General features: G+C 34.4%; 1 protein-coding gene and 1 pseudogene across 1 annotated transcript; both read left to right on the top strand.

Moving 5' to 3' along the window:
* Positions 1-16,354: 16,354 nt before the first annotated feature.
* Positions 16,355-19,925, top strand: LOC132031046 (myb family transcription factor EFM-like). The gene is made up of 4 exons (XM_059420891.1): positions 16,355-16,786; positions 17,534-18,121; positions 18,789-18,865; positions 19,210-19,925. Exons 1-4 carry the CDS (start codon positions 16,591-16,593, stop codon positions 19,672-19,674), a joined length of 1,326 nt encoding a protein of 441 aa, XP_059276874.1. The 5' UTR covers positions 16,355-16,590; the 3' UTR covers positions 19,675-19,925.
* A 22,798-nt stretch (positions 19,926-42,723) lies between these two features.
* On the top strand, positions 42,724-50,568 carry LOC132031045 (protein argonaute PNH1-like; annotated as a pseudogene).
* The last annotated feature ends 21,521 nt before the right edge of the window (positions 50,569-72,089 follow it).

The raw sequence follows: 72,089 nt of genomic DNA, 5'->3' as shown, positions 1-72,089 counted from the left end.
GGACGACATTCCGACATCGTAACGTGGTTGTCAACAAGCAACATATATACTTCGCGGAATACATTGAAAGCTCCTTAAATTATACTCTTTTCGTCCATTTTTACTTGTCAACGTTTGATTTGGCACTTCCTCTTAAGGAGCAATAAATACAATGATAATTTTACTATATCACCCCTAATTATTATAAATCATCTAAATAGTTGAAATCAAAATCAAACATGCTTTAAAAGTTGCTCAGCGACTAACAATTCGTCGAAGTTTCCAATCTAATAATTAATAATAAGGACAAAATATGTATGAAATAGTAATAAGGATAAAATATGTATTAAATGGTAAATTATCTCTTAGTTTTCAATCCGGACAGGTAAAATTTGGCATCTATTTTTAGTATGCCAAACAACTAAAAATGGACGGAGGGAGTATTTGTCAGTAAATTTTATTTAGATATTGGAACTACTGCTTATTCTGATTGATAATCGGAACACTTGATAAGGTGCCCCTATTAGACACTTCCGGCTCAAATTTTGGAGAAGTTGCTGCACATGTTTTCAAGCGCCATTACGTAGATAATTTAACCAAATATGTCACATCTTTTAATTATTCTCATTAGCCTCAATAAGCCGCAAAACTTCGGGACTATTCTAATTGAAGGCTGATGTATGTGTTCTAATTAAAGGAGGTAACATATTTATGTGCCTAACTTATATACGTAATGATCGCTTGAGATACGCAAAAGCTTTTTCAAAATTTGAGCAAAAAGTATCTAATGCGACTTTAGCATGTGTTCAGATGCTCAACTTAAGTGGACAGTAGTTCAAGTGTCTAACTAATTTACTAGCAAATTTAAGGAGTTATCAATGTATTCCGTCTATTTTGTTCTTCAAGTGTAACCCTATTTATGTGGCACGCCAACTAGACGTCCACATAGATTTTAGAAAGAAAAAAAAAACACTCCCATTTGCCATGCACACGTCTTCAGGGGCTAAACTTTGTTTTGGCTTGTTCAGTTTACCTCCAAAAAGGTAGAAAGAGATAGAAATTAAATACATAGAGATTCTAATTCCACCGGGATAGAGAATATGTAACCTTTTAACACTCATCACATACATATACAATGACATGTAAAGTGAACTTTGGATGTGGCAGCCGCAAAATGCAGTCAAGCTTATGGCTGTGCACATTCTTCAGCTAACATTACACACTTCCTAACGTGCCTATCTACGTTCAAACGAGTTGTGAAAGTATTGGCTTTGGCTCTTACCTTATATATAAGCATATGGTTTCCTCACCTATTCAAACCCCAAACACCATTAATCCTCACATCTTATCAAAGTGTACACTTAATTACATCCAATATCTAATATATAAATATTTCTTGAAGAAATAGAATGTCTAGCATTTTCAAAATTATTAGGTTCCAGAAGAGAAGGTCCTCTTCAAATGGAGATGATGATGGAGATTATGTCTATGCTCCAGCGGCATGCTTGGAGGAAGGCGGTGACAATGATGGAGACTATGACTATGCTCCTGCGGCGTCCTTGGAAGGAGACGACGATGATCAAGACTATGACTATGCTCCAGCCGCATCCTTGAAAGAAGATGAAGATGATCGAGACTATGATTATGCTCCGGCTGCATGAAGGAACTCATTGGAGGTTCTTACTCGTGGCAGATTAAGAGGAGACGAAATGTGTTTGGTCGATCTCACTGCGTCTAATTCATACATGAGGAAGAAGTAAGACCTTTGGTTTTAATTATTAATCCTGGATTTTTTTTATAAGTAGGAATATATAGCCATATAGGTCTACCATTTATGTATTAATTAATCCTTGATTTTTAATATGTAGGAATGTAGGTCACTAGCTTATTCGATGTATATTTCTCTTAAACAATATTTGGATTATAACTAACTATGCAGAGCAGTAGCATGGATAGTACTCATTTTAGTCTCACGCGATGATGTTATTGTATTCATATTCTATAATTGGTCGCATGATTATTAATTCATTATTATAATCAGCAAACTATAAGTGTTTTGTCTTCCATACTCATCGCTTTACTAGTCTATTACTACTGTTAATTGTCAAGGCCTTTTTTTTATATATACACAAGTGAATTGTTATTAACAAAGAAAGTGGATTCTTGCAGGTATTTTAATCAAAAGTCATATAAAACCAGCAATAAAAAGTACAATGCTTTCAAAGCAATACAGTCGTCTCAGTTTGTTATAACATGACACTAAATAAACAATTAGTCTGCAATAGTCAAGAATAGAAGATTTGTCTGAAAGATTTAATACTCCTATCATATGACAGTCGATTTGCCTATACTCTTATTGATTATAGCCTTAAAAGTTGTTGTCTGACCCAAGTTGTCGATAAAATATATATATGGCCGGATTTATTTATTTTCAAAACAAAAAAAAATGTGTAGATAATGAGGCACAATTAACGATCGAACTGTGATGGGTAAATTTCTTTATGAATAGAGACTGGGGAGGAGCCACATAGGGCCGAGGGGGTCATCCGAACCCCCTTCAGCTGAAAAATACACTGTTTATACATGCTTAAAATTATTTTTTATGTATATATAGTAGATGTTGAATCCCCTTTGGCTTCTTCGAATGTTTACTGTTTTATATTTTGAACTCCCTTAGTGAAAATACTGGCTTCACCACTGAATAGAGACCCCATTATAATCATAAATATACTGTAAGCTAAGTGCATTTTGCCCCTTGGATATGTGGTCAAAGGGTTGTAACGTATGACTCATCTTCTGTTGAGAGACCGTGAGAATCAATAATTGGTCTCAGGCTTAACCGTCGATTGCAATATTTGTTGAATTATGTAGTTGAAAGGTATGTTGCTTCACCAATTTTCCATTTTATGAGCTTTAAGCTATCATATTCAATATGTTAAACAGACAAAAGAATCCAGATAAATAAACAAAAAAATATATATGTAGGGATTCAATAAATTGATGGACATATTACAGGGCTTGTTCAAAAGTCATATATCTGCATAATGTTAGCACTTATATGAAGTGACACTAAAGAAACAATGTAATGTACTAAGCTCTTGTTATGAGTGGATTCAAGGAATGGTCCAATCATATTTAATCCATTTAATGAATGCGATCTTAATTTGTATTTCTGCAGAAGACTGTTTTTCCGATTTAAACTCGTGACCTCATAGTCACGCAGTAGCCAACTTCTGCAACTTAGTGTCATCTAAAAGCTAGATTATTTAAGTGCAAATCCCAAGGCCAAGTTGAGCTTCCCTGTGACTGCAACTTTCACTAGAATTCTGGTTTTTGTTCATGAAATGAATTTAATGTCTATCTCCGACTCTTTCATTCTCTTTGTGCCTTGTGACATTATGAATGGTCTACCTTATACTTTAACAGTACCTTCTCTTAGAGGAATCCATATGGTATGTAATTGAACTTGCCCACATTGGCCTTGTAGCCCGTGTTAAATATAAAATTGTGTATTCTGTCTATTCGGTGCATTCCTAAGTTAGTAATAGTTCTAATTATTTCCAGAAAGCCCAAAAATGTCACATAATTAAGGGAAAATTACGCTGAATGCTCGTTCGGGCATCTAGTTTGCCAAAATTAACTCAGCTATCGACTTCTTACCTCAATTAACCCACCTTGATCCCACCTTTCTTTTCTCTCTCACACGTATCCCTTTTGTTCCCACTTTCTCTTTTTCTCTTTCATTGCATCATTTCCTTCTTTTCTTTTTCCCAAAATGTCATTCTCCAAGCTGTCATTAAAATTGAAGGAGAAATTTGAAAAGCTTTTGATCTTTCCTGTTTCTTATTCCTTGTATTCTATTTCTAGCCCAGTAAATCTTGTAGTCCTATTAAATTTACAATAGGGTAAGTGGCCATTTTTTTCCTTCTTTTTGTGTGTGTGTGTATTTTTTTTTTTTTTTTTTTTTTTTTGTTGTTTATTCTCAATGAAAGCTTCATTAAAATGGCATCAAGTAGAAGCAAAAGTTAGAAAAAAGGTTGAGCAGCTCCGAGGTGGATCCAGGATTTTAAGACAGAGGGTGCACCATTTTCTTGACATAAACTCCAACAAAAAATTTAATGATGACTGAGGGATAATACCGTATCGGACCGGTCATTAATAGCGTAGCAGTGGCGAAAATACAAGTATATGGGTCAAATATGTGTAATAAATAAAATTTAATACAGTGAAGCAAATGAAAGAGATAGCTTAGTGGCTAAGGTTGTGCAACATGTGGTGACGGTGCAGGTTCAAATCTGGGTGAGCTCATGTAACGCTTATTGTTTTCCTAAAAATAGGCTGAAAAAACAATTAAAAGTGACATTCGGGTTCGATCTGTGGTGACATGTAAAGGAAGCAACAGTTGCAACCAACGTGCCCCAAAGATAATTTCATTTGTTAGAGTGCACAATTAAATATATACTAATTTATCAAGGTATATACACATATATATACATAATTTTTTCCGAAGGGTGGGAGTGCACCCATTTGGGTCCGCATCTGGAGCAGCTTATATATAGCTATACTATACAAAGCAGATACATTATCTATACATGTAATTTAAGTTGGTTTTGTATGTTTATACAGGATTATACAAAGCATATACATTATATATACGAAGTAAATGTAATATTTATGTATAACTATACATGAAAGATATATTATATATACACCGATAATATAGTGGGCTACATCGGCTGCAAACTAGATGTGTGAGCAGTATATTTGAGTTATTTCCCTCATAATTAATGGGACTAAGAAGGCCCAAGTTTGGAGAGTAAATATGAGAATTATCCTTAACACATATTTGTTGAATCAATTGATATTAACTTATTCTGTTTTGATATTCTGTCCCTAATTCCACGAGGTTTGAACTAGACATTTGAACTCGGTCAAGACTACTACTCTGTAGTATTTTAAGTCATGATCCTGACTCCTGAGTGTCAGCAAGTGCAGGCGTTCTTTTTTCGGGCAAGTTACATATTTGATCGTCGGCAAAACATAATTATATTCTTTAGTCAATCAAAAAAAAAGAAAATGTATACACTATTATGTAACAAAAATGTATATTTTATATATATTTTCTTTTTCCTTCATTGGACCATTGAATTCAGAGATATTGAGGAATTCAGAGATATTGAGGATTCCGTTTGCTTTAAGCCCACAATTCGTTGGATTGGTTTAATTAAGAAATAGAATTGGGCTGTACTAAGTATTTCTTCCACGTATATTAAGTCCAACCATTTTTTTCGTGGGAGTGTCCTTCAAAAGCACTGGTCTTTGATTTTTGTCCTTCAAATTGGTGGTTTTTAATTTTTTGTCCTTCGCTAAAAACTCCTTGGTTCCGGGTTCGAACTCCCGCTTAGTCAAAAATTTAAAAAAAAAAAAAAAATTGCAAGGTAGAGTTTGTATTCGCCAGGCAAAATTTAACTGCAAACTCTGCCTTAAGGTAGAGTTCTGCCTTCAAGCAAAGTGAAACTCTACCGTAAGGTAGAGGTTTGCATTAACGCATTTTTTTTTATTTAGTCAAAATTTTGCAAAACTCTACCTTAAGGCTTAATTTTTGTCCGAATAGGCCTAATTTTGCTACGAAACTTTTCCTTGTGAAATTCTTTTTTTTTTTTTTTTTATTGAGCCGGGATTTGAATAGGCGAAGGCCACCAATTTGAGGGACAAAATTAAAGACCAAGCCTTTGAAGGACACACGTGCAAATGACCCAAGTCCAACTCCTGAAGCAAAATACTGGACCCAGATCCACTATGAACAATTTCCTTTTCTTTTTCTTTTTTGCGCGGATGGTCCCTATGTCGGGGTGGTCTTTAATTTTTAACCCTGAAATTGCTGGTCTTTAATTTTTGTCCCCGCTTCTCATTTAATAAAAATTTATGGGTCAAAGTACCCTTATTTATGACCTAATTTCGCAAGGCATAAGTTATATAGGAATTAAGCTATGGGCATAATTTATGTTATATTATGATGTGAAAATATAAATTTACGCCGGCCGAATTAGATACTACACAACTTATGCCGGATAACTTACACAACTTATGCCAGCTAAATTAGGAGCCGATTGGACATGGTTTGAAACCATGTTTGGACTTACAATTTGGATTTCATAAGTTGTATTTTTTCTTATAGACATAAAAACCCCACAGGTTGTGAAAACTATCAAAATATTCTCAATTCTTATACAATCATACCAAATGAGCAAGTCATAGTTCATAACAAAATTATTACGCTACTAGAAGGCCTTTCTAAAAAATACAACATCAATTGATCAAGCTTTAGTTCAATAAAAAGAAAATTTAACACGAATAGTAATGTAACTACTCTTTAATATAATCCTCCCACATGGTAGACATAAATAAAGGTTGGTAAATGGTTGGTGAAAGTAATTGTTAAAAATATCTACCAACTTATGGGTCTTTTTTTATAAATATAAACTTATGGGTCAAGTTTTATATTTAAAATTTTTGAAACCGTGGTTTGAAATCCCTAATCATGCCTTTTTGGATGATTTGAGATTTCAACCCATGGTTTGAAACCATGAGATGCAATGCATGTCCAAACGCCGATTTCATCTCTTGGTTTCAAACCATAGTTTCAAATTGCACGTCCAAACGCCTACTTAATTCCTACAGAAATTATGACGGACAAGGAAAAAGTTCTATAAACTTATGCATTGCGAAATCATAGATGAGGGTAATTAGACGATTTTATTTTTTGTTTTTCGATGTCAGAGGTATTTTCGACCACTTTCTTGTTACTTAAAGTGCCGAAGGACAAAAATTAAAGACTAAAGAATTTGAGGGACAAAATTAAACACCAGATAGGGGGCCATTCGTGCGAATGCCCCCACAATTTGGTGACCCAGGTCCAACATTTTAGCAATGCCCGATCCAAAAGGACTAGCATGTTTATCCCAAATGAGTACATTCCTTTTGTATCGAGCATTGCTAAGAAAGAGCCTTATTTGTATGATTAATTAAAGAATTTAACTTATATACATTGTAGTAAAAACTAATTTTTATGTTTTAATGAATTTTAACTTGACGTAACAGAAAATCTGTCTTATTTTTGAAGTTATTAATTTTACTCTCTTATGGATAGATACTTGTAATTATTGATGGAGCATTTGTATTTTAAGTTGTTGAATGCTGGTTGTTTCCTAAAGCCACTAGATCGAAGGCTACATCTGCATGAACATCACGCATCGCGTTTAAAATACTTTGTGTAGAAAACTATTGATTCTTGTCTTTTTGGTTGACACTAGACACGACAACTAATGTTTGACATGAATTTATAGAACTCATAAAAGAGAGGATAGCAGTAGATGGTCGATTTGGGTAAAAATTATATATCTAGTTATGATAAGTTAATCTTCTACAATAGATACAAACGATCTGTATAGTTAACATTATTTGTAATGGAAGCATAGTTGATTCATATGTAACATATATTTCATTTTGTATATTTTAATTTTATTTTATTTTGTAAATTTACTTTTAATTGGCCAATTGATTTCCAATCTTCAGCAATACTCAAGCGTATCTTTTGCTAAGAGGCCGACCAAAGTAATTCTTATTCCATTCTCCATTTTCTCATGCTTTGGATGCTTATATGCTCTTTCATGTTACTCATCAAGTCAAAGCTCAAGTAGAATTTTGAATGCTAAATGCTAATTCCATAAGACTAGTAGCATTATACGTATATCTCTGGGAGGGACCCAAAAATTGGCAAAACCAACACAAGATTAGGGTCGTCTCCTTCATTCTATATTGATTTCGACAGGAAGCTGACTTATGAGGAAGACCTTATAAACATATACACAGAGCTTATGGCTCAACTAGCCCCAACATTTAGGGGCGTGGCTAGGTACCGGTAAGGAGGCTTAATAAAATTTGCGAGAAAATTATACTGTGCAAATAAGACAGAGCCAGTTTTTTTGATGCTATATGAATTGTTAAATCTCCTAGAGGATATTAAATATTAGTGTAGTGTTAAAGACGGTTAAAAAATTGTGTGGTAAATCACAGGTTCTTACAATAGCCATCAATGATTGACGTATAAAGAGAAATTTATTAATTTCAGAAAAGAAAAAAAAATGAAGAATCAAGTTATCCAAAATGGATTTTATGGGATTTAATAGAATAATCAGTTTATTCATCATTTGAATACTTTGCCAGTTAAAAGATTCTTAAAGAAGGCCTTACAACCCGTAAATGTACATTTCATTCGCTTTCCGCAAAGCCTAAAAAGAGAATAATATTTCATTATAATGCAAAATGTAGAGTTAAATACCAAACCTTTCCCTTTCTATTTTTTTCACCCTAGGCTTTGGATAGGGTAGAATAATAGAATTTTGAATTATTAGTAACAAATATTCAATTGATTTGGGTAATATAGTTGGATATATATTGGATAAGAAAGAATAGGGATATCAAAAAGGTCCAAATGTGTTCATGTATTGTTCGAAATTGGTTTTCCATTAAGAGAGCTCCGACATAAAATGGATGGGGCTCCATGTATCCAAATTCTTCAAGCAGAAACTCCAAATTTACTACTCAATTTCTGATTATAGTTTAAAATTTCTCTCCTATTAGAGCTGTGTTGGGGATCAAGGGCAAAAACGAAACTTTTTCCTAACCCCCGGGGGTAAGATTAGACCAAAAATTTAAATAAGGCCAAATTTGCTCAATTTTGAGTAATATAGGGGAAATTTAGCCTTTTTCCTTTATTATACTTTATATACATAAACAAGTGCATTTTAAGTTGCTATGCTTTTCAAGAACACAATTATGTTTCCATCATATAGGAGTCATTTGTTTATTTTGATTGGTACTTAAGTTTTCCTTGCCATGATATTCCCATGCCTAATGGTTAGGAAGATTAATTATACAGTTAGTATCTTGCTAAATTAGTATTTTGGATTTCTTAAGGAATATCCATTAATTATTTTATGTAGAAGACACAAAATTAAAGCATCTAATTAAATACGTAAATTGAAAATACACGAATCTCTCCCACCAAAGTAAACTTTTATCCTTCAAAAGTACTTTAGCATCATACCACTAATCCACACTCAAAGTACTGAAGTTCTTTTATTCCATATGGTAATATGTGTGAGCTCAAATTTCATCTTAATTTAAAACATTAAAATTTTCGATGGAAATTTTTTGGGAATATTGGAAGCTTTTCCGTTGGAAATTTTTTCAGAGATATTTCATATTTCTAACGGACTTCCCTCGAAAATTTTCGTTCGAATTATTTGCTTGTTTTTAGCGTCGGATCTTTCTTTTGACATGATCTTATGCAATACAAAAGGAAGTTTAATTAGAAAATGAATTTAAGTTATCTACCGATAGCATAGGTATTTATTACACTGATAATGGATCTAACCTGAAAAACAAGTTAGTAATTATTTTTACCAAATTTTCTACCAATTATGTTTATTTAGAAATTTACCGAGCCCACCTCAAAAGTAATTGGTTATATAAATATTTTTTATATTAACAGTGTGAAACTCTGACAAAAAATTATAGTAGTAAATTTTAGAATGGTGAGTATATAAAACCTTTTATAAGTTAGGTAGAGGTATTTAATTCTTTACGTGCCAGAAATCATAACATGCATGTCATATACATGAGAATTATGCATGCAAGAAAAGAAAAAAAGCATAGCAAAAGCTGGCAGAAGGGAATATTTTGGAACAATTGGAAGGATTTTGGTTCAAAAGGTTTGCTTTAATTTTCTCTAATATAAATAATAAAATTAATACGTGCTGGCTTTTAGAAAAAGATATTCCATTAGAGATTACACCATAGCCTTCCTTTAATTTGGCTCTTTAAGGCCAGTCTTTACCTCAATTTTGCACCAATGAAACACACATACGTTGATCTTTTTAATATTTAAATTGTCACTATGTGTTAATCCTTTCAAGTGAAAAGCACTTAGCTTGTTTTAACTTGAACATTATCTTGTAAGTGTATGACTTTAGAAAAATAAAATATATTGAACTATCGGCTTTTTTGTAGAATATTTCTTTCGTTGGTATACATCGTTTTAAAAAAAGAAAAAACACATTTTCTTGTTTTTCTTTAACTTAAACTTTTTGACGATAAAAAGTTCAATAAAAACGAACTTGTTTCTTGCCACTAGTTAAGTAGAAAATCATTATTGGTGATATTAGATAAACCAAAGTTAAATGACTTTTTATTATAAAAAGGAGTTACAGCCGGGAGTTTACCCTTTCCATTTTCTTTTTTATATTTATTTTTAATTAATTGTAAATTAAATATATTTAATCAAATATTACGAGCATTAAAATTAGAAATTTTAGATATCTTGAGGACCAAAAGCGCAAATTTTCCATCAAAATATTGCATGAGATATACACAACATACACAGAGCGGCTTCCATTTTTGACAATAATAGTAGTATATATTAAAATAATCTTATGGTGGGGTTTTCCAATTTATAATGGGGGTAAGGATAGAACATTCTATAAATTGGACTTCCAGACAAAAGGGATATTCAGAAGGAGCATGGATAGATATATACATTTGGGGAATATCACCTAAACGTGTCACTAGGAGAATCTCATGCATGGGACAGCGAAAGTAACGCATTTTTTTATTTTAAAAAATATATATACTAATAGGGTAAACAAATTTTACAACCATAGACTTTAACTGTTTATAACATGTTACTTTTTTGACTCCTTTTTTAATTGTAAATTCATTATCATTTTGACCATAAAAATTAGTTTGCTACAATATGCGATTTACCTATATGCAAAAGTGTATAAATGGAATAGGAATGACCCACTGAAGTTTTAAATGGAATAAAGGTCGAATTATAAATTTGTTTGGCAAAAAAAATATATATACTAATAGGGTAAACAAATTTTACAACCATAGACTTTAACTGTTTATAACATGTTACTTTTTTGTTTTCTAGATTATCATCTAAAGTTTGCTACAAAGATTTACCTATATATTATTACAGATGAATCTGGATTTAAAGTTTATGAATTATAAATTTGTCATTGAATTATAACTCGCTTTGCTACTAAATCTAAAATAGCTAGCAATATCTCTATTTGTAATAGTACGAAACATATTTTAACTCAAATCAGGAATATCTATTTCTATATGAATTTGACTATAAATTAGACATGAACTAAATAAAATTGCAAATACCAATCCTAATCAATTTTAGATTTTTACAACTTTGAATTATTTTTTCCAACATTCTCCGGTAATTCAAAGTTGTACATCCACTTTTTGATGCACCTGTCACTATATTCTAATTTGTTGGAAAACTTTTTTTCAACCTTCAATTATTGTACACATTTGATGAATTTCCTAATACAAATATAGAATCTAAGTAAAAATTACTGAATCGATCAAATATTATAAATGAATTTAATCTGATGGTATAAATAATTTATATACTGACAGTAATAAACTTTTTTTTTTGTTTTACAGAGACACATAATAAACTTTTTTTTTTGTTTTACAAATTAAAGGGCTGACGAGAAAAAGAAAGGAGAATAGGAGGAAAGAATCTACAAAAAAAAGTTATGTTTTGGAGAATTGAGATGAGTCTTGTACCTGAAGACTGATCATAGAAAGCAACAAATTAAAGCAATTTATCATTCACCCAATACATTTCAAAACACCTCTTTTTCTTTCTTTCTTTTGGCAAAGACCAAAAGCTAGGGAATTAGATGCAGTCTCTCTCTTTCTCTCTTTCACTTTCACTTTGTGTAATATTCCTCTTGTGAAAAGGGCTATGTTGTTACTGTTACTATATGAATGGAATTTCATATTGAATTTAACTTTTTTTTTTTTTTAAGGACTACCTTCTGGATTGAGTTTTTCTTTTCCCACGCGGTGTTTAATATCTGCATTGGAGCCTGACTATATCCGGATTCACGCAGCATAGGGCTCATTATGGGGAAGCGCTTCCTATCAAAAATTTTCCCATACCCAAAGCTCGAACCGAAAACCTCTAGTTAAGGAAGGAGCAATCTCATCCACTACGCCACATCCGTTGGTGGTACCTTAATTTTGCATTGAGTTAATTGAGGGTTTCAGTATTCCATTGATATTTAACTTCTTCATTTTTTTTTCATATTGGAAAGGCCTATGTACCTAAGTTTGTCGTATTCAGTTTTCTAGGGCGTGAATTCGAATTATTCGTGCTAGTGAATTTCGGACACTAGATATTTGAAGCGAAAAAACATTTGTAATTACTAATCTCGCTTTTTATGTACTGGTGTAATCAGTGAGCTACTAATTTATAATAGCTATCGTAATATATAAAGCTGTACCAACTATGTTACCGGCGAGTTTAATTGTGGTTAATCAGGACATGCCATACCATTAAAGGATGTGGTTGATGAATAGAATTCCTACATTTTTAATCAGAGGTCTCATGTGGAACCTCTTAAAAAAAAACTCCAAATTGGGATTGCTTCTCGTTAAATGAGTAATATGCAACACGAATTTGAATTAATTAAAAAAATGAGTTTTAAATACCACGGTTAAAAAATAATAATTAGGACATGCCACAGGGTTACCAAATTGAAATATTACAGACCAGGTAAGTGATAGAAATCTCATTAACCTTCCAAAAATTTGTACAAAATGAAAAAAAAAAAAAAAGGAATGGGAAACTAATATTTACATTGATAATCTACCCTAGTTTTGGTGCTTACATTGTAAAGTTCAATCAATAATTTAGATTCATAAGTCCATAAAAATGTGCTCTTTTCATTCCATGCATAGTTTCAAAAAGATCACATGAAAATTCTGGTTCCACAAAGTGCAACTACTATTCATGAAATGAGATAACCTCTTCTCAAGATATAAATGAATTAGGAGGTCTAAGAAATTGCTATGTGTTCAAAGAGAATTACTATGCAGAACCACAAAATCCATTTTCTTGTCTTTTCTGGATGCCCATAATATATTAACAAATAGCTAGAAACCGTATGAAAATAGAGGATTAATTTTACTTAGGGTGATAGGAAGGGCATAGTAATCAATAAAATATTTTGGAGAGCTAAAAATAAGCATAAGACAACAACCTTTTGAACTACTGCTGAATTCATTGGTAGACAAAAGATAACCTAGAAGGAGTTTTGATTTCAGTTATCTTCTTCTTCATCTTCTTCTTCGTTACAAGGTAGAAAAACTTGACTTTACATTGAGGACAGTTTGAACTTCAACCCTTTGGTGAAGTTAGGTTTTGTCAATGCCTAACTTCAAATCATGTCTAGACACTAAAAAATGAATAATTTATGGAGGTTGAAAGTGTAACTCGTGGAGATTAAAAACTTCACTATTTGCTGTCAGTAAATAGTAGAGGTTTTTAACCTCCGCAAATGGCACTTTCAACCTCCGCTAGTTACCCGTTATTTTGTAGAAAGATTTGAAATGCATTCAAAATTCATTTCAACTTTAGACATGAGTCAGGTCTGAAGCTACAAATTTCAGACCCGCAATTCAACTTTGAACCCTGGTGTTTGAAGTTAATTTTGAGGCGATTAAACTTTAATTTAAAAAATTTGTAACTTTCTACTCGTATTTAAAGAGGCACAAAAAATGACTATTTGTGCACTTACCCCAAAATAAACTTTGAAAATAGAATAAGAGCCATTCTTTCACAAACTTTACTATGCTATGATGATTTGAGAAAATTGTGCAAAAAGTTTGGTCAAGATCCAATCTTTCTCAATATCACGAGTTTAAGAAATTCCAAGAAATTTAATTAGAAAACAATATAGAGAATCTAACTACCTTCCTATCCACTTCATTAAAGTTATTTTGCAGAAGAAGATTCCCAATCCCTTACTTAGCTTTCCTTAATTTATAGTCGTAGAATTGGAATTCCAGATATTCTTTCCTTTGAAGCAAATATTATATTCTTTCAAATGAATGAATTTGAATGTCTCTCCCAATTGATTGAATAGATTAGATATTCTCCTCTCTCACACACATTATGCACTTAATTCTAGAAAACAATTATGCAACTTTTGAAGCAAAAAAGAAAGTTACTTTGGTGGATTGATATACTAAGCACCACCTTGAATGTGTCCTCTTTTCTCTCCCATACTTGCTATAAAATGCTTTTTTTTTAAAAAAAAAAAAAAGAGGGGGGGAGGATAATAGCGTTTTGGTCTTGAATTATTTATAAACTCTCTGATCCTTGTGATATTTGACTAAGCATATTTAACCTTCATTTAACATTTATAGAGGAAACACATATGTAAATTAAACTATTACTCTCAAATATGGAGTAATAATACAACGTACAAACTAAATATAAAACATGAATAATTATATTGTGTAATGGTTAATAGTTTGTTAATTTGTAAGATTCATAAGAAGACATATCAAATGTGCATATTTCATATTGATAAAGGTTAAATATGTGTAGTCAGATATTATAATGACCACATAAGAATTTATCGATATTTAAGGGATTAAAAGCGCAATTTTTGGGGAAAAAAAAAACGTAATGGGTGTATATGCTCTTGAAAAGAAAAACTTTACAGTTAATTAAATCAACCATAGAATTGGAATCAAATTTCACACTAATTTAAAGAATTGGTGCGTTCGACTACTTTTTTAAAAAGGACACGTCCAAGTACTACAATCAATACGCCACTAAACTAATTTAATTACTAGTTGAATTTTTCTGTCTTGAAAACGTTATTTTCAGTGGCATACTGTCTGTAAGATACCCATTTAGCCAAAAGGTGAATTATAATTAGAATCTTGAATAACACAACTTACCAGATGAATCTTTTGTAGCATATTATTAGTTAAAGATATGAAAAAATGTAGGTTAAAGATTAAAAGAAGCTAAAAGGAAAAGGTAACCCCATGAGAAGGAGAAGAGAATCATCTTTTATTTGAGTGATTAGAATTCATAAAAAAGACTGTCCTAAAGTCCCAAAGGTTCCAAATTCAGACTCTTTTCTTTTCTCTAACCACATGACCCTAAATTGATTCCTTCTTCCCTATCTCAACCATTTAAACTTATATAATCATTAACATAGATAACTTTTACATTATCAGTAAGTTAAGTGCTTTATTTTTCAGGAAACTAATTTCATGAGTAGTTACAGCATTTTATCCATCAGTAATGGATCGGTACTAAGTGATTAATCATGCTCAAACTTGAGCCAATCGCTCATTAATTAGAGATGATTTATTGATCATCAAATTGACAAATGAAATGAAAAATGCGTCCGTATAATTGATTAAGACCTCGCTAATGACAACGCTCCTTTACCATATAGAGTTCGAAATCCAAGGACAAACGTGGAGTGAAATGTCTATTTTTTGTTTTAGTTGACCTAAGTCACACCCGTACTACTAGGGTGGGCTCAACTTTCGAACTGTGTGACTATCTTTTGCCTTATACAGCTCGGGTAGAAGATCGAGGGAAGTTTAGAAGAGACGGAAAAACCTAACAACTGTTGGTCGCGCAGGCATAAGCTTGCTTCTTCACAAACCTACCTCTCCAAAAACAGACCGACCATGTAGTGTTAGCGCTTCGCGTTCTTTCTGTTCCATCCTATAGTTATTCTTTAAGTGACATGATAGTGTAAAAGTTGTTTTCCAATGTTGATCTGTATATTGATGTGTCTATACCATATAGGTTTAGGTTCTATAGACTGACGACGTAAATCTTATAAGATAATTATAAATAAATCTCTTCATAAGTGTTAATTAGTAACCTGGTAATAATAACTATTAACCTGATATCTCTTGTTAAATTTCGCTCATAGTGAAAAAAAATTCTCATCAATGTATATAACTTAAATTCATGAGTTTAAGCTCTATGTGCATTGACAGTGTTACAAATACTTACACAATCATTGTCAATCCTTTCACGGACCTGCTAATGCGGGTTGTTTGTGCACAAGACTACCCTTTTCATGTAAGATAATTATAGGTCAAATTCTATGATAATCATTACTCCTAGTAACATGATAAAAACAATAATTGAATTGTTATAACATGTTAAATACATCGACAATATAAAAATTTATTCACTATCCATATATATATAACTTAAATCCTAACCATATATCCCTCAGGTCCTCACGACAGCCTACCTCTTTCGCACTTTCATGACTGCCAACAAACGGCTTTTTGCCTTTACTCTTTGTAAGAAGTTACTATCCTTCTTTTCTTTATTTATTTTCTTTATCCTTCCCTTACTTTTACTTTTTACCTTTTGTTTTTTCCCTCTCTCCAGAATCTTACTTTATTTATTCTCCCTCGAACTCAACCCTCTAAAAAGACAGCCATCCTCTTCACAATATTTGAATCCTCCTTGTGTTCATAAACAAACAACTCTTCCCTTTTCCTCTGTATCCCACCACTTGTGTTTCACACCAAACAACTCTTCTTCTTTTTTTCTCATCTTCCTATTTGAGCATAAAAATCTATTTGTAGGCAATACATATAGCCGAATTGGCACTTTACTTGCACCGAATTTTAAAGCCAACCCTGAATTCCCGTTTTTTCGAGATAAAAATTGGTATCATGAATATGTCAACTTCAGAACTAAGCCTTGAATGCAAACCCCATCAAAGTTACTCTATGCTTCTAAAATCATTTGGGGAGAAAATTGATCAAACACAAAATCTTGAAGAATTCTTAGCTCGTCTTGAAGAAGAAAGAGTCAAAATTGATGCATTCAAGCGTGAACTTCCCCTTTGCATGCAACTCTTAACCAATGGTAATTAATCTCTTCATTCTTTTTAGTGACCAGCTTCATGCAAAAATTATCAAAGTGGTTAAGTGGATATTCATAGTCATGTTCTCACAGATTTACAAGGTTTTTTCTATAAGATGTATAACAGTAGACAATTTAGAATCACATAAGGTAAATGTATCTATAAGTGGATATTCACAGTGATGTTCAATTCCTTTTGAGTATATGTGCTAACTAGCTTTAGTCTTCTTTTGTTCTCTTGTTAGCTTATTATAAGATTGAAATGACTTTCTTTGTGCACAACTTTATGTGTGAGATATATCGAATCAAGAATAGGACTCAACAATTACGTAGTGGGTCAATCCTTGATTATATAATTTAGCTGTACAAATATTAAGTTGTATGTGCGACAAAAATGGTGTCAAAAATTACACAACACTTGTGTCTAAGGTAATTACAAATAAATCTTTACGATATATGAGCATGCATCAAAGTGGTAATTAATCTAATAAAAACGGTGCATGACGTGCTATTATAGTTTTTTCTCATTATATATAATTCCACAACTTTTATAGGTTAAACTACACGTATTTGTGTAAAAATTCTTAATCAGTGTATATAACTTAGATCTTTCATTTAATAGCACAATAGGGAAGAAATTACATGTGCTAGCTTAAACCTTTATTGTGTAACTTTTATTCTCAATTCTTGTTGCAAGTCTTATATCAGTTCGTCTTTTTTTTTCTTTTCTTTTTTTTTGGGAATTAACAGCTATGGAAGCTTCAAGGCAACAACTCCAATCCCATAGGGAAAATAATGAATCACACAGACCAGTTCTTGAAGAATTCATTCCACTTAAGAATATTAATGCAAGTGGTGAATTGGGAGCAGAAAAATTAGTAGAAAATAACACAGTTGCTGTTGATAATAAGGCAAATTGGATGACTTCTGCACAATTATGGAGTCCAGCAAGTGATCAAGAAACAAAGCAAGTACAAATATCCACTAGTTTAACATCTTTTAACAAAGAAAATGATCATATGGGCTTTTCTGTTGGTCCAAAATTAGCCTTGGACAACAATTCTTCATGTCCAAGCCCAACACTAGCACTTGCTTCATCTAACAAACAGAATAATGAGATATTAGTGGAGGATCATAGCAAGAATTTGGAAGCAATGAATATTAATAATGGAAGTTGTATGAATATTCAGCAAGATTCTCAAAGCATTATCAATGGAGGTGGCAACAACAGTACAAGTACAAGTACTCAACAACCACATAGAAAGGCAAGAAGATGTTGGTCCCCTGATTTGCATAGGCGTTTTGTTAATGCTCTTCAAATGCTAGGTGGCTCTCAAGGTAAAATATTTGTCCAAACCATTCCTCCTTTTTTTTTTTTTTTTTTTTTTTTTTTTTAGTTATATATATTGACAAAGGGAAGCCTTGAAGCAACGGTATGGTTGATTCGTGCCCCTGGAATCAACTACTTGTGCTTGTGTCAGGATAGGTTGCGACCCTTTGGGGTGCGGCCTTTTCCTAGAGCATGTGTGAACGCGGGTGTTTCATGCACCGAACTGCCCTTCTTAGGTCTTATGCACGGATAGTATAAAAGATGTTTAAATTATTAGCTTATTTTAACTTGTTAAAGTCTATTCTTTCATGTACTATTTATTCTAGATTTCCAGAATCAAAGCTTATTAGTACTATATATAGTTATGGCATACGTTGTAAATGACCTAATTATATATAAAAAAACAATTACACAATCAATTTATAGTAAACACAAGCTCTTTCTTTTTTGGCAAAACTATATATTTAACTTGTTATAGTTTATTCTTACAAGTACTCTTTATTCTAGAGGTTTCCAAGGATACATAGAAAAAATAGCAACTAGTAAGATATCGGTCTATGAAACTTTTAAACTATTTGTTGATAGTCAAAAAGAATTATCATGTCATCATTTGGCTGTCTTCTTTTCTTACTTTGCAAGCAAGCAAGCTAATCTTTTCATATGTAATGATTTCAGTGGCCACACCAAAACAAATCAGAGAGTTGATGAAGGTTGATGGATTGACCAATGATGAAGTTAAAAGCCATTTGCAGGTATACATGCTAACCAATTGTAGCCTCACCCATCAAACCCCACCCCCTCACCCCTAAACCCCAATAAAAAATAAAAAAAAACTACTCATGCAAAAAAGTTGTAGGCGACACACTGCAACGCTGGTAATTGCGCATATTACATAATGAACATTGAAAATATTGCATCACACTTTTTTTGTTTCATTTTATATGGAGTAATATTTTATTTTTAAATTGTTTAAAAAATTTATTTTACATTTAAAAAATAAATCTAGATTCTTACTTTTATTATTTTGCGACATGCTTTCATAGTCATAAAAATATCGAGACACGTTTAAGCTAATTTATTTGATTTGATTATACAGAAATATAGACTTCACACCCGAAGACCAGGTCCAAGCCCACAAGCAACAACACCACCACCCCACTTGGTGGTTTTAGGTGGCATATGGGTCCCACCAGAGTACGCGGCCGCAGCCGCACACGGTGGTGCACCACCTGCAGCCACCTTTTATGGTCCACATTCAACTAGCCATGCACCATCACCACACTATATTGCTGCCCCACAAGCCGTGACACAAGAGTTCTACAGTACACCACAACCATTACAATCGCTCCACCACCTCCAGCATCACCAACAATTGTACCATCACGGCAGCCACATGTTCAAGCCACCCTCAAAATCACATTCGCATGGCTCGCCTGAATCTGGCGCTCGAGGAACCGGTCATCACGGTGACCGATCATCGGAGAGTATCGAAGATGGAAAGTCAGAGAGTTGTAGTAGTGAAAATGGTGGAGAGAGAAAGGTTGTAGTACAAAATTTTTAGAAATTTTATGCGATTTTACTTAGTTTAGCGCTAATTTATTAAGATTAACTTAGTAGTTAAATAATTAGAAGGTGGTTGTTGTTGAAGGGATAAAAATTGCTTCCTTTTTTATAGTACTACTCAAAGGAAGGGTAAAAAGGAAATAATGAAAAAAAAGGTAGTGTTTGTTTTGTTTGAGATTCCATATTTTCATTGTATGCTTCGATACCCTCATTGGATAAAGTTTGAAAAAATCAGATTTATTTGGTTTTCTTGGCGTTTTGTGGGTTTTTTTCTCAATTTTGTCCTTTTGCTCAGTTGAGAAATTGACCTGACCTTTGTACTCTATTTTGTAATAAAAGCATAGATACTTCTATCAGTGTCACTCACATTGATAGCTTCACTCGTTTTTATTTTATTTGACGTTGATATCTAATTAAATTCGAAGTTTAAGATAATATTTTGACTTCTAAAATATTCTAGTAATGATCGGAAAAAATAAAATTAGTTGTTGAAAGTAAAGCAAATATCACATCAACATTTATATTTGAATAGTTTTACAGGTTTTAATTATTGAATGTTATGTAAAAATAAAGTAAATGATGAGACATGTTCGAAACAACCCAAAATAAAATTAAAAAAGAGTAATCATATGAATTGAAAAACCATGAAAAGGAGTGGAGTGCCAAAGTTGCCCTATCCAACAAGAAATTATATATGCCCAAAACAGAAAGAAAGAAAAAAACAATCTCTTTATTACTTCTAAAACTAATTATTTAGTGCAAGCGAACGATAGGTCTTACCAACTCTATTATATCAATTGTGTTTAAGCTTGGTCTTTTTGTTATTAACTAAAGATTGATATATATGGGCACTTTTAAAAAAATTATGTCCTTTTCTTTCCAGACTTGATCTAAACGTATTTTTATTTATTTTTTTTTTTATTTTTTTTGGTGATTGAAACCTTACCTCATTAACTATATGTACGTAGAATGAGATGAGGTTCCATGTCCCCCTAATTAGTCTTGGTAATTTATATGTTATACTTGATAAAAATTAACCCACTTAATAATTTGGTAATTTATATGTAAACCTTACCTCATTTAATTGGTTTATAAATATCATATATAGACACAGCGCTAATTTGATTTTGGAATTTTTACACGTTATAGCTACTTTTAATACATAATTAGTGGTAATAACTATCTTTTATTTTAATTACTAATAATAAGTAAATACTTTTCTAATTTAACTATTATAGCTACACGAGAACTTTCAATTATCATTTCACAAATACACCTAAAAATTAGCACCCTAATCCCATATCCCCTTTTAATGGTAACAATATTAATCACTTAATATACATTACCATTCTCTCCTTTTTCATAAATTCTTACCTTTTTAAAAAGGAAAGAATGCATGAATGCTAGTGAAATAGTCGTCTTCTTCCTCTCTTCCCCCTTCTACAAAAATTTCACTTCCATTCTCACCAATCAACAAGTTTTTTAGGGTTTTGAGAAAGTTTTTTAGGGTTTTGAGAAGACGAAAAATATATGTATTTGTGTATGTTCTATGATATAACTACCAATTGTTGTGGTTGGTGAAGTATTTTTGTAAGTTTTTCCTATATATTTGTGTATTTTGTTCAAATTAATTCCATTAGTTCATCTAGTTTCAAATACACGGGTGACGCAAATACATGATAAGTTTTCTATATATTTATGTATTTTGTTCAAATTAATCCCATCAAATACATGGGTGATGCAAATTGTTACTCACACAAATACATGAGATTTAATATAGAATACATGGGGTTTGATTGGAAACTTCAAATACATTAGTTATGCTATCAAATACATGGGTAAATGAAAAACGAAATCAATATTGAAAACGTCAAATACATTACCACTAAATACATAGGTGATGCAAATTGTTACTTACACGAATACATGATATTTAATATAAAATACATGGAGTTTGATTGGAAACTTCAAATACATTAGTTATGCTATCAAATACATGGGTAAATAAAAAACGAAATCAATATTGAAAACTTCAAATACATTGGGTTGAATGTTTTCAAATTTTGAATTTTTGATTTTTTACGTTTGAATGTTGAAGATTGTATGAAGGAATAGAAAACGGTTATGGAAAAGAAATCTAAAATCTAATTTTGTGGAAGAGTATGGTAAAAAAAATACCAATTAATAACTAATTAAATGATCCCACCGTTATGGCCTAAAATCAAGGGATATGTTTTCTTTTTTTACTGTGTGTCTATGAATTTACATGCATCAAATACATCTGAAAAAATACCTTAATTTGGGAAAACATAGCTACAAATGGTAATATTTGAAAGGATAGCTATAAATGATAGAAAAATTGACTCATAGAGGTAATCAACTGCAGAAAGCTTTGAGTAATTTTACCCATGCAGTTGTTTTCATCTTAATAGCTGCAAGAAATTCTGATATATACCATTTATTGTTGATGTACCAAAATGAAGCCTAAATCAACTCATTCATTTCATTGCAAAACGATATGAACTTACTAGTTACTACACAACACCAAGAAGTGACGAATAAAAGGGTGGAATAACTCCACTTTTAATAAGAGGTTGTAAGCTTGAATCAAGAGATAAACTTCTTAGTGCATGGGATCTTACACAGCGCAGATTGAGATTAGGCAAATCGGTGAGTTTCAAATGATTAATAGCTAGTTTTGCTAAATTTCTAAAAGGTCAAAAGTGCTTATTTTATTTTAAAGAATAAAAGTGTTTGGACAAGCTTTTGGTGAAGAAATAAGTATTTTGAGTAATAACATAAATTATTTGTCTGCTTTTAAGAGAAGCTGGAAATTTTTTTTTCCCAAAAATAGGATTTTTAATTTTCTTGCGACAAGATCACATGTATAAAGTTCATATTTACGAAATAAATTAGTAGTAACTTTCCTTTTCGTAATTTTGCAAGTGATAACACTATTCGACTTATTGGCTAAACACAAGTAATTATTTGGCAAGTGAAAACACTATCTGACAATATTGGCTAAATACAAGCTACTAATAAAAGCATTTCTCAAATGATGCTACTCTCTCAAAACATGTTTTTCAAAAAACACTTTTGATAATAAATATTTCTCAAAATAAACTGATTTCGAGATGAAACCTGCTATAAATAAATAAAACAAAAAGATTGTCTTTACATTCAAAATCAAATACAGATTTTATTTCGTTAAGACCAATATTGAATTCGGTGATGTTGAGGATTCATTTTTCTGTGCGGAATGCCCTTCAAAGGCACTGGTCTTTAATTTATGGCCCTCAAATTGGTAGTCTTTAATTTTTGTCCTTCGCTAAAAACCCCTTGGTTTCTGGTTCGAACCCGCGCTTAGTCAAAAAAAATTTAAAAAATTCACAAGGTAGAATTTGAATTCACAAGGCAGAGTTTTGCCTCAAACTCTGCCTGATCAGGTAGAGTTTTGTATTAAGGCGAATTTTATTTTATATTTTATTCAATTAAAATTTTGCAAAACTCTGCCTTAAGGCCTAACTTTTGCCCGAATAGGCCTGATTTTGCTACGAAACTCTGCCTTTTGAATTTTTTTTTTTTTTATTGAGCCGGAGTTTGAACCCAGGACCTCAAGGTATTAAGCGAAGGGAAAAAATTAAAAACCACCAATTTGAGGGCCAAAATTTAAAGACCAGTGCCTTTGAAGGAAATCGTGCAAATAACCCTTGACGATTCAGTATGCATAAGCCCACAATTCTTTGGATTGGCATAATGCTAAAATTGGGCTGTATAAACCAAATGGTAAGGCCCAACTCGTGAACCAAAATACAGGATCCAGATCCACTATGAAGAGTTGTCTTTTCCTGGAGGGATGATTTTTGACGGGCAATTCGCACGAATGTTCTGTTTTGGGGTGGTCCTTAATTTTTGTCCCTCAAATTGCTGGAACTTTTAAAAGTAGCCAAAAATATTTCTGACACCAAAAAAATAAAAAAAGAAATTCAGATCTATAACCTAATTACACAAGGAAGGGTTTCATGGAAACTTGGCTTATTCGGGCAAAACTAAATAGAAACTATGCAGGACAAGACATAGTTTCTGTATAACTTTACCCGAATAGGCATAGTTTCTCTAAACTTTACCGGATAACTTAATTTCTACAAAATTATGCTGGACAAGTCATGGTTTCTATGTAACTTCGCCTGAATAGGCATAGTTTCTATGAAACCTTCCCTCGCGAAATTTTTTTTTTTTTCAACTCTGCTGGGGATCGAACCCAGAAGCTCTAGTTTCGTAGACCAGCTTTGGCCAACAAATTTTCATTAAATGAGAAGTCGGAGCAAAAATTAAAGACCAGAAACCCGTGCAAAAATTTGATTTTTGACAAATACACTATCCACTTTTAGGCCTGTTAATTGAAATATAACCAGTGTTTTAAAAATGACTGTAATTTACTCGCTCAGTCCCAATTTATATGGTACCTTTCGGATTTCGAGAGTCAAACAAGTTGCTTTGACTGCAATTTTTCATATGTCTTTTAATATTTTGAATTGTTAATTATTGTGACTTATAGTATTTCTTACGTAATTCTCAAATATGACTCTCGAAATCCAAATTGTGCCACATAAATTGGGACAGAAGAAATAATAAAGGTACTCACATCTTCTTCTTCTTTTTTCACTAAACCGCCTCCACTCAAAAGCGGAGCCAAAATTTTGAGTTCACCGATTTTAAATTTTAAAAATTACAATTTACCCCATTTTAGATAAATTAATTATACATGTTAAATGAATTTGTTAATATAAATTCATTAGTTTGACCAATATTAGTGGATTCTGCCGAACCCGAAGCTTTTTCTTTAGCTCCACCCCTTCCTTCAAAACCTTGTTAGCTCTGCAACCTCAAAGCCATTCAAGGAGAAGCCAAACTCACTATAACTATCTGCATGAGACCTATATTGAACAGTGCGAAAAATTAAACTTAAATATTTACGAGAAGTATATTTTTGTATAAATCATCATGAAACAAAGTGCCGCCAATTGCCCTGAAGTTTTTCCTTGTAAGAACTGAACTTCAGGATATTGTACTCAAATTTATTTGCACAAATTGACTCTTTAGTAGGATAAATTTATGTTGTTCGGACTCGGGTGTGGGTGTCGGATACGGGTACGGATGTAGAGGTCGAATTCTTCATGATCTAAATTTTAAGATTTATGGGTACGAATCCAGATACAGATACGGGTGCGGAGATTCGGCAAAAAATAATTCAAAATTCTAAAAATAGAGTTACTTAACCTAAATTATGAGATATTATGTGGAAAACTTGAGAAGAAAATATTGATCGAGGGGAGAATCTCGGAAAGAAATAAAAGGAATATGATTAACATATAAATTTCTATATACTACAAGTTATTTCATTTTCTTCAATCTCACCATAGCTTTTGTTTTGATTACATAAATCATTGAAATTGACTGAAATTTCTCTTCCATTTTGGTCAAAATACCTAAAATTGGTTGACCAAATCAGGTACGGATCCCACACCCGCACCCCTATCGTGTCGACACGGGTGCGGCACCAAAAGTGAAGAGTCCGAACAACATAAGGATAAATGCATTGGTGCTAATTTCTCCAAAACCGTGAAAACACCACACCTAATGCAAAAATCAGCTTTAAAACGCTCAAGGAAAAGTTCCTCGCGTCGTTCAAACTCTAAAAGAAATTGTTTTTGTTAGTTCAAATTCCTGAATAGAAAAAACATTTTATTTGAACTATGTCAGTTCAAAAAATGGGAAAATGAGAAAACGGGTCGCTGCTCTTTTTTAAGTTGTAACTATTATTTTTATTTATACACTTAGCAACGCTTGTTATGTTGAATTGGCCCTAAAGATGGCTACCTAGTATAATATTTTTTTTTCAATAAGGTCTTTTTGCCACACTATTTTGACCACAATAGTTCAAATGGGGTGAATTCATATGACTATTTAGGTCAAATTTAATAACTTATGCTTACTTAATGTCATTTCTATCTTTTCTTCTCAAAGTTTATCTTAATTTAAAATTATACAATAGAGGTTATAGTGGTTTTTACATAAATGTGGTCAAATTTGGGTCAAATTGGTGTGGCAATTTAACAACTTTTTTTTTTTATGGGGGGGGGGGGGGGGAAGGAGGATTAAGGTAGCATAATATTAGATAACTACTAAGAATAGTCATAATATATTGTACTCTCTCCGTTCACTTTTACTTATCCATTATATTAAAAATAAATTTCACTTTTACTTGTTCACTTTAGCATATCAAGGAAGGACAAACTTTTTTTCTTGTTTTACACTTAATAGTAATTACTCATTTTCAAATTATTTCCCAAGTCTAATGAGACTATACACCAATTAATATAGTAAAATACATATTTCATATATTAAATATTAAGGGGCATGTTAAGTCAAAAGTGGACAAGTAAAGTAAAGAGAACGGAGAGAGTACTACTGCTAATTAAGAGGAAAAGTATTCCCGAAATATTACATGTATTTACTTAAAGGTTTTCTTCTTTAGGTTAAAGTTAACCGATCTATAAAACTTGTTAACTCAGACTAAGATGGATAAAGTATTTCTTACCAAAAGATTCTCCATTTTTTGAAATTAAAACCCAATATTTTTATTCAGAATGAAAGGATTATCCATTCAAGATACTTTAAGGTTCAAATGAATATCTATGAGATCTAACTCATTCATTGAACGGGAAAAAAGAGGAAACCAATCCTTTTTCATCATGGAAATTGTCCTTATCAATTACTACTATGATTAAGAACTAATGTGAAAAGGGTAATATTACATACGTTAAGGCTTTTTTTTTTTTGGGAAAAGTTATTCAATACTAGAAATTTGTTGACTCGGCTATAGTGGTGGATCCAAAATTTTGGCACAGGGGGTTCGAAAAATAAAATAAAAAAGTTAAACATAAAAAATAATGTTATTTCTGGGAATCAAACCTTTGACGCTGGAGTAAATTTTGAATACCCTGGACCACTTGAGCTAACTTTTTGAATTTGTTTAGGTTATTCAAAGCTTATATATGTACATAAATATAAAAAATCTACCCCCAAATATACAGTGTAATTCCGTCCTTCCTCGGCCAGTTCGAATTCACGTTAAGTAGGTCTACCAAGAAGGATAAAATGATTCAAGGAATTCTCTATTCATAAAACTCAAATTAAACTCGATACTTTTAATAAGGATAACGGGATTCATTGCAGTACGTCTGTTTATTTCGTACTTCAAGGTTCAAAATAATGCATTAGTAATTATACATGAGATGAGATCCAACTCATTGAGCATGCAAAAAAGAAAAGTACTATCATTTTTCATCATGGAAACTGTCCTTTCACTACCAATTACTGCTATGATTAAGAACTAATGTCAAAACTGTAATGATTACTAGTATATCTGCTAATCAGAACATGCAAATTCTCATGATATATTCCTCAAGGAGAGGCAAAAGGAATGTCAAGATTATACAAGATTGTTTGATTAGACTCAAAGTCATAAAATGCATTGCCTTTATATATGTGCATGCTTTGAACTTTGCAGTTGCAATGAGTAGCCCTTTTTTGCCTATGCCAAATTGTGACAAAGCTTTCAAGTACTTAGGTCCAATCACTATAATTCTCTTATAAAGGTTGTATATATGTGCACATCTTACACCTTCAATTTCTTTCCAGTAAGTGGGTGGTGGGATCAATTCCAGCAAACCATTTTTGTCTCCTTTCAGGAAAAAAAAAAAAAACTCAAAAATACAAGCGGATGCAGAATTAAAATTAGATGAGTTTGATCTGTGATAAATTTTTTAGCATTAAATTGGATGCATTTTTAATGTAGGTAGAATACCTAATTACCCTTGTGAATTTAGCATCGGTTATCCGGTGCACACGTAAACTATTAGTAACTCTAATTACATTCCTGAACTTGGCTATTCATACCCTTTATCCTTGGGCAATTGTAACCATATGATTTCTTTTGTCCGCCTAGCATTGTTTTTAAAATTAAATAAAAAAATTCGTTTTTAATTGACTAATTTTTAGACCATCTTTTTCAACCTGATTTTGTTAAAAATTTGGTTGAAGCTTCGTTATTTAGGCTATTTTTTTTTTATCTGATTAAAAATAATGAAATTTCGGCAAACTTTTTTATAGATTTGGTCTTAAAAGATAAACATATATGGTAAAAATAAATATTTTAGTAAATTTTAATAAAAATATATTTATGCACCCGCAAAAATATTGAGTTGGAATAAACCCGTCTAAGAGCTCCATTCTCCACTTCTAAGGGGAGGGGGGAAAATATGATTTTAACTTTCAATAGATTTTGTTATCATTGAGGAGTTGAAAGTGTTATCCTTCACGTCTTTTGAAACCATTATAAAAAGGGAAAGAACAAAGATATGCACCTTTTAAGGTAATCAATGGTCGATTGCAACAGCTTGTTGGTGTAAGTCTGTCATCCCATGCCGTTGGATAAAATGCGTGCCACCTGCATTTGTTTTCATTTTTTTTCTTTTCTTCCCCTTGTTTTCCCTAAATATCATTATAAGAGAATAGGAATTACTTGCGGAATTGATTATTACTCTATCACTAAATAGCTCATCCCTAATAGAAGTTTTTAATTATATAATGTTGTCGTCGTTAAGTTCTACTCCCTCCATCTCACTTTAAAGTGTCTTACTTTCTTTTTTGATAAGTCTTAAAAAGAGTGTCTCTTTTATATCTAGTAAGTTTTTCAATTTCAACATTCTACATGGCAAGTTTAAGACCAGAAGATTTAAAGAACCACACACTTCTTTAACTTAAGACCACAGAATTTAGAAGTTTCCCTTTGTTTATTATGTCTGTCTCATACGAGGAGAATAGTTTAGAGGACATCCGATTTCAACTGAGTTTAGAGTCTATCGCAGCTTATATGTACATGGCTTTTCGCATAACTTTGTATTCTGAAAATACATTTTCCATTGACATAATGACAGTTAGTGACGGCCGTGGTTTTCTTCCCATTGAAGGTTTCCACATTAAAATTGCGTGTTTCTCTTTTTTCGTTATCATTGCTTAATTCTCATTGTCTCATAATAAAACTAAGATACTTAAATTCAGATGGAGGGAATAATTGGATTAGTGACAAATTATTGTTGTCCAACACAAAAAGTGCATGTCACCAATATATGTTTTTCTGTGTTTCCTGTTGAGATCGAAATAATTGGGCGCCATGCGGAAGCTAATAATTGCAAATCTTTAATACGATAAATCGACAACAAAGAAAAACATACTAAAAGATGCATAATATTCTAATATGGTTGGATCAATTGATCCACATATGTAAAACTAATAAGAAAGCATGAAAAATTATTGACAAAAAAATCTCCCCTAAACAAAATTGATAGTTATGTTGTAACTTATTTTCATAGTTATGCCGTAACTTATTTGGTTTTGATGATTTGACAAAAAAGTATAAAGAACCAGATGCACTAACAAGGAAGCTGAGGGAATACTGAAAGAATCAGATGCACTAACAAGGAAGCTGAAGGGATATTGTTGCTTAGTTATTTCAAACTCCGAGAGAGAATCAAGTGAGAGATCAGGTAAGGGATCAGGTCCTTGTTCGTACGAAGGTCAACATTAGAGTTGTAAAGTTGCTGACACACACACTGATACATCAGAGCAACAGTGGAGTTGTTGTGTCTGCGATGCGTCTCGTCACTCTCATCTTAACTCTCCTCTTATATAAGCAACATATTCCAAGGAGAAGACCATTCTTGCACAATCCGAAAATTGCTCCATACAGAGTGTAAGTCTCCACCTTTCAAGGTGTTCCTCAAGAACAAAGCCTCAACAACCTAAAGGACCAGGTCCAGAACTGAAGATGTTTTAGGTCCTTAGGTTGTTGAGTCTTTGTTCTTTTGTGCTTAAACTGTAAACCTACTCTTCCATAAAAAGAAGTTGTTTGTAGGTGTTCTAAATTCTCAAGGTTACTTCCATAAGCTCTTGAGTGGTATACTAGGCTAGAATTAGCTTTGTTGTATTAGTGTGTGGCTAGAGTTAGTCACTGTGGTGAATTCTCAAAAGGTGCCTTTGAGTGGGACACTAGGCTGGAGTGAGTCTAGGTGTATTAGTGTGCTTGGCTAGGGGTTATGGGAGTTAACTTCTAGCTTGCAATATAGTTATAACCTGAGTTGCTTAGTTAGTGGAGTTGAAAGCCTACTGGGGTAGGTCGTGGTTTTTAATCCCTTAAGCAAGGAGTTTTCCACGTAAAAATCTTATATTGATTCTTGTACTGTACTGCATAATGGAACTGGTATACAAACTGGTCCCTCATATACTGTTTGGTGGACGCATAGCCTGCATCAAAAACTCTTTAAACGACTACATTATGGATGCTACTGTGTTATATGAGAGGGATTCTTCAATTTATAGAAGTCCAAAACCTTTTCCTCCAAGAAAGAGATTACCCAAATATGAAATATTAAAATTTTTCTTTTGGAAAAAGTAAAACCAATTATGATAAACTCTGTGTCCTTCCTTCAAGAAAAGGTAAAATCCAAACATGGTAAGAAAATCAGGGCAAAACCGTAACATTTCCCCCTTATGACTACTAAATAAAATGACAGAAGATAAACGATCAAAGGTTATGATAGGGTGATAAGTGTGCCTTCATATTGATTTTTGGATTTGAACTTTAAGAATAAAGTCGTTTTTTGATAGAAAAGATTTTGTCCACCAATGTGAGACTCTCAAAAATGCAAATTAATCGGATCTTAAAGTAGATTCGAACGAATAAGAACCCCAAAAAGAAAAGATCATTTAACCCGAGAAAAACTAAAAAAAAAAAGGATTAATTAGTAAGATTTTAGTTCAAGGAAATACAATGAAAAAACAAAAACATACATCTTTTTCCTTGGTGTAGCACACTGGATTTTATGCAATAACATCTAGTAGGCACCATCGATCCAAATTGATTATTTTGGTTGTTATTGTTGATTATTATTATTATTATTATTATTATTATATTATTATTATTATTATTATTATTATTATTATTATTATTATTATTATTATTATTATTATCATTTTTTGGTATAGCGGATGAGGTTCCCCACTCCTCTCTTAACCCGAGGTCTCGAGTTGGAGCCATGGGTATGATTTTTTTTTTTTTTGGTAAGGACGCTTTCCTCAAATAAGCCCTACACGACACGAAGAAAAAATAATTAATTATTTTTTAATTATATATTATTTTATTTTATTTTTAATTATATAATAATATATATCTATATATATAGTCGAGCTTCAATATGGATATCGAACACCGAATAAGAACCCCAAAAAGAAAAACATGTAATAGGCAATAGCTACTAGACTAAGAAGGCACTGTTAGTGTATGTGAATAGTTGTGGAGGGTGAGAACAGAGTCCCTTGGTGTGGTGTAGTTTCATTTTCTCCTTCGCTTTCCTACATTTTAGTGGAAGTCTCTGTGATTGTTTAGCCATTTCAAGTCAGGAATCCTAGGAATTTCTATCGTGATACGTAGGGGTGTATATGGATCGGGTTGGTTCGGATTTTTTAAACACCAAACCAAATCAATTGCGTCGGGTTTTAAAATTTATACACCAAATCAAACCAATAAAATTCGGGTTTTTCAACCTCGGGTTTTCTCTCACGTTGTTCGGTTTTCTCGGGTTTTTCGGATTTTTTTTCGGAATAGTCTTGATACAAAACATATAACTTTTACTTCAAATATTTCTTTAGCCTAGTAAGATACAATTATATAATTAAGGTGTTTCTTAAGAAAATAACACAAAATGTGAGAAGAGTGATGACATTGTATTAAAATATTCAACAAAAGCTAATATAATCGGTTAAAATAAATATTGCTAATTAACAAGCCATAAAAGAAAATGACCATAATCCGAAAATACTAAGTCATGCTAAAATAAGTATTAATTATATGACAAAGAAAAAAAAACTTAAGTTATGTATTTTTACTCTCTAAATCAATTATGCAAAACTAAAGAATAGATATCCAACATTATTGTCATTTCTAGTGGTAAATTGAATTTCTTTTGTTAGAATTAGTGTTGAGTTGGTTTTGGTTTGGACTTTATTTGAGTTACTAACATCCATATGATATAAAACTTATTGACATTCAAAATTCTAAGTTCAAGCTTGAATAATATGATAATAGATAAAAAATTACGAAAGAATTTAAGAAATATTTATAAATTACTTTACAAATAAATATTTTTATGAATAAAATATTTTAAAAATTGAATACATGTAATGTCGGGTTGGTTTGGTTCGGTTTGACTTTTTTTAGCTAAAACCAAGCCAAACCAATTATGGTCGGGTTTTTTTTTTTCAACGCCAAACCAAGTCAAACCAAACCACTAGTCGGGTTTTTTTCTCGGTTTGATTCGGTTTATCGGTTTGGTGAGATTTTTCGATTTACTTTGTACACCCCTAATGATACGGATACCCATAAATTTCATACGACCAACTACCAACTAATATTGATTGAGTTTACTTTTTAGGTACTGATAGTGAAAAAGTATTTATATAATTAAATCACTTATTAGGTAATTATAGGTAAAACTTTTACCATAAACACTTATAGGTAACATGCTAAAAATGATTACTAACCAAAAATCACAGATTAAACCCGACTGATTAAATAAAAATCATTATACTGTTAGTATATATAAATTAAATTTATACTTATTAAGTTAATTTCTTGCGGTGATTACTTTTTAACTGCCTTCATGGTGGACAAGATGAGGGAAACGAGAGGCTGAGATGGTTCAGGCAAGACAAGATGAATAGATGCCCTAGTGAGGAGGTGTGAAAGGTTGGAGATTGTGGATTTAAGGAGACGGAGAGGTAGGCCAAAGAAGTATTGGGGAGAGATGATTAGACGAGACAAGTCATATCTTCTTTCTTACCGAGGACATGACCTTAGATGCGAGGACATGGAGGTCGCAGACTAGAGCAGAAAGTTAGCAGGTAGTTGAACGTTGTCTCACTTTCCTCCGTGATAAGCTTGGTGGTAATTTGGAGCACCATACATGTTAATTTCTCCTTTCATACTAGTCGTATTGGAATTATTCTCGTAGTTTCTTGTCCTTCAATTTCTATTACTGCATGTTGTTTCTTGTGCTTCAGTTAACACACTATTTTTTTGTTGCCGATGTTCCTTTTTTTTTTTTTTCCTGAATTGTATGTAATTAAATAATTAATTCTTTCCCTATTATTTGTCATGTCTTCTTCACTTCTATATTTTTTTTTTCAAACTACTTTGATGTGCTTTACTTGAACCAGTGTTTTCTATAGGAAACAACTTCTCTACCTCCATGAGGTAGGAGTAAGGTCTGTATACATTTTACCCTCTCAAATTCTCACCTGTAATATTATACTTGGTATGTTGTTGTTGCAACTACTTTCTAAATAATCCAATTTTATAAATATTTTTTAGACTGCATAGTGGTACAATAAATTTGAACTTTCACCGCCAAGAATTGTGACAGGATGATTGATGAATATGATCATCCACCCTTAATCATAGGTCAAGGGATCGAACCTTGAAAATGGAACAAATATTGGCATGAACGTTTCCCATTTAATTGTATTTTTACAAGAATGAACTTGGGGTGTCTTTGAATTTTTGACCTTCTAGCCCCATAGACAAAACTTTAAGTCCGATCCACTCATTTTGAATATCATTGAATGTACATTCCTGCATTTACTGGATCTTACACAGTGTGAGTCAAATTAGTTTTTGAAACCTAAAGCAGATACTGTATACCGGATGAAAAATATAATAATTAAAACTTATATGTACAATTTACATTATTTTGTAATCCATTACTACCGGCCACGCATGTTTTCTTGATTTGAGAGTTGAATGTAGTCCTCTACATGTACACCCAATTTTTATAAAGGCTTTAATTCATAGCCACCCCCACCACCACTTTCTTTATATAAAAGGTTACTCCTTGTCTCTATATCTCTCATTCTTTTAATTACTCCTTTCTCTGAATCATTCTTTCTCATTTTCCCGACTATATTTCCGGCTAATAAACAACTCTGCATCTCTATATTTGTGTCATCTCAGATCTGCAACAAAGTAAAGAGCAAAAGCAAAGACACCCTTTTGCAGAAAAACAAAAATAAACTATAGTATGGAATCTTTACTTATCTTTAGTCATTTATTTATTCAATTCTTTTACTATGTTTTATCTTCATTGTATTTTGTATCAAATAAAAAAAACAAAAGCCTGCTAAACTATGAAAAAAATACATTTTTTCCACTGCATGCTTAAAGCTCTTTTTTAGTCTTTAGCTTCTCTTTCTTTTAAATTAAAAGTTCTCTTTTGCGTTAAAGGTAGTGAGTGAGTGCAAACTACGTTTTTTTCTTTTTGTACTCAAGAGTTCATTTCCATTTGTTTAATCTGAATCACATATCATTTTGAATTATTATCAAAAGTAAGTACTAACTAATTTCTTTTTTTCTTTACTTGTTGATGTAATATCATCTTCCATTTTCTTATACATTTCCAATGCCCAAAACAAAATAAATATTTCTTATTTCATTTTACGTGACACGCTTTGTTTTTTAATCTGTAAAAATTTGCACCTTTCTTCCTCCGTTTCAAATTATTTGTCTATATTTGAAAATTCTTTAACTTTAAGGGATTCTTATGATCTGGAATCATGTTATCTCGAGATTATAACTTTGTGATTATAACTCACATTCTTATGATTTGAGATAATATCAAGATTTTGGTATAATTTAAACAAGTATAAACTAATATCAATAACCAAACATTAGATCAATGTAAACCCAAAAATTAAGTTTATTATTCTAATTTCGCGGCAAACAAATGACCCGCCGTAAAACCTTTCCTTTATCCTTTATATTATTTTCTTATCATCATAAAATAATGATTTTTAAGTTATTTCTGATAGTCTTTTTATTTTATAGAATGATAGTGTTCGAGTCGAATTTACACTCATCTATTTTGTTTGGCTAATACTCCCTATTAATAAATATACCTACTTTTTGACATGTTTTAATTTTTTTTTAAAAAACTTTGTGTTCAGTTTTAATACTTTAGCATAAAATAAAAGGAAGTGAAGTGAGTAGTAGGAGTATTATTTTACGACTTCCCAAAACTCTATTTATTCCCTTTGAGGTGTTTTTAGTGCTTCGTTTCTACAACTCCTCTCTCCTTCATTCCTTTTGCTTTTTCTCGTCAACCAAACACTTCCAAGACTCATATTTTCCTGCAAAGTTGGTGTTGTCAAAAAGGTTTCGTTTTGCTCTTTCTTGTTTCATAAAGATTATTTTGAACTTCTTTTGCTTTTTTTCTTCTTCTTCTTGGTGTTTGCTCATCTCTCTTAAAAATCCAATCTTTGGAATATTTATTTGGTTCACTTATTAATTAGTCTTCAAACTACACTACTTTCTCATGTTTGTTGCTGTGGAACTCAAATCTTGATTCTTGAAGCACTTGGGGTGGTAAATTTATTTCAAGTATTCAAAGATAAAAAAATTGGTTACGTTTTTTGTTTTTTTCTTTTACCTGTCTTTTCTACTTCTTACGTTTGATTTTACTGCACCAACTACTCCTTGTGCTTCAAAGTCAAAACCAACTGTATACCCATTTCACGCCACAGATTTTCCCTTATAAATTTCATAGATTTCACTATAAATGATGCTTTGTCTGTTAGTGACATCATTTCATTTTTTAGATTTTATTTATATACAAGGAAAATATAGATAATTTTTGAATTTAAGTTATAAATTGATTATATAAAATTCAGTATAGTTTAACATGCGGTGGTAGGTTGCTTACTATTTCATATCCTATTACTGATTATTGTTTATCAAAAAATATACTACATATAATTACTTTATAAGTGATCTGATTATGTAAATATTTTACTACTGTTAGTGTATTCTAACATACTGTGCATGTTGCCTGCCTTATTTTCTGTGGTTATCAATAATCCTTATTATGATGATTATTATCCGTAACAGTGTGATATGATAGTGTAAAGATTTTCTTACACTCATTTATTTTTACTTCTCCATCAGTTACTTTTGAACCAAATTAAACTGCATTCAATATTTGTCCATGTAGAGTGTAGAAATATAGGTTTTAATTTGTACTCTCTCATTATTATAGTACTGTGTACCTACAAGAAAATAAAATAATTTTGGTCTTTTTTTTGCAGAAGAAGGGCAGTAGATTCAGTTAATGAAAGAGGAGCTACGGAAGAAACAAGAAGTGAAGGACACAGATTCAAGCAGCAGGCGCTAGAGTTTTAAAGATAACGTAAATCACAAGGTTTTGCTTTCTTCTGTTTTTCTCTCTTTTTTATACTTCCCTTCTGCCCAATTTATGTTTGCGCATTTAATCTGTTTGGAAAAAATAACACTAGAGACGACGTCAAATTTCTTGAATTAATAAAATTTGGATCCTAGAAAATACAGTTTATTAAGTACTGATAAATATTTATATATTTTAAGTTGATTTTTAACATAAATATAAAGTCTCAACGTTAAATTGTCAGTGTAGCTCCACCCATGATGACACCTTTTTATGTATTTAGAATATCATTCCCATAAGTGACAAGATATAATTATGAGTTATTTTAGACCATAAGTTTCCAACGCCGTTTGCTTTAAGTTCCATATCCAGTCAAACATGATAACTATATAAAGTAGAGTGAATGGAATATACAATTTTACAAGTTTGCGTTAGATACAGTGGCAGAGTCAAAAATTTTACAAAATAGTATCAAAATATAAGAAAGTAGGCATACCGCACACATAAAAAATAAAGGGAGTCAGCATATAATATTTATAAATAAAAATAAACAGTGTAATTTTTCGACAACTGCATGTCAATTGAAGCCCCTTAGCCTAAGGTGACTCACCATTTTATAATACTATCAAGTCACATTCTTCGTAATATTACAAGTATTGCATCTCATTTTCAAGATTACAAATCACACACACACATACATAATATAAATCCTAATTTTATTTGCGTGTGTGTCTGTGTGTGAGTTCGTGCACTTAATATGGTTGCATTATAAGGCAATAGGTGTGAGGCTCAGAAGAGAGGGGTCGGCTATATGCAGACTTTTACGAAAGGCAGAGAGAGTAAATGAGCCTAAAATAGAGTGTCTCTCTCTGTACATTCTCATCATTGCTCTTTCTTTTTTAGCCTCTTTTGGCGTTCAATTATCAACCATATCTTCAATATCTTGGGAATGAACAGTACTAGAGAAGAATTTACAGGATATTCTTTGCTTTCTGTCGCACACTTCTTTATTTTCTCCTTTTTAAATCATAGCGATAAAGCAACTCTAACCCCACTATATGCACATATAGTTTTTTTAGCTTAATAAATCTTATAATATCGAAATTTACTGAGTCTATTAATTTTAAATTATAAGTATAGTATAAGACTCATGTAGAGAAAAGTTATTTTTTTATAAAAAAATAATTATTGTTTAGACTCAAATTTAAACCTTTGATTAAGAGAAAAGAAATATTTACATCCCACAAAAATCTACCAAGACCTATTTAAGAGGAAATAGACTTTATCGAAAATTTATTCATTTTCGGATCTCGAATCCAAGACCGCTTATGTGGACAGAGGCAGAGCCACAGTGATGGTTACGAATTTGGCAGAACCCAATAACTTTGGTTCAAAAACTTTATATTTATGTTAAAAATAATATACAAATTATTTTTCCAGAATTTAGTAAAGCCAAAAACTGTCACACAGACTCCATAAATTAAAAATTCTGATTCCACCCGTAGACAATTCCACACACACACCTACTATTTTCTCCATCACACGTGTGACGAGTAGTCAAAGAAGTGTAATGAGTGTGACCTTTGCGTATGAGTCTTGATTTTATGTTTCCTTATAAATGAGGGGAAAAAAAATTAAGAGTCTTGATTTTATGGTCGTGACCAAATCTATTAAACGTGCATTTTTGGGTTATAGCCCATGTCCAAAGTCACCAGCCTCATAAGAAATTGAAGAAGAAACTTTAATCTTTTTCTTAAGAAATAGCCGACCTCTATCCCTTTCACATTTTCTTGTGTTTGAAGACCAAAAGAATTCTACTTATTACCATTTTATTTTTGGAATTTATCTTGACGGGTTGATCCTCTCCAATCGGTTTTTATTTAGACTTGGTTCATTTGGGTGGTGAACTTAGAGGCGGAGTTCATCACCTACTATGTACACGTAAAAGTTATTTTGACCTTTTATATATATATCCAGTGAAGGAGACTCGAATAATGAATCCTCTTCCGGCCCTAACTTCGCCACTGGCTTGTGGCTGTTTATTAGTGGTTGTCATGTATAGTTTAACAATAATAATTACACGTGAATCTTAAACAAGTTGGAGTTAATTATGGGAATCCTCGCATTTAATATATTTAGATTAAAAATCCTTTAGTTTAAGAGTTATCTAAGAGCTTTTTTTCCATAATAATGTTCTTTAAATGTTGACAATCTAGGGAAATTCTAGTGGTTCACTTATTATCACATGACTCGAATTTTTTACTTATCGGTTAGAAATATATGTGTCTCGCCAATTAGGTCAACTTTAGTAAAGATAGAAATTGACCGTACAAACTTTTCCTATTGCAATTTGCAAGTCTGTGAATAATGTCTTCACAACAACCCTTCACATATATAGCCACATTTTGTTTTTCCTTTTCATTGCGATCAAATAAGTTAGAGTGAAAGTAGTAATAAATAGTTGCCATTTATCATAGTCTTGTTACTTTCATAGTACACAAAATTTTAAGCAACATATTTAAGACCGACTATAGGAAATTTAATATGCCGCACAGAATAGTTGTGGTCACAACTCTGAAGTTCTGCTCCCCTAGAGAACCTTAATGTTTACTGAACGCATAGGCGAATCTAATATTTAAATTATGAGTTCAATTTATAAGGTTTTTAGTATTGACTTTATAGTATTTTAAAATTATGGATTCAGAACTATAACGTTTGCAATTTTAATAAATTTTACACAAAAATTTATGCTTCGTGTTGAAAGTATTGGATTCCTACGAACCCATGGCTAAACAACAATGACATACCTAGTGTAGTCCCCCAAGTGGGGTCAAAGGAGGGTAAAATGTACGCAGACCTTACCCCTACCTTTATTGGGTAGAGAGGCTATTTCCGATAGACCCTCTACTCGAAAGAAAAGATGTTTATATCCAGCCGATAAATGTAGAATATGTTATTATATAAATTATAAGGGATCGTTTGGTAACCGGTTAGGATTATGCGGTTAGTAGCAATGTAGGTATTAGTAATGCAGGTATTAGTTATGCATGGTTTAGTTATGCAGGGTTTAGTTATGCATAAATTATTTCTTTGAATGTTGGTTTGTTATATTAAAAGTTAATAAATATTATATATTTTTTAAAATTAAAATATTTGTTTACAATTATAAAATATCTTTTCATGAAATATTAAAATGTTATACTAGAATATATAAAACTTTGTTTAGAAAAGGAAAGTATTTAAGTGGGGGGGGGGGGTGATAAAAGTAATATAGTCATTTAAACTTTTTATTCATGTTTTAGTCATCCCTGTATTAGTTATTCTATCTTCTACCCCGCATAAAATAATACATAAATTCCCTCATAACTTATATATGTATTAGTTATGCGGGCTTCTAAATTACAAACCAAACGTCGTACTAATTTTATACATGAATAACTTACTTCCTAACTAGCTATCAAACGTTGTATAAGTATGCAAAAATTAATACATGAATAGGGTGCCTCTTTACTAGCTACCAAACATGGTATAAGTTAATGTAGAAACTAATACATGAATAGCTTGATTCTCGTCCAGCTACCAAACGACCCCTGAGAGTATAAGTTAACTATGATCAACTAATATGTGATTTTTTTAATCATTAGTTCTACTCCTTTTGTCCGAATTTATGTGATGCATTTTTCTTTTTTGTCTGATATTTTTATATATTTAGATATAATTTAATATTAAATTTTCTATGATATTTTTAATAAGATGATTATATATATATATTAGTGGCTGGTGCACAAAGCATCCCGCGTTTGCAGGATAAGCGCTCCACTCCAAGGGGTATGAAGTGGATATTCTAATCTAATTCAAATATGTGTGGCTGCTTCCTGGACTCGATTTCTTTTAGATCATAATTTTTTTTAAAATAAATAAATTATAGTGTATCATATAAATTAGGAGGAAGAGAGTAAAAAGTTAATGTAGCATGATATAAATATTTTGTAAGTTTGGATAGTGGGATGGGTTATGGTGGGAAGAGTATAGTAGTAGTGATGTCCAAGTATGCAAAGGGAATATAGAATAAACTTTGGCTTTGCAGTGCATCGTCATTTTCAGAGAAAGTCCCTTTATTGGTCAATGGGTATATTCATTGTTTCAAGTGCTCCACCACACTCTACAACACACTGTTGTCCTCTCTTATACAGACAATTTGGACTATTTGGTTGGGAAACTAAACCCATCTATTTTTTTTCTTTCTGTGGGAGGAGATCATATGTTATTAGAAAAAAATACTTTGAATTTTCATCAATCCCCAAAAAAGGAAATATGTAGGAAGAAAATTCCAAAAACTAATAAAAACAAGAGAACAAATCTATTAATTCCCCGGGGCCAAAACGAAACTGCCCGTTTCACATTTTTTGGAAGGGCAAGTTGTGGAGGTTTGGGCAAAGCCCTATTAATAGAGGGAAAAAATGATTTAAAGGTGCCCAAAAGTTAACTCAATTGGCGACGGTCGAGGGATTTGCGTTTTAGATTATAAGTTAATGTCCTACACCTAACGAACTAAGTCCAGTATTTAAGTGGAGAAGGTTAAAGAAACGGATTCAGCATTCCTAAATTTTAAATGCTGCTATTATCCCAAAGAATTAGCTTCAGATGAATTTCTTAATCATGAAAAAAAAAACTCTAACAATGCAACTAAATATTTAATGAAATGGGTGAAAATTAGGAAGTTAAAGTTTTAATATAAAGAAAATATTAAGGGGATAGTATTTTTCCTGTATATCTTTGTGGTGAGTAGAGTAATTCAGTATTTGTACTGATGGCAGATAACATATACTTGATGAAATAGCAGAGGCACACATAAATTAATCAGACACCCTAATTTAATTATTCTTAATTGTTAATTGCTACTTTTTTTATTAGTACAACATTGGGAATAAATCACTTAGTCAGTCATTGGGCTATGGGCCAACCACTGGGACCGTTACGGTGAAACCATTCTGCCAACGATCTATGATACATCTCTATCTTGGTTTGGATCCAAATTTGATTACATTTAATATACTTAAACAGTATATGAGGAAAAAAATAAATACACTTAAACAGTATACAGTAGACAGTCATGTCTTGTTCTAAAATTTTTAAGTTCTTCTACTATTTTCACTTTAATATATACATATATATAGAGAGAGAGAGAGTCCGAACAAGAATTATTGAGTTCATGTGGATCAATAGGTTATTAGGGGCGGAGCAACGGTATTAAGTAAGCGAATTTTATAGTTTTTGCTTAGATCCTGTACTTGTATGAGAAAAACAATTAATTATGTGTATATATTTAATTACGAATCTAGTAACTAAAACGAGCTATGGGTTTAAATTAAAAGTTCAAAACCCGTAAACTTTAAATCTTAAATCCTGCCTTTATAGATTACACGGTAGATCCGCCTTGTAGCAGTAGTAGTATTTCTGCCAAACTGATAAAAAATCCTTTGGTTCCCTGGGACTTTTTCTTATCAGCAGCATTTAGCATTAAATGCTTTCTTGTACTATTATCTTAGCTCACAGTCTGAGACTCACAGGCTCCAGCTTTTGGGTTGAACTCTATAAATTACATTATAGACCAAAAATTATAACACACTAGTGATTCATTGGATTCTGATTATTTGAGCCACTATCCTCAAGTACATACCTAAGGATCTAATATATAGTGTAAAGAAAATTTATTTATGACTAACATATTTTAATCTAGTACTAGTATAACAGTTCTTTTGCACTGTATCTAAATATTTGAAGGGGATGCAACAACGTTTAACCTTTTTCCATTTATAGCTTTCATTAGGTAAGTAGGCTTTTTTTTTTTCCAAAATCGAGAAATCCCCGAGGATCACAGTACGAAACTCAGTGGATAATGGACTTGTTCTTCTATCCTTCTTCACTTAAATATTAGGCTTTTAGGTTTGAAATACCAGACCTTAATCAGTCTAGTGCTACTAGTTGCATGGCCACGTCAAAGAAAAGGAGAAAACTCACAAATAAACCCTATTTAGTATTGAAACTTCAAGATAATGTCCTTAAGTTTTAATTACTTCTGGAATTTGAAATTCCACAATAATGATCGTTTTTCAAAGATATGACTGAAGAGTGGTCAGTGGCGCTATTTCTACTTTAAAAAAGTGCAAAAAATTGGGTTTTTGGGGCTCTTCAAGAGTTTCTTTTTCAAATTTTATACTTGAAAAAAAAAAAAAAAAAACTAAGGTTGAATCTGTGGGGTGGGGAGTATTCTTTGCTGCTTTTTGCAAAGGTATCAGGCAGAAAATTGGAAGGAGAAAATCCAGCAGTCTTTTAAAAATGGTCACGGACCTCAATGGATGGAATATAGTATATATGTATAGGGGACCCTGTATCTGTAATTCTGTATGTATCTTTCTGTCACATTGATTAAGACACTTCATTGGAGAAGTTTCTTAGCATTAAGTTGACAGTCCCATCAATTCTGTCTCTTCACAGAAAAAAGAAATTTCTAATGGGAGTCAGAAATTCTAATTAATAAGACGATTCAAAAAAGTGCTTGCATGCCATACAAGAAATTTTTGTGTCACTTTGTCACCATACTAGAATATTTCTTTATATAAAGATGATTCAACAATTTATATTTATGAAAAAAAAATTTATCTTTGTCCTATTTACACAGTATAATTTTATGATGAAGGGGCTATATATGTGTGTGTGTTTAGGTCTATAGGCAGTGGTGTAGCCACTTTTGCTGAAGGGGTTCAATTGAATCCCTTCGCCGAAAGATTATACTATTGCCACTGTCTATGCTCGACAAGGGCGGATGTACAAGGTACAGGTTCAGTCGACTCTAGTAGCTCTGGCTCAAACTCTATAAACTGCTATATTAAGAAATCTACTAAATGTGAACAAATAATAAATTTTGACCCATATAACTCAAATGGTCAGTTGGTTCAGTAGCATCCCGGAGTTCAAATTTTGGATCAGTCCCACTACGCTGACTGTAGTGGTGGAGCCACAGCCCAGCCAGGGTGTTCAACCGAACACCCTTTGCCAAAAAATTATACCGTGTAGACATATCAATTATTACGTATTACAAATATATACTCCATTACATATTGAACACCATTAACATATATATTATATATTACTGTACTTCTTCAAAATTCGAACACCCTTACAAAATTTCTGGCTCCGCCACTAGCCGATTGATAACCATGTCATAGTTCATACTTGTGTGTATTCTTGTTCTTTTTGGAGCAGATATACTTTTAGCATTATTATTTATATATTTTGGTGAATTTCAGTAGCTTCATTAGGTGTTTTCCTTTTCTGTGGGGTGGCTTTTGTAGAGGATCCTGTGTTTTTACTTTGCCCGTTGGTATCTGCATGTTTGCATGGCTCTCTGTTACTTTGGCTTTTTAACCTTTTCAGCTGAAAAAACCTCTCTTGAAGACAAAATACTGTGAAGATTTGATTCTTTAATACTATTCCTTTTGCATGTTTTTATCCCCTGAGATTATTGGACTTACACGTGAAAAATGTCATGCCAGTAACTTTCATCAGTACTTTAATTATCTATTCATTGTCTTATTATGCAGATTTTCCATTCATCCCTATCCCTAGTTTCCGATTCTTTAGCTTTCTGAATTGTTATTATCCGAAACACTTTATAAAACCAGCTGATGTTTTCATGCTATTTCTCATGTGAAGGTCACAAACATGCCTCAGTGGCAAATGAAATTAGACCCGGAGCAAAAGCATATGGTTTCGAGAGCACCATTACAAGAGTCGTTGAATCAGAACGCGCAATCCCAAATTAGTGGAGAGCGTAGAATCGAAGAAGTCAAGAGAAATAATGCGGGGAAGAGAAGGAGCAGGAGGAAAGGGAAAGGGATATTAGCTGAAAAAATGCCGGATGTGAATAATTCTGATATTTCCCCTGCTTGTTCTGCTTCATCATCTGAAAGAAGTCTCGTGTTCCCTCGTAGACCAGGATATGGCACATTGGGTACCCAGTGTTTGGTAAAAGCCAACCATTTCATCGCTGAATTATCAGAAAGGAACTTAAGCCAGTATAGCGTAAGACGTTAATCACTTTTTGGTGCCTAAATTTTATGTTGGTAATGTTTTGGCAATGGCCTGAAATTCAGCTTTTTTTAATGATTTGGAATGCAGGTAAAAATTACTCCAGAAGTTAAGTGTACAAGATTGAACAAGGCTATAATGGCTGAGTTGGTGAAACTTCATAAAGACCCCGACTTGGGTAAAAGAATTCCGGTTTATGATGGAAGAAGAACCCTTTATACAGCAGGATTGCTCCCTTTTAACTCGAAAGAGTTCACTATAGCTCTTGCTGATGATGATGAGTGGATTGGAATCACAAAGTACCTATTTGTCTAATTTTTCCTTATCTTCACTTTATGTTTGATCAATAAGCTATGTTCCTCGGACTCTCCAAAAATGCCTCTGCCCCCTTGTCAGATCCTTAAAAATACACTAGTTTTGGAGGACCCGCACCAACCGGCATTTTCAAAGAGGAGTCTGAGCAACATAGTTATTGGGAGTACTTGTTATTTAGTTTTTTCAAATGAGAATTGACGTTTTTGATAATCGTTCCAGGGAGCGTAAATTTACTGTCACGATCAAGTTCATTTCACAAGCAAACATGCTTCAGTTACGCGAACTTCTTTTGGGGAAACAAGTTGACACTCCTCCACAAGCACTTAAAATCATCGATATTGTGCTAAGGGAGCTTGCTTCTCAAAGGTTCATTTCATTTTTTGCTTTCTGATTGCCATGTTGCAACTAATTGAGTTATCCACTCATTATTAAATTTCTTCTCGTGTTCGTTTAGGTACATATCGGTTGGGAGATTTTTCTATTCTCCGAATATTAAAAAACCACAGACACTAGGTAATGGCTTACAGTCTTGGAGGGGGTTCTATCAGAGCATAAAACCTACTCAGATGGGATTGTCACTCAATATTGGTAGGACAATCATAACTCCTATAAATATTGATTTTTGCCAACTTATTTGATAGTATGGATGTCCAAACTACAATTTAATATCTCGTAAATATTTGTCAAACAGATATGTCAACAACAGCTTTTATTGAACCACTCCCGGTTGTTGAATTTGTTGCTCAAGTTTTGGGGAAAGATGTAAGTTCAAGGCCACTGTCCGATGCTGATCGAGTAAAGGTACATATTACACAAATGAACCAAATTAATTGTTTCTTTAACTTTATTAAAAACATCAACCATAAGGCAGCATATGTTCGGAGTCTAGAGAAGTGTTCTTTCGCACATCATCGCAGATTACTCGTTTATTCTCAATTCTCTCTTAAGGCTATTCCACATTGGATGAAATAAGCACTGTATAAGTTGTGTCAAAACTTTTCCTTAGATGTCACATGTAAAATTCAAGGGGTTTAACTTTGCTACTTGGACTCGAGACGTTGATACCTTTAATGCCAAAATCTATTGCTTCGGATAAAAGCTGATCAATCATTTACGCCTTAATCAGGTTAAGAAAGCTCTCAGAGGTGTTAAAGTTGAAGTTACACACAGAGGAAATATTCGAAGGAAATACCGAATTTCAGGGTTGACATCACAGCCAACAAGGGAGCTAATGTACTTCTAGTTTCACATAACTTCAGTTCTATTTTTGTTCTTGCAATTTTGGTGGCCAGTAATGCTTTACTTTCTTATGCTCATTACAGTTTTCCTGTTGATGAGGAAAAGAACATGAAATCGGTCATTGAGTATTTCCAAGAGGTGTATGGATTTACCATTCAGTATCCTCATCTACCTTGTCTACTTGTGGGAAGCCAAAAGAAAGTAAATTACTTACCGATGGAGGTAAGCGGAGTTGCTTCAAGATTCAACTCACTTTTATCTCAGGTGAAAAGTTTTCCAAATAATGATTGTTATAATAGGCTTGTAAGATACTTGAGGGACAGAGGTACACCAAAAGGCTGGATCAGAAGCAGATCGCTTCACTCTTAAAATCGTCGTGCCAAAGACCACGGGAACAAGAAATGGACATTTTGCAGGTTTGTCGATTCATTTACAGATTCTGTTTGGTTGTATTTGATTTTATTCACCGGACATAATCTAAATAGGATTATAAAGAGAACCTTTTATTATTGGAATGTACCAACTAGTTATGAACGGTTTGATAGACTCCTCCACCCGAATTGTGCATGCACTTTCGCCAGAGAAGAATCACGTGTGTACTTAGTGTATAACCTCAGCACTATCTTGCATTAGAACCCCAAATTGGTAATGAATATGTCCTTTATACTTTGCTAGAAATGACCGAACTCTAAAAAATGTCATGAGAACATAATATAGGTGCCCCTTGAGGTATGCCCTTCCGGTGGGTTCTTCCTTTATCTGTCTTTTCCATCCAGTGCCCGCACTGTAGATATATACACGTTTAAGCCAATTTTTGGAACACATTCGCTTTGCTGGTACGCAACAGACACAGAGGTTTTTTGGTGATTATTTTACGTGACATCAACAAAAATCTTCTACATATTAGTTGACAACATGTGATCATATTCTCCCTCCAAAATCTGCTGCTTCTCATAAGCTATTCTCTTCTGAATGTAATGAACTAAATGGTGTCTATGTCCAGACCATTCACCAAAACGGATACAAGCAAGACCCTATTGCGAAGGAGTTTGGCATCATCATTGACGATAAGCTTGCATCAGTAGAAGCTCGGGTCCTCCCAGCACCGTGGGTAATGACTGATATACCTTTACTTCTATGACTCAGTTTCAAAAACCACTAAGTGATTCTTTTTCCGTCTCTTTTAGTTAAAGTACCATGATGCAGGGAAGGAAAAGGAATGTCATCCACAGCTAGGTCAGTGGAACATGATAAATAAGGTAACGAAGCCCTCATAAAATATCCATACATAAGATCTTTTGCCTTTTTGTAATTAGTATTTGAAGAACGATTAATATGAAAATATATATTGCTATCATCATACAGAAAGTAATTAATGGAGGTACTGTGAACCACTGGGCTTGCATCAACTTCTCGTGTAATGTCCAAGAAAATGCAGCCCGTGGCTTTTGTCATCAGCTTGCCCAAATGTGCCAAGTCTCTGGAATGGTAAATGTTCTTTCTTTGTTTTCTGGTATTGTTTTGATGCATGTATCATGTCACAGTATTCTCCATAGAGATATTGTCGAAGCCTACGCGTTCTGTCTAAATGGTCTTGTATTATTGAAACTTTATCTCAGGAATTTAATTGTGAGCCCGTGATACCGATTTATAATGCAAGACCAGATCAGGCAAAGAAGGCATTGAATTATGTATGCAATGCTGCTGCAAATAAACTTGGAGGAAAAGAATTGGAGTTACTAATCGCCATTCTTCCCGACAACAATGGTTCTTTGTATGGTATGTTCCAAGCTTTGTCGAAATGGTGATTACGGTCATGAACGTATTCTCTAGTTGGTTGTAATCTTCGCTCTAAAGGCTTTTGTCCTAAAATAAATTACTCCTTTAGGCTATAAGTCCCTTTTTTCAACATACGTTGGAAAAATTATTATGCTTGATATATCAGGAATATGAGTTGTTTATATAAATGTATGAATGTTGTCGAGTAACATGTTCATCATCAATTGTAACATATTCATCATCAATCTTTAGGTACTCTGAAGAAAATATGTGAGACAGATCTGGGGCTGATTTCTCAGTGTTGCCTTACAAAGCATGTATTAAAAATTAGCAAGCAATACCTGTCAAATGTATCATTGAAAATCAATGTGAAGGTATGTAGTAAACGGCTTCGATGTGCTGAGATGGTTATAATCCACTTTAACTTCCATAGTATGTGTCAGGCGGATTTTTATTATGCTTAATCCTTGTGTGATAGATGGGAGGAAGAAACACTGTTCTTTTAGATGCTTTGAGATGGAAAATTCCTCTCGTCAGTGATATCCCGACAATTATATTTGGTGCTGATGTAACACATCCAGAATCAGGAGAGGACTGTGGCCCATCAATTGCTGCTGTGAGCTCAAGATTTATTTGTCCTACATCAAAGTTAGAACCTTCTTCGAAGTGTTTAGATTTGAATATGTGATTTTCTTGATTCAGGTTGTAGCATCACAAGATTGGCCAGAAGTTACTAAATATGCCGGTTTAGTATGTGCTCAGCCGCATAGACAAGAACTCATTCAGGATCTTTACAGGACCTGGCAAGATCCTCAACGAGGAACAATGTCTGGAGGGATGATTAGGTGCATATTTATCGTCACTGTAAGATTCATTTTAACAAAAATGTCACAAAAATGCACTGACATTTTTGTTTCCGCAATTTTTCAGAGAACTTCTATTGGCATTTAAGAAAGCCACAGGACAGAAACCATTGAGAATAATATTTTACAGGTACTATCATGTGATAATTTTCAAAACAAGTGCATTCAATATGCCATTTCTCACTTTTTGGACCACAAAATGGATATAAATAGTAATAATTGTCGATGTGCTTCATTGCTGTATAATATAGTCTTTCAATTTTATGCAGGGATGGTGTAAGTGACGGGCAGTTTTATCAGGTCCTACTTTATGAACTTGATGCAATTCGGAAGGTATATATGAGTGGTTTCAATCGTGTGCTTAAGGTATATATGAATGTTTTCAATTGTGTGCTTGTCTAAGTTCTCTAATTTTTTCTGGTACACAGGCTTGTGCATCTCTTGAACCAGGTTACCAACCTCCAGTAACCTTCATAGTTGTACAAAAACGTCACCACACACGACTTTTGCCAAATAACCACAATGATAGAAATAACACTGACAGGAGCGGAAACATCTTACCTGGTAAAACTTTTGATCTTCTTACATTGATTATTGTGCTTAAAATTTTGAAACAGTTTACATCAAGAAATAGGAGAGACCTCAATTTTAAAACTACTCCCTCCGTTTCATGTTACATGGCCGTGTTTGATTGGACACAAAGTATAAGAAAGAAAGACTTTTAGAAATTGTGGATATAAAAGAATGTCATTAAGGGTTAAAAACGGAAGTTTAAAGTTAAAAAGTTTCCAAATATAAATAAGTGTGATTCTTTTTGGAACAAATTTAAAAGGAAAGAGTATCACATAAAATGGAACAAAAGGGGTAACAAAACACTGGTAACAAAACAATCTCGTTAGTTAATATGGGGGGCAGTTTGCCTTTTTAACTCCATTGTGTGCTTTTTTCTCTTGTTTCTCGACTTAATCCAAATGCAGGTACTGTGGTGGATACGAAAATTTGTCATCCAACTGAATTTGATTTTTACTTATGCAGTCATGCTGGAATTCAGGTGAAGTGCTAATTGTTAATTTAGGATTTCTAAAGTATGTATTTAGTCAAACAATAAGATAACTTATTAGAAATACAAGTCTTTATTTGGAAGAAAGCTCCACAAAAAGTTAACATAATGTTGGATTTCCAGGGAACGAGTCGTCCTGCACACTATCATGTTCTTTGGGATGAAAATAATTTCACTGCAGACGAAATGCAGTCTTTGACAAACAATCTCTGCTATACGTAAGGAATCTTAAATCTCAACTGATGGCCTTTTCAAAAGTTAATTTATTACTATAGCTGTTTTCGGAAAATTCAATTCCTTAGTAACCATTGGATTAATTGCAGATATGCCCGATGCACTCGTTCTGTTTCAGTAGGTAAATTTCTAATACTCTCTCCTAAGACAATTAGAAAGCTTATTTTAGATGCATTCGCAGCCATATTTTTATTTTTAGATGTGGATTGAAATTCCAAAATGACACACATTACAAAATCTTGATTCTGCCTCGTCTATATTTCAATCATTGAACATAAGCATCTACTTCAAATTATTTATGGTTCGTGCAATCGAAATCCTCTGCATCCATTCTGTTTTTAAGATCATTTAGCATTCAAGGAATCATGGTAAATAGACTTTTTATGCTAGCCATCAATTTACTATGTCGTCTCTCTGTTAAGACAAATCATGTAGGTTAGCGATATTATGAGCTCATTTGGCTTAGCTGATAAGCATTAATTGTTAAAAGGATTTTTAAGTGCTGCAACTGATTTTACAAGAAAAAGCAATTATGTATTTGGATATAAGTGCTGAAGTTGATAATGCATATTTGTCATAACTTTTGCAGTTCCTCCAGCATATTATGCCCATTTGGCGGCCTATAGAGCACGTTTCTATGTGGAACCTGACTCGCATGGAAATGGTTCAATGCGCAGCACACGTGCAACAAATGGTTCTGTCAACGTCCGGCCACTACCAGCATTGAAAGAGAAGGTGAAGAATGTGATGTTCTATTGCTAGAGGTGATAATGTTGAATGTTACAGAGTAGTCAGTACATGTATGAAATTAGGATAGGGATCTAATCATGAAATGCTATGTTTATATAGTAGGGAACGAATTTGCAATAAGAAATTTTGTATCAGATGTCTCTCCTTTGTGTAGTACATGTATAATGCCTAGTTAAAATTTAGGAATCAGATGAATAGCTTCACTTGGAGATACTTGCAGTTAAATTAGAGTTTTAATGTGATAGCTAGGTTGTTACCACTTAGAAGTTGTTCGCTAAGACCCCTCGCAAAATTTAAGTGTCTGACTAATGTAGGGGTTCCTTATGTATTCTCGCATAATAATATTAACAACCAGTCCATGTGCATCATATCCAGTAATCCAGAGTCAAGAAACTATCGTTTTAATTTCATGCTACAATCAACGCCGTGTCTACGCTATAATCTACCACTAATTGCAAAGAACCTCCAATGACCTAATTCATGCGGCTGAAGCATAATCATAATCTCCATCATCACCATCTCCTTCCAAGGATGTTGCAGGAGCATAGTCATAGGGTGTGTTCGGTATGGAGGAAAATGTTTTCCTAGAAAATAAGTGAATTTTCACTTATTTTCTCATGTTCGTTTGGGTAGTGGAAAATAAGTGAATTTCTTACTTATTTTTTCATGTTCGTTTGGTTGATAGAAAACCTTTTCTGAAAAATACTCATTCAAGCCTCACCAACTCCAACCTAACACCATACCCCCCAACTCCACCCACACCCCACTCCCACGCACCCCCCACCCCCCCCAAAAAAAAATTTCTTTTGATTTTTTGTTTTTGTTTTTTGCACCCCCACCCCAATCCTCACCAACTCCAACCCAACCCCATACCCCTACCCCACTCCTACTAACCCACCTCTACGCCCCCACCCCTCCTCCATTTTTTATTTTTTTTATTTTTTGCACCCCCACCCCCAACCACTCCCTTAAACCATACACCACCCCCTCCCCCCCCGCAACTACTCCCCACGCACCCACCCCCTCCCACAACATTTTTTTTGAAGTTTTTAATTTTTTTTCTAAATTTTCTACACGATCACATCCCCCATCACCCTCTCCCCCCTTGCGTGGAAATCATACCACACCAACACCCCCCCCCCCCCCCAACCCCAACCCCAACATTTTTTTTTTTTTTTGAAGTTTTTTATTGTCTTTTGCGGGTTTCTACACCCCCAGACACCCCCTACCCCCAAAAAAAAAATTTCGCCACACACCACCACTCCCCCCAACCCAAAATACCCCATCACTCCTTCCAAAAGTTTTAATTTTTAACCACGCAAACATTCAATTTTTATAATTGTCAACTTTGTTTGGTGGGGGGGGGGGGGTGGGGTGCAAAAATCCAAAACAAATGTCAAAACTTTTTTTTTCAAAATTTTTTTTTTTTTTGGTGGTGGGGTGGGGGAGGAGGGTAGGTTGCGGGGTAGAAAAAACCAAAAAAAATGTCAAAACTTTTTTTTCAAAAATATTAATTTTTTTTTTGGCGGGGGGGGGGGGGGGGGGGGGGGATAGGGGTGCGGGCGTGGGGGAGGGGTAGGGTGCGGGTTGGGGTGGGGTGGAAAAAAAAACTTTTTTTTTTCAAAAAAAATAATTTTTTTGTCTTTGGGGGTAGGGGGTAGGGGTGCTTTAGGGTGGGGGAGGGGTAGGGTACGGGGTGGGGTGGGTGCAAAAAAAAAGTGAAAACTTTTTTTTCAAAAAAAATAATTTTTTTACCAAGGGGGTAGGTGTGAGGGGGTAGGGGGTAGGCGAGGGGGTAGGGTGCAAAAAAAAGTCAACTTTTTTTTTTTCAAAAAAAATATTTTTTTTGTGTGGGGCGAGTGGGGGGGGGGGGGGGGAGGGGGGTGGTGCGTCGTGGTGGGGTGGTAGGGTGGGTGGGGGTTGGGAGTGGTTGGGGTTTGGTGGTTAGGATTGGGTTGGGTGGTGGTAGGGTGGTTGGTGGAATGAACTTGTGAAACTTGTTTTCCCTATTTTTATTAGGGAAGTCATTTTCCCCAATTTTGAGGAAAATGTTTTCCAAAATTTTTGATCAAACGAACATGAGAAAATTGGAAAACATTTCCAGAAAATATTTTCCTCCATACCGAACACACCCATAGTCCCCATCGTCGTCACCTCCTCCCTCTAAGCATGCTTTGTGGAGCATAGTCATAATCTCCATCATCATCCCCATATGAGCACGAGCTTCTCTTTTGGAACCCAATAATCTTGAAAATCCTAGACATTCTATATATCTTTTCTTAGACAATGGAAAGATTGAAATATTAGATATTGGATGTTGTATGATCTCTTGATATGGAAAATTAAGAAGGTATTTGTGGTCTGAATAGGTGAGGAAACCATATGCTTATATAAAGGAAAGAGCCAAGTGTAGACAAGTTTTGACACATTAGGAAGTGTGTTTTGTTACCTGAGGAATGTGCAGAGCCACTCACTTGGCTATTTTAAGCTACTTTTGGGGCTGCCACATCCAAAATTCACTTTACATGTCAATATATATGATGAGTGTTAAAGCTTATTCTTCATCCTGGTGGTGGAGATAGAATATCTCTTTTTCTCTAACTTTGTGGGTGGGAGATCATTGGTTGGATTTAAGTAATTCGAAATGCGAGATTTTTAATCTTGAAAATAAGATAAGTTATCAATAAGGGTTGTGGTGGGATAAACAGGATCCCTCCACCCTTAACTAGAGGTTACAGGTTCGAGCGCCGAGTATGTCAAACATCATGTTTACGCGGCGTGAATCTGGAACAATTAGGGCGCCAATGCGAATACCAAACGTCTGGTAGGAAACTAAAAAGAAAGAAAGAAAAAAGGATGTGTTATCCGCTATAATAAGTAAACATGGTTTGATGGTGTAAAAAATTCTTACATTGATAATGTATAAAACTTAATTTAAGTTGCATGCATCGTTAGTATGTAAAGGAGGTTCTACAATATCCAGTCACCCAAAGAATAGTTACATGTAAGACTCCTTAAAATGTGATATTTATAATATTAAGAGCTACATCAAGTAAATATGATTTGTTTATGTAAAAATTCCTCATACTCAGGGGCAGATCTAGGGCCCGCTGAGGGTGTTCACCCGAACACCCTTGACAAAAAATTACACCGTATATATAAGGTTCTTTTTTTTATTTTTTATGTACATATATAATTTTGAATACCTTGAACACAAGAGGTTAGTTTAGTGGGTTAGGGGGTTCAAAATTCATGTTGAGGTTCCAAGTTTAAGTCCCAATCACTACGTTTTAATTTTTCGAACCCCCTAAGTGAAAATTCTGAATCCGCCACTTTCATACGTGTATATCACATAAATTCTTAAAAAGCATCATCAGCGTAACTAAACAAAGTATAAGAAAACAAACAAACAAAACTTGGTACGAGTTGGGTGGATTGAGCTATAACTCATTATTTAGCCCATTTTGACCTGTCCCAATTCAGGCCAAGTAATCTTGGAGCGAGTTAATGATTAGTTTATTTATTAATTTAACTCATTTTGACTCCTCAAATTCAATCCAAACTGTCCATTTGACACCTAATTATAGTACACAACAAAATTTTGAAATAATTTCAATAATATACAATCCAGCATAAAAAATTACATTCACGTAGCCATATTTTTAATACACATCCGCACAACTAATTTTTTTTTTTTTAAATTTTTTTATACACACGATATACAACATTATACATTACTGTAGATAATGTATCAACCTTGTGTAAAAGTGTATAATAATATATAAGAAGTGTTTATACACACTTCTATATGTTATACAATATTATACAAACTTATACAAAAATTAGGCGTCATCTCCTACGAACTTTAACCACGAAACTCCATCTGAAATAGGCCAAATCTTCATCGAATAGCTTCAGATATTGCACAACTTTCAAATGACACCCCAATGACCACAATCATCAATTTATTAAAAAATCTCAATAAATCACAAAACCCATCCGCAAGTTCAACCATATCGACTTTACCCAGTTGTTTTTGCTAAGACTGAATCAAATCAAACTCAAGATCAATGACGGGGTAAATCGAAATGAAGATGGAGATTGGTGGTTTATTGTTACACCTCATAGTTTTGTACGTTGAGATTTGTGAGCGTTGGCTGTTTTAAGTATGGACATTGGAGTTACCTCCAAGGATACATGAGATTAGATGCACTTATCTTATGTTTATGAGGGTTTAAGTTCATATAATAAGCTATGGAAGGATTGAACGGCAAGTGAATCAAGGAAATTAAATTTGTCGGAGCTTTGAAGAAAATATGAGGGACGATTTTGGCCCAACTTGGAGGAAGAATATCTTTTAGTATGTGAGGAGTTTTGAGGTAAAGCAAAAGCTTAAAATAAAGTTCGTCGAGTCTAGTTTCCAACGCAAAAAATCGCGCGTTGATACGACATCGGAGTAGAAAATTATGGACATTACAAGTTAGGCGGGTAGAGCAAGGCGCGCTGCTACAGTGCCATCGACTTTAGCACACTATATAAGGGTTTAAAACCCCATTTTTCTCCATAATAAATCCCCCAAATGTTCTAGAGAGCTCAGCAACATATGATAGAATGTATACAACACAAAAGTGAGGATTTTGAGTAATTTCAAGCGACGGAGTATTAATCGAGGTCCGGGTAACGTGTAGTAGCGATTATAGTATTGTCTTGGGATGGAGTTGACTTGGATTCAAGGTGAATATTGAGGATATTGTTGCTCTAGCGAGGACAAGGTATGAATCTTCCCTTATTGATATTGATTTCGGTTTATTTACGAAGATAGAGTTATTAAATGATCGTATAATGAACTGTTAATGCAGAAATTGAATAAACATCGTGTGGGATGTTTATGGAGTATTTTAGTGTTGATATTATTATTGTTGATGTTGGTATTGTTGTTGTTGTTGTTGGTTGTTGGATTGTGATTTCGGGCTAGGCATAGAAACAGGGGAGATGCTGCCCGAATTTCAGCAAATTCTAAATGAATTTAAATTAAGGGCTTAAGACGAGCGTATGATGATGAGCCTAACAATAGTATGAATGGTTGTATATGTAGATTACGAGCCTACGAATGATCTTAAGTGAATTGCAAGACAGGAAGTAAGTCGGAAGTCGAGAAATTATCTTCCAGGTATGTTAAGGCTAGTCCGTTTCTTTCTAAAGGCATGATCGTTTTATTATAAACCTTTGTGTCATACCCATAATATCCTTGGGTCCACAAATGTTAGAAGTCCACGAATCTCATGATCCTTATGATGTTATTGAACTTCTAAAGGCATGATTCTTTTCCTACCAACCCATGCATGAATTCCATAAAAATCCTCATTTCCAAGAATGTTAGAGATTCATAACTCTTGAAGTTTTTATGGTGCTAAAGATGCATAATTTTTTTTTATGATAACCATGACGATGATTATGAGGGATTTATTTATCAAAGCTCCAAGGCATACAGATTTCATGTTATTATGAGATGATTTTATTCATAGAGATTTCCAAGTACATGAGCTTTATATTATTATGAGATGATTGAGCTTACTTTACAATTTATTAACTACCTTCATTGTTGGTAATCTCACCTTATGACCCTTGTTCCTTCAAGGTGGGATGACCGATGATGATTGATCCATAATATAATCGGAGGCTACCGACCTTACGTCACTCCGATATAGTTGTGGCTTTTGATTGGGCTCTCATGCATGCTTTATATATATGTATGTATTTTCTCACACCGCGCCGTGCTATAGTCGGCTGGGCATGACACGTAGATGTGCACACCACTGCAGTGGGCATGTTATGATATCGCCTCGGACGCAGTAGGCCCGGACGCGGGCTAATGATTATAACACCGAGCCTTAATGGCCGGGCATGATACTATATATAACATCGAGCCTTAATGGCCGAGCATGATACTATATATATAACACCGAGCCTTAATGGCCGAGCATGGCACTATATATATGTATAAAAATTTTTTTTAAAAAAAGTTAAGCATGCATGACATCCGCCTCAAGAGGCATCCATACGTACAGGTTATCTCTCTCTTATTCCATGTTACCTTTCATATCTATAGTATGTTGTTTTTCATGCCTTACATACTCAGTACATTATTCGTACTGACGTCCCTTCTTGTGGACACTGTGCTCATGCCCGCAGGTAGGTAAGGAGGCGGATCAGTCCCGTAGGTGTTCTATCAGCGAATTCTCAGGAGCACTCCACTTACTTCGGAGCTGCAATCTATTTGGTATTGTCTTCATGATCATTTGTATTCTATGTAGAGGCTCGTAGACGTGTGTGTACAGTTAGATGATTTATAGTTCCATCGGTTCATATTATTGTATAATATATTGGTAGCCTTGTCGGCTGGTGATGATGGGCATAATTGTTGATGATTATATAGAGATGCACCGTTATGTTGTGATATATGTCCCTACAGGTTATGACAATCATGAGTTACCTTTGGGGTCCACCCAGAAATGATTATGAGACGTATGCTTAGAGGTACTCGGTAGGTTAGCTCCGGGTGCCCGTCATGGCCCTCTGGTTGGGTCGTGACATTTATGGGTGGAGATCCGATGGTACAGGGGTGGTCTGATGGTGTAACGGCGGATCTGGAGAGCTCAACGAGGAAGCTGCAAAACGAGCTTCTCACATGGTGCTTTAATGGTGGTTGGTTCGATTCTAGCCGTGATGTTGATGGGTGTTTTGGGGTCATTTCAGGTAGTGAAGTTGATAGGTGTTTTGGGGTGGAAACAGGATCGGTTATGGCCGGAGCAACTGTGGATTAATGGTGAGAAAGAAAGGAAAAAGATGGAGCTCAACTGTGAGTTAATTTGGTTGTCGTGCTCTTAGCAGAGAAGATGAGGGAGATAGACCTCTCCGGCGGCTAAAACGGGTAAGAAAAAATTATTAGCTAAACTGGGTAATTATTTTTCCCTAACTAACATTGAGTGTAAAAATTCCTAAAATTTATGTAACTTAATGAGTTAACCATCTTTATATTCAAAAAGAATTCCAGTAATCACTATTTATATTTAATAATAATTCTTTATTTTCAATATACTATCTGGTAGGGGTGTTCACGGTTTGGGAAAAGCCCGATCCAAACGCAAATTGAACCAAACCAATTAAACAAACCGATAGTTGTTTGGGTTGGGTTTGATTTTGAATTTTAAAAAAGGATAATAATTAGATTGGTTTGGTTTTATTAAAAACAAACCAGAGAAAAAACCAACCGAACTGACAAAAAAATATACACAATTTTTATACTTATATATATAAAATATGTTAATTTTTGTAAATAATTTTAAATACTTTGTTTACTTTTTTATCAAAATTTTGTTATCTCTATTAGGTTAATGAACTTTACACCTTAAACTCATTTTTTCAAAGAAATCCATGAATCCAAAGTCATTCATTCAAAAAAGTAACAATGAGATTTACCTTAAACAAAAAATTGTATTTCTTATAAACTTTATGCTCTTGATTAAAAGCTTCTAGATCTTAAGACATTTTCTCTATAATCCTAGAAAACTATAGCTCCCACAATAAAAGGAGAATAATGGATTATAAGTTGAAATACGCTGGGAAAACCTTTCCTAATCGTAGAAAAAAAATGAAAGACATAAATACCATTAGATTTCTTGAAAACCGAAAAACCAAACCAAATCGACAATTACCAAACCGATGGATATGCATTTGTGGTTTGATTTGGTTTTAATAATTGAAAAACCTACTAAAGTGGTTTAGTTTTGGTTTTAACCAAAAATCAACCCATAAACACCCCTACTATCTAGTATGTTCAAACAGAGGAAGAGTCAGGATTGAAGTTTATGAATTTTAAAATTTAAATAGGTCTTGTTGTGGGTGATTAAATTTTCATCACTCTTCTAAGCTTCGTACAGTCTTATTAATGCTGGTTTTATATGATGTGATAAAAATTCCATCAAAAATCCACGCGTACGCAATTATATCAGTATAAAAGCCTGAACAATTAACGATAGACTAATTGAGCAGTTGTATATGGATTATGGAATACAGAGAGCTATTTTTCCCATGAATATAATAATCAGGTGAATATGAATACAATCTTATCATCAAGTGAGACTATGTTTGACTACAATCCATGTCACTGATTTTCATAAGTTAATTAGATATTGTATACAAAAATACACACCTAATAAGCTAATGATCTTGATCAGAGTCCCTAAAAAAAGAGACCTCAACTGCAAAAGGTTTCAACTAATATATAAATCTACGTCTTCCTAATCTTTTTCTTTTTCCAAAATGAACTAGCTAGGATTACTAAAACCAAGGTTCTCACTTCTGCCTCCTTCGTACCTAAAACTTCCTTAATTAAGTTTGAATTAGACAACAATAATTAGTTTGACCAAAAACGTTGTATCTATTCTAAATTTGTCTCTACCAAGGACCTTCAATGAATTATTCATGCAGCCGGAGCATAATCATAATCCCCATCGTCATCTCCTTCCAGGGACGCTGCAGGAGCATAGTCATAGTCTCCATCATCGTCATCTCTTTCCAAGGATGCTGCGGGAGCATAGTCATAGTCTCCATCATCATCACCACCTCCCTCTAAGCATGCAGTTGGAGCATAGTCATAATCGCCATCGTCATCTCCATCTGAGCATGCCCTTCTTTTCTGGAACCCAATAATCTTAAAAATTCCAGACATTCTGTGTCTTAGAAAAATATTGAATTATGAGATATTGGATGTAATTGTACCTCTTTTATAAGATGTGAAGAATTGTTTTTGTGGTTTGAATGGGGTGAGGAAACCATTTGCTTATATAAAGGAAAGAGCCAACTAATAGGCTTGTTTGGACACGTTTGGAAGTGTGTTGTGTTAGCTGAAGAATGTGCAAAGCCATATGCTTGGCTGAATTAAGCTGCCGCCACATCCAAAACTCACTTTACATGTCATTTGTATTTGTATGAGATGAGTGTTAAAAGTTTACATATTCTCCATATCCTGATGGAATAATATAACAGAATATCTCTATGTTTCAATTTCTCTCTCTCTCTCTCTCTAACTTTTTGGAGGTAAATTGAACGAGACAACAAAATTTAGCCCGTGGAGACATTTGCATGGCACGTGGAAGTGTGTTTTATCTATGTGGATGTTTAGTTGGTATTCCACATAGACGGGGTGGCATAACAAAATACTAATATATATGTTGATTGTTGACATGTCCTTTTTTAAGGACAAAGGCATTCAAAGATGTCGACATTCTCGAGTATATGAGTATTCAACTTAAAGAGGTTGACTATATACCCTTTCATGCATGAAAACATTTACTACAATTTTTTGGAATTGGATCCAAACAGGGTATTCATACTCCTATTAGTTATTCTTATATGTTGAGCTTTTGGGAAAAAGAAAAGCGCATCTTCTGATGTTTGTTGAGTCCGCAAAATTCGGGCACACAATAACACGACTAGAGTCGTTACAATGATCTGAAGATCAGGTAAGGTTGATCGCCCCCTCTTTTGTAAAAATAAAACATCCCATATATAGAAGGATCTGATTTTGGAATATGGGTGTTCCACCCCCCCCCCCCCCCCAAATAAAACCACCCGCCAAAAAAAAAAAAAAAAAAGAAATCGTTATAAAAGTTCGTTGGCATTAAATGTTTTTAGTGGCGACCATAACTCCAAATACTTCAACTTTATTTTTGAAGACGAATCTTGAGGTTCGCTACAGAAAATACATATTTATGGTGAGTAAGCTCGCCACAAAAAGTAAACATATATGCTTTAAACAGGCGTTCCACAAAATTAATTTTGGGGCAAGTCTCTTTTTTCTTTCTTTGGTATATTTTGGGCAAGTCCTTATTGAAGAATGACTTTTAGCCATTTAGTGCCAACTATAATCACCACAATAACTGTTAAACCATAAGTGACTACTCTCATGTTGTTATTGCGGAATGACTTTAATTTTAGTGGGGACTGTAATCGCTACAAAAAGTATTAAACCAATAAGTGGCAACTCTCATGCCGCTGCTGAGGAATGAATTTTACTCAAAAAAAATCATTTGTGTATATCTCTTTGACAGCATATAAAGAATTGTGTGTGTGGCTTGAGTAGGGGGAGGTAGATTTTTCTCCATATATTAATTTGGTGGAGGTAGAATCTCTGTCTCTCTATAACTTTGTGGGGTGAGAAAGGTGGGATTTTAAGTATAAACCATCAAAATCCACCAAAAGGAACATACATAAAAATCATAATCAGCAACATATAATATTGTTGCTTACCTTTCACTTTCATAACACAGTCTCTTCGCCGCATGCAATTAATTTCTTACATAGTTGAGATTTGAATTTTTGTTTTTTGATATTCATGTCAAAAAAGTGTATCTGGAAGTATAAGTTGTGTTTGAACATGAAAATAAATTGAAGTGTTGTAAGAGAAAACTAGAAAAACTCCTAAAATCTATGTAAATTTTTTAAAATATTGGGTATCTCATGTCTGATAAACAAACACCAAAATCTATGACCATACGAAGCCTTAGTGTTTCCACCCTTAAAATTTATCAGAAAATTAAAATTAGAACGACAGAGCTTAAGGAAACTTGAAGGAGGAATTAATAATGGTTCTAAGGTGCACTTGTGTAGAAATTAAAAGTGTGCATGGCACGTGGAAGTGTGAACTATCTATGTGGATGCTTAGTTGGCAGAGAGTATTTGGCAAAGAAGCCACTTCCTTAGTTTAATTTGCAACAGGGCCACTCCTTTTTAGTTTAATTTGCAACAGGGCCACTCCTTTTCTTTTCCCTTTATTTTTTCATTTTAGGGTTAAGGGTAATGGTCTCGGGATCACTTTATAATTTTAAAAACTTTGTAGTCCACAACTTATACACTTAAGTCCCCTTTCACTTATATTAAAATATACAAATGCCCCCTTCTCTCTCCTCAGTTCTTCCCAACTCCCGTTATAACAAAATTGAAGTGCACATCAGAATTCTTCCTCTCCCCCAGTCTTGGTAACGTTCTTTCCGTCCATTCCAGGTATTTTCTTTAGTTTAGCAACTCCTCCAGAGCATTTAGAGCTCCATTTTGCCATGAAAGTTGTTATTATTTGACGAACTCGATAAAACCCTAGTGTTCCTAAAGTTGAGATTTCTTTTTCAAAATTTTGAAAGTTTCGCCTGTTTTTTGCTAGAAATATGTGTTATTTCTACTTATTTTGCTTGTTTCGATCTTTGTTTTTCTGTTTTTTCAAACATATCATGGTCTATTAATAGACTTTTGGTCGATTATTCTTGTTTCTTTGTCGGGGCTGATCAACATCACAGTATTGTTTGTATATACATTATAAAAAATGGCTAGATGTAGAGGAAGAGAAGGGCACATAATTCAAACCCGTTCTCGGGCCACATCTGACGATAGAAAAAGAAAAGGTAAAGAAGTTAGTCGAGAAGGTAAAAGAAGAAAAACTGTACAACCTGAAAATGGCGCGTACTCAGAGTAGAATAATGATGAGTATAGTGTCGAGGAAGGTGAAAGAGATGATCCCCATGTTTCTAAGGGGTCTGGTGGTGATGGAAATGATGATCCCTTGTCCTTGCCATATTGTGCAAAGACAATTAACGTCGACAAGTATGGTCTGATCAATTGGCTGGATGATTACGAATCATTTCCAAAAAAGTTTCGGCAGGAGTAGGTCGACATTGCTTGATGATTTTAAAAAAACCCTAAAAGATCATAAACTTAGGAAAATGTTCAGACATTCTTGTTTTGGTCACTTTAGAAAAATATCAGAACGCTTCTATAGATTCAATGGAATGTTGGTGCACTATATGGTTCTTCGTCATGTGGTTGAGAAGAAGAAGCGTGAGATGTGGTTCTTGGTAAATGACAAGCCTGTGTGTTTTGGCTTGAATTAGTTTGCTTTGATCACTGGTCTAAACTGTGGATCATATCCCAGCCGAACTAGAGAGGAAAGGGTACTTAAGAAAGAGCGAGATTCTGCGCAAAAGTTTGTCGCAATAAAAAGATTTCTGCAGAAAAGCTATTGGCGGTGATAAGAGGGCCTAGGCTGACCAAAGAGGAAAAGCTGAAATGTTGTCTGGTATGGTTTGTGCACACAATATTGCTTGCCAAAGATGTGTCAAAGGGGGTGGAGCATGACCTGATAAAAATGGCAGAAGGTTTGGAGTTCTTCAAGAGCTATCCTTGGGGAAAGGAATCATTTGAACTCACTCTGGACTATTTGACTAACAAGATAGACATTCCCAAGCACCACCAAGTGCACGCGGAGAAAAGGGTTGCATCATATGCGCTCTATGGATTCCCCTGGGCATTCATGGTAATTATTATAAACCACTGGTGTAGTAGAGTTTAGATTGTGTTTTGTTTATTTTTCACTCAGCTTTTATTTCTGTGATTACAGGTCTGGGCATATGAAGCTTTTCCTGCACTTGGAAGGAATGCTGGGAAATCAGAGGAGGTTTCTTTCCCTATTCCTAAGGATTCTTAGGCGGCACACTAAGAAAATGGAGCGATTCGCCGAAGGAGATCCATTTAAGAATAGAGCTGGAGTTGCTGAGGTATAAATTTGGAGTCTATTATTAATTTTTTCGCAAAAAGATAAGCTTAATGTTAATGTTTTGTTTATTTGTAGATGGTGCACCCTTACCTCATCCCTACAGTGCGTGAGTCGGAGCAGGACTACATGACAAATCTGGTGCCATATGATGATGATACTAATGATCCAATCATTGATGACTTGAAGCGTGAACTTGAAGGCGTGACTGTTTTGATTACACCAAAACATTCCTCGAAGGCTTCTAGTAGGTCAAGGAAGGAGTCCGTGGAGCATTTTGATGAGGACTATACTCAAGAGGTCGAGGATAATCATTCGGAAGATGTTGGTGGTAATTAAAAGTGTGCATGGCACGTGGAAGTGTGAACTATCTATGTGGATGATTAGTTGGCATGCCACCTTGCCAAATATGTATGTGGCGATTGAATGGTCGTTGAGATAAATCGCCACAGAAAACCTTGAAAGTTGCCACTGCGAACTTAGGGGTCGTTTGGTTGGAAACAAGTTATCCCGGATAACTTATCCTGAGATTAGTTATCCTGGGGAAGAGATAAAATAACACTACAATCCCGGTATTAGTTATACCACCATTTTATCCCAACCAAACGTGGGATAAATTCATCTCAAATATAATCTCGGTATTATTAACCTTATCCCTTGTACCAAACGAGCCCTTACATTATAGTGGCGACTAAATGGTCGTTGAGATAAGTCGAGTGGTTTTTTTTGGTAATAACCTGTAAATCTTTTTATTACCACCAACCATCAACAAAATTCCTAGAATAAGAGCAAATCCTAACTACTTTACCATGAAGGTTGTCAAGACACCATGTCTCTGTCACTACTAATTACATAGAGTCTCTAAATATCCTATACATTTCCTTGCCTCGCTTTGTATCTATGAACATTTCTATTCTTCCTCGCACTATAAGCCGTATTTGTTGCATTATTGTGCTCGTATTCACAGTAATTCCTTTGAATATCTTCCAATTCCTAGCTTGCCAAATGAAATATATTCTTGCACCATGGGCAGCAGCTATAACTTCCTTTTTCATTCTGCACCAACGTTTTTTGTGTATAAATTGCAGCATCATATTAGCCTCTACCTGCGGTACCTGCACCCCTAGCCACTGCTCAACGCCTCGCCAAATTGTCTTAGACCATGCGCACTCAGCGAATAAATGCGTGTGGTCCTCCATTTCGTCTTGCTCACATAGTACACACGTTGCTTTATCGCAACCTATGCCTATTCCAGCCATCCTATCTTTTGTCAACAGTTTGTTCTGAGTAGCCAGCCATAGTATGAACCGGTGCCTGGGTTGGAGTAGTTTACTCCATATCAGATCATGTGTGTCAATTGTTGTCGTATTGGCAACATTGTGAGGTAGCTCATCGTGACAGTAGTATTTGCCGTCCTTCGTGAGCATGTACCTTCTCCGACTAAACCATTGTTGCATCCCTAGCTTAATTTTATTTAGTTTCTTCCAAATCATGTACCGCATATATATATATATAGTATGATTCCAAAAATCCATATCGATTTCATATAAATGCCATGAACCCATTTAACCCACAAAGGCCTCGTTATCGCTACAAGTAGCCAAACTAATTTACCCACCGATGCCATATTCCACTTCCTACAACTTCGAATATTCAAACCACCTTGCTTCTTCGGTTTGCATACCTTCTCCCATGCTACCAAGGGTATTTTCTTAGCATTTTCACTTTCGCCTACGTATAGTCTCGACATTTCGTCGACATCCTTTAACACACTTTGGGGCAAGATGAAAACGCCCCCGTGTTGTGGAGAGAGAAGGGAACTGAATTAACAACTTGTAGTTTACCTGCATAAGATAGATGCCGTGATGCCACAGCCCTGATTTTCTCTGTAATTTTCATACTAAGTTGATGGCAATCAAGTTTGGTCCACTTTTTTGGCTACAGAGGTAGGCCCAGATATTTCATGGGGAAGGACTCTTCCCTGAACCCAGTGCTTTCCAACAGTTTCATTCTTGTTTCATCATCCACACCAGCCATGTAGATGCTCGATTTGTCAGAATTTGCACTTAAGCCTGTAACAGCCGAGAAGTGGTGCAATGCCTCCATTATCCTTTGAACTGATATTCCAGTACCTTTACAGAAGATCATGAGATCGTCCGCAAATGTAAGATGTGTGAGCTGCATTTCTTTGCACATCGGGTGGAACCGAAAGTCAGCCAGCTGGCTCATTTGCGTCAATACTCGACTCAGATATTCCATGACTAACACAAACAATAAGGGTGAGAGAGGGTCACCTTGACGCAGCCCCCTTTTCCCGTAAAAATACCCACAGCTGTCCCCATTTACCTTCACAGAGAAACTGGTCGTAGTGACACACGACATCACTAACTGGTTAAATTTCCTCGGGAAACCATACCCTTCTAGCATTTCTTGCACAAACTCCCATCGCACCATATCGTATGCTTTCCTCAGGTCAATCTTCATCAAACATCTGGCTGAAGTCTTCCTATTATAATGCCTGAGTAAGTCATGGCAGATTAACACATTGTGTACCAGTGACCTGCCTTTAACAAGTGCCGCTTGTGTGGTATTGACCAGATGTGGTAACACTGCTGACAGTCGCACACATAGTAGTTTTGACATGCATTTATACACCACATTGCAGCAGGATATGGGTCGAAATTGGCTTGCATTGACAGGGTTATTCACCTTAGGAATAAGGGAAATCAAGGTGGTATTTAGTTGTTTTAGCATTTTACCTGTCCTCATAAATTCCCATACTGCATCACACACGTCATGTCCCACCACAGGCCACGCCGCTCTGAAAAACCCACTCCCATAGCCATCAGGGCCTGGGCTCTTATTAATGTTGATGCTAAACATAGCATCTTTTATCTCTTTTTCCGTGAACCCCCTTAGCAGCCCGCATTGTTGTTCTATAGACAGTTTAGGCCCTTGATTAAAGAAATCTGGGCATGCCTTTCTTCTCGGGCCCCCATGCTCCCCTAGCAATTGCTGGTAGTATCGAACAAATACCCCCACAATCTTGTCTTGCTCATGTTGGACTTGGCTCTGCTCATCTTGAATTTGGCATACTGATTGTACCAATTTCCTTTGTTTGATTAAGGCGAAAAAATATTTTGTGTTGTCGTCTCCTAATTTTATCCAAGTAGCTTTGCTTCTTTGGATCAGGAACAATTCTGAGAGTTTAGCAGACTGCCTATACTTCAATCTAAGTCGTTTCTCCTCTTGCTGTATGTGAGCATCATTAGGATTTTCAAGCAGTCTCTCCTGGCACTGTAGCAAGGCTCTTCTATCATTTTTTGCCTCCTGGACGATGTTGCTAAAATGTTGACGATGCAGCTGTTTGAGGCTCTGTTTCACCCTCCTCAATTTTTGGACCACTTGAAACATTTTATACCCTGCTATATCTGTGCACCACCCATCTTCAACAACCTTGTGAAACTCTGGATGTTGACACCAAATATTACAGAACTTGAATGCTCGTCTAGGCTTGTTAGTCTGCTTCACCATTTGGACCACAATTGGACAGTGGTCACTCACACCTGCTGGGAGGATAGTTGCTCTACATTCCGGCATATCATCCAGCCATTCCCCATTTACAAACACCCAGTCGATTCGGCAAAAAATTCTTTCATCTTGATTATCCGTCCATGTGTATTTACCCCCATTGGTTGGGAGCTCCACTAGTCCACAAGTATCCAAACAACTTTGAAAATCCACAATTTCGGCATATGTGATCGGGGTACCACCAATTCTGTCCTCAGCATGCAGCACCGCATTAAAATCCCCTAATACCACCCATGGGGTAGATCCCAGATTCAGCTGCCTTAGGTAGCTCCACAATTCCTTCCTATCTTCTTTTTGGTTAAAGGCATATACGACCGTTGCATTGAAACTTAGTTGTGTTGTAATACATCTGATTTGGCATGTCATGGCCTGCGCTGTTTCGCTCTCGACCACCACATCGAACCAGTCTTTCCTCCAAACTAGTAGCAACCTTCCATTATAATGGGCCGCATGATTGCTCCTATACTCCCATCCTCCAAACATGTTTTCCACCACCAATCCCACCTTATGTATTTTTATTCTAGTTTCGACAAAACACATTAATCCTAACTCTAATTCATTGCAGAGGAGTTTGACTTCCCTCTGCTTATTGAGGCCATTCAGGCCCCTCACATTCCAGCTCATGATTTTAACCATTCTCCGGAGGAGCCTCTTGACTACCCCTCCCAACTTCAGCTTGTTCCTTGTTAGATACTGCCCCTTCCCTCCCAAGTGGTTGAAAAGTGTTTGCGATCGGGACCTTAACTCCCCCTGTAGTACCTGCTGTTCCAGCACTACTGCTTGCCCCTCCGCCAACTGCGTTTGTTTTCTGAACTAGCCGTGCATCACCATTCTGTGGCCTTCTCCAGCCCCCACCCCTTCCACCTTGGTTATACGGTCTTCTCCAACCACCTCCCTTCTCAGCTGCAAGATCCTCTGATCTAGCATCTTCCCTCGGTGCCCTGTTCACCCCTTCCTCATTTGTTGGTTCTACAACTTGTGTTGCCTCATGGGCTTTTCCTACATTAACCTTTGGCATATTTTCCTTATTCCTCCTACATACATCCTCAGTATGACCATACTTTTGACACACTTTACATATCGATGGCTTCCAATCATATGTAACTTTTTGCTCAACGACTTTCCCTCTTTCGTTTTTAAACAAGACCACATCAGGCAATGGAGTGTCAATCTGCACTTCCACCAGTAACCTAGCGAAATTCAGCCCTACTTTTCGCTCTGTGTTTCTATCTGCCATCAGTGGTTTCCCCACCAGGCTCCCAAGTTTGCTCAAGCCTTTCGCACTCCAATATTTGAAATCTAGTCCGGGCAATTTAATCCAGATTGGAACAGAGTACAATTCATCTCTGGTGAATTCCATATCTGGGCTCCATGACTTCACAATTAGAGGTTTATTATCAAAATGGTGGATCCCCCCTTGAATGACTTCATTTTTCCCCTCAGCTGCATCGAACCTTACCAATACTATTCCATTTTGCATCATTACCACTTTGTTAATGCCATGTTTCCCCCACATTCTCTGGATAAACCCATGGAGCACCGAAAATGGAGGATGGGCACCTAATACATAGCAGACAATTGCATGCTTCCAGAACTCAATTTCAGTGACAAAATCCTCCTCCTCAATTTCTCCAATCAATTGGTCGCCTTTTTTCCCCGGATTCACATACTCCAGCTTGAAGCCGGCATTAGTAACCTTTGAGATATCAAAATTGTCCCATACAGAAGCCTTACCTTCAGTCCTCCTGCCCAGATCTATGACTTCATTCTCCTCTTGGTGGTGTTGTTCCACCTCCTCTGCCCACGACTGACCACCCTCCCTCACCGGAGGCTGTGTTGCTGTCTTCCAAACCCCCATTTGCTCCCTCATTTGTACGGCTTTACTCTTTGCTGGTTCCACTTGTTTAGTTGTGTTCTCCATTGCAACCCCTACCATAATTCCCTTCTCATCTGTTCCCTTTACTGGTCCTAGTTGTGCTACTTCAGAGATAGATCTCGTTCTCATAGTTGTAGTAACCGGTCCTGTTCCACTAATTGAAATCTCGCTTTGTTTAGATCCTTCCATACCGTCTCTTCGTTGACTATTTTCCGGCGGAGTCGTCTGCTTCGTTCGCTTCCCCATGGGTGGCGCAGTTGTTGCTAACGTGCGCCGAGAGAACCGAAGCTAAGTCGAGTGGTTAAAGCTTGTTTTCGCAGCGAATATTTTCGCCACAAAGGACCCCTTAAAAAATTGCTCACTCCTAGAAAATTAGGAGTGTTTTTACTAACTTATTCCTAATTATATTTTAAGTTAACATTGGGTATGGAGTAGTAGGTAATTAAAACTTTGGTTGGATGAACAATTAACTAGGGGGTATCATTAAACCTTCAACTAACAAAGCTTGATGACTTTAATGAATCTTTTGGAGTACGTACAGTTAATAGATGAAACTTAGAACAAAAATCACAAGATGTAAAAATTTCAATTGTAAATCTAGATTATGAATGAAAATTTAAGATTGGAGCCAACTTTTTAACATTTCCCACCAAAATTATCCTATAAAAGAAGATTCGAATTTCTTAACGTGAAACTAAAACTAATTGCTGAGTAAATATGGCTACTACGCAAATGACACTTCAAAATTTATTTTAATGGAGTGACTACTACTCGTTTTGATATATAGGAGAAGAGTTATGCTAGCATGATACTACAACGTATATAATGTGAACACCATTTCATTTGACATAAAATATTGTGCTTATATAATTAAATGCCTAGAAAAAGAAAATGTAATTAGTGAACCTTGATTATTTAAACAACTCCAATTTGAAAGAATCTGTCCAAAATATTCTTGAAATCCTAAAATGTCACTTATTTTAAAACAAAATAAAATGCCTAAAAAGTCACTTAATATGAAATGGAGGGAGTATTATTTAGGATAAATATTTATCCACACCGGCCTTATATAAACCACACCAATGCAATTATTATGGTTTAAGTAATTTAATGAAGTGAATATATATAATAATTAATTATGATCAAATGGTAGTTGTATTCACTATGTGACACTGGTGATACATCTACTACATCATGGTTACGGGCTCTAATGAACCACCGTAATTATTTGCAAATATAGGAGCAAGATTCTGCATCTTAGTAAACTGTTTCAACGGCGTGGGTATCAGAACCTCATCCAAGTAACAATATTACAAACGGAAAAGCCATACAGCTAATTTACATCTATGAAAATCCAAGACACACTACATACACGTACATCCCTGATATTAGTTCTTAAGCTCAACTTCATTGCCTGGTAGCCTTTTATTTCTTCAAAATTAGCATGTCAAGCGTCAGCTGCTTTCTCTGTTGATGCCTTCTTCACCTCATAATCCTTCACAGCAGCCTTAATTGCATCCTCAGCAAGCATGCTATAGTGCAGTTTAACAGGTGGAAGGGAAAGATGTTTTGCTATCTCCCTGCAGTAAAGTCAAATGTGTCTCGGAATACATCTCATGGTCTAGAAAAACGTAGACTACCACAAATTTAATCTTCTAGCAGGTTGAACAAACATCACAAAATAAAAGGCCAAAATACTTGACGTCTGTTTCTAAATAAAGATAAAGAATACATTTGTTCCCATAACCCGTATAAGCATCTCTCTCAACAGATGATACAGAAAAGAAAAAGAAAAAAAGTTGAATCCAAGATGTCACCAAGGGGTCGATGTACCAAGAAGCCAGATAATTAAATATAATAATGTTGCTAAAGCTATGCCATGAGGTATCCTATCACTAAACATATTAGCGAAAAGCAATCCTTTCAACTTAGAGAAGGAACAATTTTCTTCCAAGTATAGTCAAAGATAGTCATGGCATGGGAACTCCAGCCTTCTAAGAATAGATAGATAGATATACTCCAAATAAATGACAATCACATTGACACAAGAATAACCACATGATTTAGCATGCCCGCTTATCATTAGATTCAAGTATCAATTTCAAAAAATTGGAAGCAGATCACATTTAAATTTTGCCGAACTGAACTTGATAACCGCTCTCTTACTTAAAGATTCACCAGGTCCTTCAAACAAGAGAATCTAAGCATCAATTTTCTCATAAACAACCCTTTTTAGAAGTACCTAAACCAATCAATAAATAATGAAAAACAAATACAGAAGGTTTGTTCATAACACTTGAAGGGAAGCATGCAGTATTTTTTTTTTTTTTTTTTGTAAATAGGAAGCTGTGTAGAGTGCATGTTGAAGAACACCAAAGCCAACAAACAAATTCCTAGCATAACGGGCCAAGTGAACGGTACCATTAGTTAGCTTATCTTCTCTAAGACAACTTAAAAATAACTACTGCTATTAGCATAACCTTATAAACAAGTCCGATCTCCCATTTAAAAGTAAAAATTCATGGCTGAAATCAAGAAGGACCAGCGGCAGGCCAAAAATCCAAAACATTGAAACCAACAACAAGAAACTTTTAACGAACACTAGAAACAGCCTTGCAAACTAAGGGGTTTGTCATTTCCATCGACAACTTAAGGCATTCGAACAGTCCACGCCATTATCACAAGGAACCCATTTGAAACCTTGAAGCAACTGAGCGAACCAAAGCTGAACAGTAGCAAGTCCCACTGCCTTGCCAGGGCACACCCTCCTCCCGGACCCAAACAAAGCGAGCGTAAGATCAGAACCCATGATGGCTACATCTTCTTGCAAGAACCTTTCAAGCATAAATTCTTCGGGTTGTGACCAAATCTTTTCATCATGAGTTATAGCCCACATGTTCACGCTGGCTGTTGTTCCGGCTGGGATTAAATGCTGACCAACGCAAGTATCATGAATTGCAAGCCTAGCCCATGAAAGTAAGGGATCAGGTGGATGCATTCGCAAGGTCTCTTTCACTGTGGCTTGAAGGTACGGCAAATTAGCCAAGTCTGAATCACATACAGCTCTATTTCCAACCACGGTGTCTATTTCACGTTGAACTTTGACTTGAATATCTGGATGAAGTACCATCCTAGCAAGAATCCATTCTAACAGAAAGGTCACAGTATCAGTCCCCCTAAATATCATTTCCCAAAGAAACAGCAATCATATCCGCATCACTGAGTTATTGTAATGATCCACTACTCTTTCATGGTATAGCCGAGGTAACAGCCCTCGGGTCACCGATGATTATTGCACTAATCCCAAAATTCGATTTCCTATGTGCTTCAACATGTTTGTGATAATTCATTGAATTTGGGAATAAGAAGATATATATATATATTGACGATGCGTGTGTGTTGTGTTGCATATATAATGAGTTTATGTGTAAGAAGAAGAGAGGCGGTGAGAGTCCAAATAGAGGCGGTGAGGTTTATATAGTTTTTAAAAATTGTAATTTTTTTTTTTTTTGCTCAAAGGCTTAAAAAATTACCTCAAATTTTTGTGTATAAAAAAATGTATGAAATATGTATGCGTGAGCGAAATTTTTAATATAATTTTCATATACAAAATTGTGAGCAAAAACTTTAAGCCTTGAATATTGTATGAAAGTTGTTACAAT

The sequence above is a fragment of the Lycium ferocissimum genome, chromosome 9, assembly GCF_029784015.1.
Source record: "Lycium ferocissimum isolate CSIRO_LF1 chromosome 9, AGI_CSIRO_Lferr_CH_V1, whole genome shotgun sequence".
NCBI lineage: Eukaryota > Viridiplantae > Streptophyta > Magnoliopsida > Solanales > Solanaceae > Lycium > Lycium ferocissimum.
The sequence above is the reverse complement of the archived record's forward strand: the minus strand, read 5'-3'. Positions and strand labels throughout refer to the sequence as shown.

Coding starts and splice junctions, on each gene's coding strand:
- LOC132031046 (XM_059420891.1), top strand. CDS start 16,591: ATGAATATGTCAACTTCAGAACTAAGCCTTGAATGCAAACCCCATCAA. Junction 16,787..17,533: donor CATGCAACTCTTAACCAATG/GTAATTAATCTC, acceptor GGGAATTAACAG/CTATGGAAGCTTCAAGGCAA. Junction 18,866..19,209: donor AAGTTAAAAGCCATTTGCAG/GTATACATGCTA, acceptor TTGATTATACAG/AAATATAGACTTCACACCCG.